The 69,632-nt window shown below is 49.2% G+C and overlaps 2 protein-coding genes and 1 long non-coding RNA gene across 6 annotated transcripts; 1 reads left to right on the top strand and 2 right to left on the bottom strand.

The window, feature by feature from the left end:
• Window positions 1–21,867: 21,867 nt before the first annotated feature.
• Window positions 21,868–24,774, bottom strand: LOC113188598 (uncharacterized). The gene is made up of 3 exons (XR_003301563.2): window positions 24,540–24,774; window positions 23,345–23,428; window positions 21,868–22,602 (listed from the first exon to the last, which is right to left on the bottom strand). It is a non-coding gene; the product is annotated as an uncharacterized LOC113188598 (long non-coding RNA).
• Window positions 24,775–27,944: 3,170 nt separating this feature from the next.
• On the top strand, window positions 27,945–47,122 carry Cys1 (cystin 1). 2 transcript variants are annotated; one of them, XM_026396901.2, is made up of 3 exons: window positions 27,945–28,244; window positions 41,912–41,964; window positions 45,664–47,122. In XM_026396901.2, exons 1-3 carry the CDS (start codon window positions 27,945–27,947, stop codon window positions 45,767–45,769), a joined length of 459 nt encoding a protein of 152 aa, XP_026252686.2. In that variant the 3' UTR covers window positions 45,770–47,122. The 2 variants fall into 2 exon arrangements, with proteins under 2 accessions (XP_026252686.2, XP_026252601.2); XM_026396816.2 differs by having other exon boundaries at window positions 27,945–28,262.
• Window positions 47,123–50,337: 3,215 nt separating this feature from the next.
• Klf11 (KLF transcription factor 11) lies at window positions 50,338–61,459 on the bottom strand. 3 transcript variants are annotated; one of them, XM_077791913.1, is made up of 5 exons: window positions 61,277–61,459; window positions 59,508–59,777; window positions 57,644–58,607; window positions 52,599–52,804; window positions 50,338–51,427 (listed from the first exon to the last, which is right to left on the bottom strand). In XM_077791913.1, exons 1-5 carry the CDS (start codon window positions 61,316–61,318, stop codon window positions 51,416–51,418), a joined length of 1,494 nt encoding a protein of 497 aa, XP_077648039.1. In that variant the 5' UTR covers window positions 61,319–61,459; the 3' UTR covers window positions 50,338–51,415. The 3 variants fall into 3 exon arrangements, 2 of the variants coding, with proteins under 2 accessions (XP_077648039.1, XP_026251653.1); XR_013342287.1 differs by lacking the exon at window positions 50,338–51,427 and adding an exon at window positions 55,618–55,768 and having other exon boundaries at window positions 52,724–52,804; XM_026395868.2 differs by having other exon boundaries at window positions 50,338–52,804.
• Window positions 61,460–69,632: the final 8,173 nt, after the last annotated feature.

Here is a 69,632-nt window from a genome sequence, read left to right as displayed (position 1 = left end):
GGCGCGGGTTTTGACATCTTCTCCACGATTGGTCCGGGGAGGTCAGGCTCCGCCCTCGACTCCCGAGAGGCTCCACTTAATCGCCCACCCTCGGACCCCGCCCACCCCCGGGCCCCGCCCTCCCGCTGCCCGCGCTCGGCGAGCACGCTCCCCAGCCTGAGCGCATTTGCTCCCTCGCCTGGAGTTAGTTAGCAAGATTTCCTTTTTTTCTTTTTTTTGGCACGGGGGCTTGAATTCCGGGGACGCTTAACCACCGAGCCACATCTCCAGCCCTTTTTGTTTTTTTATTTTGAGACCAGGTCTCACTAAATTGCGGAGGCTGGCCTTGAACTTGTGATCCTTCCCGAACTTTTGTGATCCTGGGATTTTAGGCATGCGCCACTGCGCCGGCTAGTTAACAGGATTTTTTTTTCTTTTTTTTTTTTAATTGATTTTATAGGTAACAGGATTTCTAAGCAGCTGCTCCATGAGAAACCCAGGCAGCCGGGGTCAGGTGCTTTTCCCAAATCCTCCCTGCACTCTGGCCAGACGCTGCTGAGGGTTGCCCTCATGATCACAGTAGCACCCAAACCCCTGGCAGCCGGGTCGGGTGATGTACATATTTAATCCAGACAACAGGGAGATGGGTATTTTTAGACCTGTTTTATAGGTAGGAGACCAAGGCCTGAGAGGAAACTGGCCCAGGTCCCACAGCTCCTGGATCCTCATAGCTAGAATGTGTTTCCTGCCTTTTTATTAGAAATGTTTTCAAAATGGAAGTCTCCAATGTGCACCCAGTACCTAGGGTTCAAAGTCTGTTCCCATTTTGCAATATTTGCTCTATTCTCTGTGGGCATGTGGGGTTTATGCATTTTTTTAGATCACTTGAGCTGGCTGACTCTAGTAATCTAAGCTATTCTGGAGGCTGAGGCAGGATGATCACACATTTGATGGAGGCTGAGCACTGAGTGACACCATGTCTCAAAATAAAATAAAAGGGCATGGAGATGTAACTCAGAGATAGAGGGCCCCTGATTTCAACCTCCAATATTGTGGCATGGGAGTGAGGGAGAAACTTGCAGATACAATGACCCTCTTAATATTACAATAAGTAATTCCCAAAAGTAAGAACATTAGTATCACCATGGTATATATTTACACTTAAGAAAACTAACCATTCTCTAATATCAGCTAGTAGTCAGTTGTGAAAGAAATTTAAAAGTTGTCAAAATCAAAATGGAGATGTTGCCTCTGTCAACCCTAACAAAAATAAATAAATAAAGCTAAGAAGTTAGAAAGAAAGGGTTCTTACTAATGATTGCCTAATACTATCACAAAATACTCTGCCAGAAACAGCAGCTTGCATAGAGCAGCCACAACCTCATACAAAATGTACTTGTATAATGCGTCTATCCAGCAACTGTGCTCAACCTTGGACTGAGGCCATTCTTACCATTAATCTTTGTGGCCAAGAGTCTGTTTCAACATAACTGAAATAGTCCTTATTTTTTCTTGCCTTAACCCCTGAATGTGCCCATAACATATTATGCACAAATGTCGCCTTTACAGAGCCCTACCATTTATGTTGCAATGCTCTTCCCAAGTAAATATTATTCCTTGGAAGATCTCTGTGTAATTGTTTTTTTCTAAATTTAGAACACCATGTTCCATAGTTAAATGTGTCCATGTGTCCAGTTGTTTAAAACAGTTTTATAGTTTTTCAGGTTGTGTTTATTTTTATTGATTTATTTTGTAGTTGTTTATTTTTATGTGGTGCTAAGAATTGAACCCAGTGCCTCGCACATGCTAGGCAAGCGCTCTGCCACTGAGTTACAGCCCCAGCCCCCTCGGGTTGTATTTTGATCTCAGTATCCAATGTTACCTACATGCATTGCATTTGGTTATGTCCTTGTGTGCACACCACATCCAGGGCCTGGACATGCAAGTACTCTACCAGTGAGCGACATTCCCAGCCCAGCAGCTATGTCTTTTTTTAATTGGAAAAACTCCACATTTTCTCCCATTACATTGACATTCAAAGTCTGAGACAGTTTTCTTGTAGAATGTGTCACATTCTATATTTGTCAGATTCTTTTTCTTTGTTTTTTTTTTTTTTTTTTTTTTTTTTTTAAATACTAGTGATTGAATTCAGGGACACTTGACCACTCAGCCACATCCCCAGCCCTATTTTGTATTTTATTTAGAGGCAGGGTCTCACTGAGTTGCTTAGCACCTTGCTTTTTGCTGAGGCTGGTTTCAAACTCAGGATCCTCCTGTCTCAGCCTCCCAAGCTGCTGGGATTACAGGCACCGTGCCCAGCAGATTATTTCTTCATGAGTTTATTCACCGGTTTCTGTTGTTGCTGTTGTTATTGATGTACCTTCATTTTTATTTATTTATTTATTTATTTATTTATTTATTTATTTATTTATTTATTTATTTATATGTGGTGCTGAGGATGATCCCAGTGCCTCACATACGCCAGGCAAGTGCTCTACTACTGAGTTACAACTGCAGACCATATTCACTGGTTTTTCTAATCAATTATTGACAGTAAACTGGCAATTCTATAGGGTTTATTAGATTTAGGTTAAAAGCTATTGGCAAGAAGACCTCATAGGTGATGAGATAACCAGGACTGGAAACCAGGACTGACTTCAAATTCTGGGTGTTTTCAATCACCCAGCCCTATACCACTTTGGAGATAATATTTTGCAAACCTTAGATTATTCTCTTGGACGCTTTTAAGCATCTGGTTTTGCTGACAAGGGAAGTCTTGGCTCCATGGTAACCAGCTTGCAAGATGGCCCCAATGATCCTGTGTGTATTCACACCCAGATGTAGTCCCCCTCGCACTGCGTCAGGGCTGGTGTGCAGAACACTGGAGCTGACAGTATGTGAGCTGTGTGGCTTCCTAGGCTAGGCCATAAGGGATTGCCCCTGCCTCCCCGGAAGGTCCCTCTCGGGGAAGGCTGCCCGCGCGTCAGGAGGACACACAGCAGCCATGTGGAGAGGCTGTGTGATGAGAGCTGAGTCTCCCACTGAATGCCAGCACCACTCAAGAGCCAACAGGTAAGAACTCTGAAAGTACTCCTCGGGCCCATCAAACCATCAGACCCCACCCCAAGACCACCCACCCAAGCCATTCCAGAATTCCTGAGCTCAAAAGCTCTGCAAGAGCCAGCCCAGTGGCTCATACCTGTGACCCATCAAGTGAGGAGGCTGAGGCAGCCAGTCAAAAGTTCAAGGCCAGCCTCAGCAACTTAGTGAGACCTTGTCTCAAAATAAAAATAAAAAGGGCTGGGGATGTAGCTCAGTGGTAAGCTCAGAGCCCCTGGGTTCTAGCCCCAGTATTCCCCAAAAAAAGACTCTTGAGTTTTTTTGTTTATTTTTTGTTTTACTTACCCTTGTCACCATTTGAAGTGTGCAACTCAGTGTCACTAAGTATAATCACATTGTTGTGGGACTGTCACCACCACCCCTCTCCAGAACCTTTTCTTCGTCCCACACTGTGCCCATTAAAGGTGGGCTTCCTCCCCCCAGCCTCTCATAGCCACTCTTTTTTTTTTTATGCTGAAAAAAAGAGTCTATTTAGACAGTTGGACTCTGTTTAGATGATCCTAATTTTGTTGGCAACGAAAGCATCCTAATCAGGAACCTGTCCGATGTATGCCCTCTTCTCTCCACCAGGCCTGGTCAGGGCGTTACCCTTGGCCACATGTGTCATAGCTTCTTTTCCGCTTGTTTGACCTGGTGTTTGTTGGCCTTGACACCCACCATGAGCACAGGTGTGGTGGCTCTGTCTTCTTCACGGCCCATTTAGCAGTCAGGGGGACTGAAGGTGGCTTAGTGGTCAAGCTTCTTTCTCTTGGGGGTGCTCTAACGAGGATATTTGGGCTGCTCCGGAGTCACAGGGTCTTGGGTTGTGGGAAGGTAGGTGACACGCAGATCTTCTTTATGGCTGTGACACCCTCCGACACTGCCTTCTTTGCCTTCGAAGCTTTTGCTTTGGCTTCAGTTTTGGGAGGGGTAGGAGCTTCTTTCCAAGCTTTCAGCACTATCTTTGTGAAAAGACTCATAATCACTCCTTTACTTCTGTTTTGGTACATTTATCTGTTCTAGGTGCCTCATCTAAGTGAAATCTACATATCTGTCCTTTTTACAAAAATATTATCATCATAGATGGACACAACATCTTTATTTTTATTTATTTATTTTTATGTGGTGCTGAGGATCGAACCCAGGTCTCCATGCAGGTGAGGCAAGCGCTCTACCACTGAGCTACAACCCCAGCCCCTACATATCTGTCCTTTTGTGCTGGCCTGTTTCATGTAGCACAGTGTCTTCAAGGTCCAGCCATGCTGTAGCATGTGTTGAATTTCATTTCTTTTTACAGCTGAATAATACTCCATTTTGTGAATACTCTCCCCTTTATTTATGAGGCCAACCCTGCTTAGAACTGTAAGCTACCTCGCCCTTTGCAGCTCCTGGGTGTGTCTTCCTGTCTGAGCTTGACCTTGCCCCTGCCATCCTTCAGGAAAGTGAGCAGGCAGGCAAGAAGACAGAACTTCAACCCCAGCCTGGCTTGTTAACCTTGGAATTCTGAGATCCAGCTAGACGGCTGAAAGGGGGATGGGATCAGCCTCCCTCTGCCCTTCTCTCTCTTCCACCCAGAAAACTTCCCAAGGACCTCCCTCCACAGGCCTCCCCTCCTTGCCCCCACCCCCCTCACCCCCTCCTCATCTTCCTCTCCCCCGGCAGGGCCTTTGCTTGTGTCCCCAGCAGCCCTGCTCTGGTCTCACTGTCCACCTTTATCCCTTCCAGACCACTCTGAAGGACGGATTTCTCATGGGTTGACTTGAAACCAAAAGTAAAGAATAGAAGACAGGTATTTTTTCAGGCTCAGAGTTAATTTCCTAACTCCCCGGCCCCACTTCCTGTTGGCAGGTCACTGCCTGGCTTCTTCCTGAATAGCCTCCTCCCCATAGGCAGGCCACACAGTCTCCTTTCTTGGTACAGGAGGTATGTGCACGGGCATGGGGGCGGTGGGGGGGGGGTAGTGGGGGAAAAGCAGACCTGGAGCAGCCTGTGCAAACTAGTCGACACACAGGGTGGGAATCACACCACTGGGTGGGGGGAACCACAGCCTCCCTGGCCACCATGCGCTCAGCTACATAGTAACTAGACCAGAAGCAAAATGCAGGCAATCCACCCTCGGAAGACCTCCTGGGAGTGTCACTGCTTTTAGGGCTCTGGGGAAGGTAGGGACCACCGTGGAGTTCAGCATGAATTCCAGGTCACGCCTTATTTATCAGATGCCACATCACTTGATGTTACTGAGACTGGACATGATGAGCCTTGCAGGTTGTCCAAGTTTCAGGGGGCAGGGTAGTTGAACTGAATCTGGAAGTTCTCTCCTTTGTCTCCTGGCTTGCCTTCTGAGACCCGCCTCTGTCTTGGAATAGAAAACTTCAGGCACAAGTGGATTTTGTTTCCCGCTTCAGTTCACTTCCAGGTCCCCCTTCCGCCCCAGCCCTGGAGAGTCATTACTCCAGCTCCTTCTGTCCCATCTCTTTTCTGTCACCTTCCTGTCCCCTTAACAGTATCCCTCAGTGCAGAGAAGTAAAGCCAAGGCCACATGTGCACCAAGCCATGTGCCTTCTTCACAGAGGGCAAAACCAAGACAATGAAGGTCGAGGGCCTGGGTCCCACCCAGCACAGGCCTCACCCCAGCCAGAGGCCTCCTGCCTGAAGCTTCAGTCCCAGGAGCCCCCTGTGCCAGCCTTTCCTTAGACTGACAGCGAGTAGCACCTGTGACACCAGGTCTCCCCCGACACGCAGGCTGCGGGAATTGTCCCTGGGCTGTGCGCCTTGACCACTGTCCGTACTCCCTCTGCCTCAACTGTGCTGCAGGTGGCCTCGCTGTGGTGCCATCTGTCCACACAGTCCTGCTGGCTGCTAGAGGCAGGCGGCTCGAGTGGGCAGAAGTGAGCACAGATCGGGTGGATTAAGCGAATGAGGGGAGAGTATCGGAGCCCACACCTGGACTATGGGCCCCTACTGCACCCAGAGAACTGCCCTTGTCGCCCGGATTCAAGCATGACTATCCTAGCCCCTTGGGGCTGCCATAATAAGATAGCAGACTGGGTGGCTTAAAAATGACAGAAACTTAATGCTGGAGGCTAGAAATCTGAGATCAGGGTGTTGCCATGGCAGGGTGCTGGTGAGGGCTCTCTGCCAATTGCTGACTGCGGACTCCTAGTTGAATCTTTAGGAGGCAGAGGAGAGCTGGCCCTCTGGTCTCTTCTTACAAGGGCACTAGCCCTGTCCATGAAAGTTCTACCCTCACAACTTAATCACCTTCCGAAAGCCCTACTTCCAAAACACCCTGACATTGGGATTAGGGTTTCAACATATGAATTTGGGAGGACACAGACCTTCAGTCCATTGTCACAACTTCAGCTCAAAAGAGTGCTGAGATCCATGGCGGAGCTTGGGTCAAAAGCCTGGACATCTCCTATTTCATGAACAGGAAGGAGGACTTCTTTGAAATTCACTGTTTCTTTGTTCCAAGGGTATTAACATTTACTAAAAAGAGCATCTTTTCTTGGATTAAATATTAGCTATTCTAAAACTTTGTTTTACAGTAGAATGACTCAAACAAAGCTTTCCTATGTTCAGGTATGAATACACAACCAGTGTAACTCCATGCCATGTTGAACCTCAAGAATGGGAAGCTATACTCCATGTATGTACAATATGTCAGAATGCATTCTACTGTCATGTTTAACTAAAAAGAACAAATAAAAATTTTTTAAAATAAAAATTAATTTTTAAAATATTGACAGCAAATTACATTCGTAATTATTCTGTCCTCAGACATAGATCTGGGTCATCAGGACATTAGTGCCACATCCAGAAATCTAGGAAACAGCCACCTGCTTGCCCCAGGCCCCTGAAGTTACAACTTTGTAGTCAGTTTGCATGACCCACACAGTCAGTCACCTCGAAGTAGACAGGAAGTGGTTAGTCAGGATGCCCACGGACAGCCAGACAGTGCTGTTTGACAGTTGTTTCTCACAAGGGACCAGGTTCCTGCTTCCCTGAGAGAGAAGTGGTGAGTGGCTCCAGGATGCGTAGAACAGCACTCAGCCATGCCTTCCCTGAGTCTCTCTATCTTGTAAAGCAGCAGTTTGCCATGAGCTAGTCTATTGTGAGGAGCAGTGCCAAGGACCTTGTATGAAAGTGAGCAACCACCATCTGCCTGGCACAGCCAGGAGGCTCACAGTGACAAAGAACTGATGCATGCACCTTCTCAAACCAACCCAGGACACCTGGACACCTCCCAGATCACATCAGGAGCCCCAGGCAGGGAGCTCACAGCCTCACCAGATGATACCCCCTCACCTCAGACCCATAAAAGAAGGGCCCCCCCCCCAGACTGGACCCTGTAGCATGCTGACCCAGTCACCTGGTCACTCCTTGATATTTGCCCAGGAAAATCATAGCAACAAACCTCTGTCTGCCCCCAGCTTCAGCTCAGCATGATTTCCCTGCCTGCGACCATGATGCCCAGCCACTCCAGGCTCACATCTCAAGCTGACACTCTGAAATTGCCATCCATCCTGTACTCTGACACTCTGCACCCTGGATTGCTCGCTTATCTGGCCACCAGCCTCAACTTGCCTTCATACCTATCTGCTCCCGGCCTCTGCTTTCATCTCAGCCTCCTGAGCCCCAGTGGCTGCCTACGCCCTCCCTTAGTCATCCTGTGACCCACACTATTCAGTGAACTGCAGCCGCTGAGAGTGGTGCAGCTTATAAAGTTATGGTTATTCAGTAAACTCTGACATTGTGAAAAGATACAAATTTGTGTGGACTGTTAATGGCAGCATCTCTCACTCAATAGGAAGATACATATTAACCCCAGGTCCCAGCCAATTATGGCAAAAGCCATAATTCCAGAATGTTCCTATTAGAGATGTCAGCCATTGAGGAGCCATTTCCCGAGAATCAAGCAGGCAGCTCGATGCAGAGCATTTCAGAAAGAATTTTTTTTTTAAATATTTATTTATTTATTTTAGTTTTCTGCGGACACAACATCTTTGTTGGTATGTGGTGCTGAGGATCGAACGCAGGCCGCACGCGTGCCAGGCAAGCATGCTACCGCTTGAGCCACATCCCCAGCCCCAGAAAGAATTTTTTTTAATATTTATTTTTTAGTTTTCGGCGGACACAACATCTTTGTTTGTATGTGGTGCTGAGGATCGAACCCGGGCCGCACGCATGCCAGGCGAGCGCGATACCGCTTGAGCCACATCCCCAGCCTCAATGCAGAGCATTTCAGATGGATGGTTTTCTTTGTGCTCAAACAATCCCTGAAAGGGGGTTGAAGCGTGATGTGTCCCTTTACACAGGTTTGAACTGACATTTACACTTCTTTATTATAAGTGCAGTAGTAACCAAACGTGGTGGGTTCATCTCTTGGTGTGTGCAAAGCCAATAATTACAACCAGAAGATAAAGAATGAAGAAAGGCTTGTTGCTCCCAGCAAGTAAGGAGAGCACGGGAAGATTTCGCAAGCAGCTTCTCCCCCAGCAAAGACACCTCCACACAGGAAACACTGATCACCATCATCTCACATAAGGTGGCACGGTCCTGAGCATGCTCAGGTCCAGGGCATGCTGCATAAAAGGGTGACCAGGAATGCCTGTGGGGGGAGAATTTAGCATTATAATGAGCAAAGTTCATTCTAGATCACCTAAAAAGAATGAATTTGGGGAATTTCAGCTGGTCCCTTTTGAGTTTCTCCAAAGGGCCTGATCTGAAACAAACAAAACCAACTTCAAGGCTACATTGATGGTCATTTAAAATGCCCGCAGCCTCCTCCACCCCCAAGCACCTCCCTAGAAGTTGTGGGAATTTAATTTCCATCAGTTTGCAAATAGTGGCCTGAAAAAAAACACAACTGGTGCTTCTAACTCTTGGCATCTAGAACCTATAGACTTCAGTGTGTTTCTTACACTGATTTGAAAATTTGGGTTGATTCCTTCTAATCTGCAGGTGTTGGCAGGACTGTAATCTGATTTGTTTTTGTTTAAGTGGTTTATTTTGGTTGTACTGGGAGGCGGGTAGCAGCTACTGAAGGAAATTCAAGGAGAGACAAGAGAGATATGGCCCTCCACCTGGAATGTGCCCGCAGCCCCTACTTCAAAGAAGACTCACCTTCTCCCTCAGGGAGAAGCAGCTGCTGCTGGAGGGAGCCTCTGCCTGGACCAAAACCCTTCCCCGTTGTGGGAGTGAAATGGAGATCCACTCAGAACACTTAGGAGGCTCTAGAACTTTGGAAGCACTAGATGACCAGTAGTTGCCGTCATTGTGGTTTAACAATCCCCTGTGACAAACGCTCACACCGTCTCCAGTTTTCCCTGTTATAAGCAAAGTGACGTGCAACCCTTTGTGTTCTCCCATAGAATTACAGTCCAAGGGGTACACATTCAAGACTCAGCTTGGTGCTGCCAAGTGGCCAGTCACCCTCCCGCCAGTGGAGGATGGGGCGCCCTTTTCCTTTTTCCTGGCTATCAATCTCCTGGAGGTGGAAACCAACATTTCCTAATTGTCTTACTGTGAATTTTTTTTAAATAATTTTTTTAAATATTTTTTTTTAATTTTAGTTTTCGGCGGACACAACATCTTTGTCTGTATGTGGTGCTGAGGATCGAACCCGGGTCGCACGCATGCCAGGCGAGCGTGCTACCGCTTGAGCCACGTCCCCAGCCCTATAATAAATTTTTAAAAAAATTTTTTTAAAGAAAGAAAAATTACACTGAACCAGTGAACGTTAAAGTTCATGCCAGGTGCTGGCATGGGCACATGGTGCACACGTGGAATCCCAGTGGCTGGGGAGTCTGAGACAGGTATCACAGGAAGCCAGTCTCGGCAATTGAGTGAGGCCTTAAGCAACCTTGTGAGACCCTGCCTCAAAATAAAAAGTTTTTGTAAAAGGGGGGTGGTCTGGGGATGCGGCTCCATGGTTAAGTGCTCCTGGGTTCAATCCCCAATTTAAAAAAAAAAAAAAAGCCACCCTGTGGTAACTTAGGAAGAAAGACTAGTGAAGGTCCCTTGCAGCCTGGTGGTAAAGCGCCCCTAGGTTCAGTATCCAGTACCAAAAAATAGAAATAAAGTTCTTTGTGTCTTAACCACATCTCTGTTCCCCCATGCACCCCTGACAACCCCACTTTTTCTAGAGGCAATACTACCATAAATTTGGCCTATAGTGTCTTTATAATTTCACGTCCATTAACAATATAACATATTGCTTTTTAAATATTTCGTGTACACCTGAAAAGTTGTTGGGTGTTTTAGAGATGTCAGGTTAAGTTTGTTGCTTTATCAGCCATTAAGAGAAGTAAGTTAAAATCATCTACTATGGTTATAGATTTGTCTATTTTCTTGTTGCCTTCACAATCTCAGGTGAGATTTTCCAATATTTGACCATTAAGCATGATTTTTTATGTGTAAGCTATTTCTTTTCAAAAAATTTTTTTCCACATTTTTATTGGTGCATTATAGCTGTACACAATGATGGGATTACATATTAATATGCACACAATATAACAATATAAATACATGCAGGCAATACAACAATATAATTTGACACATGATAATTTTTATTGCCTTTCTTAGATACCCTGTATGGGATTAAGGAAATTTCCTTCTACTTATAGTTCATTAAGAGTTTACATTGAATTCATTAAATAATTTTTCTGCATTTATTGAGAGGTTTATATGTTTCTTATCCCTTTTTTTCCATTTGTTTATGATTTTTGGAATGAGTCAATCATACATTGCTGAAACAAGCCCAACATTTTTCTAGATTGCTGGGCTTGGGTTGCTAATATTTTCTTGAGAGGGATTGCCCTGAACATTCTAATATACACTTTTGGTACTGTCCTGGTTGGGGTTTTGTGTTTGGGGTTTTATTTCTGTTTTTCTTGCTGGGGGTTGAACCCAGGGCCTCCTGCATGCATGTCAATTCTGATATCAAGGTTATGCAAGCCAGGGAAGGCAGGAAGTGTCCTGACTGTCTCAGTTCTCTTGAGTTTCTTTCATTTCTTCCTTAATTATTTTGAAGAATACACTGGGAAAGCCATCTGGACTTGGAATTTTCTTTATGAGGTTTCAAGTCGTAGATTCTATTTCTTTAAAAGGTACTAGGCTGTACTTACAACCTACTATTATTATTTGTTTTCTCTTTACACACTTGTTTGCGTTCTTTTCTCTTCTTCAGTATTGATAAATGAGGTAGCCCTATGGTTGGTTTTCTTTTCTTCCCCTATAATTTTCTTACCTTGTTCTGCTCCTACTTAGTCATGTAGGAAGTTTATTCTTTCAGTATAAAATGAACTAAGCAGCTTTTACTCTATTTTTTTTTCTGAAAAGCTTTATAGAGAATAAGGATGTTTTGTTGTTTCTTAAAGTTTTGTCAAAATTCCTGTAAAACTATGGCTTAGTGTTTTTTTACTTCCAAATCCGTGTCTTTAATGGTTGTTGGTTTATCCTAAACTTCTAGTCTTTCTCAACTGCTTTGGAGATTTACAATTTTAGAAAACTGTACAGTTCGTCTAAGTTTTCACACTTAGTTTAAATTTTCATTGTGTGGAGAGCAGGGCCTGCTCTCCACACAACAGCAGTTCTCAAGCTGTGCCTCCCCCTGAGTCTATCTTGTAAAGCAGCAGTTTGCGGTGAGCTAGTCCATTGGGAGGAGCAGTGCCAAGGTCCTTGTGTGCAAGTGAACAGCCACCCTCCACCTAGCACAGCCAGGAGGCTCACAGTGACAAATAACTGATATGGGCACTTTCTCAAAGGGACCAGGTAGGTCCAACTTCCTTTCCGGATCCGTGGCTGCAGAGAGGACAGCGTTGGCACCAGAGCAGATCTGCCATTCGTCCTTCGTTCCCCCTGGGCCCCCTCCCACTCCGGGGCCTGCAGTGGGCCCAAGTCTCAGTGGGCCACAGCAAGACCACAGCTGACACTGGGAGCACTCTCTCAGTGCAGCATTCCCGGGAGAGTTGTGTCTCACAGGTGACATTGCTAGCGACGATGGTTTTGGTGCTGGGAGCAAACCCAGGGCCTCCCGCGGCTGTAGTCAAGTGCTCTGTCACTGAATGCAGTGAAGGGACACTGGAGGAGCAGGGGGAGGGGCAAGTTTGGCATGGGGAGGGGTCGGGCTCCTAAACCTTCCCCTGGTGTCATGCAGGACACGTATGGAAGGGTGTGGCCCCCCACAGTGTCCCTCCAGTTCATGGTCACTTCATCCTTCAATTTAGGGACAGAGGGTCTCCTGGCCCTCCTCCCACTTAGAAGCTGCAGACTCCCCCCTCCGCCTGCGCTCCGGGAGCTGGGCCAGGAGGTTGGACCGCTGGTGCCCACCAGGGGGAGCCCTCAGCATGGATGGTGGCTCCAAGGCGGCCATTCCCTGGTGACAGGCAGCAGGAGAACCTCCCCCACTGCTGTCTGGCAACCGGAGTAACTGGTTGTGAAGCAGAGGAGCCGGGGAGGAGCTTGGCTTTACACTGAGGGCTGAGGACAGTGACGCTGCTGCTATCAAGAAGACATCGGGGGAGGCTGAGGTGGGAGGACAGTGAGCTCAAGGCAGCAGCAGAAGAAGGAGGAGCTCAGCAGCTCAGGGAGACCCTGTCTCTAAGTAGATTGAGAAATAGAGCTGGGATGTGGGTCAGTGGTTGAATGTCCCTGAATTCAATCACTGTCACAAAAAAAAGGACATCAGGACATTTTTGGTTGTTGTTGTAGCAAGGGAGACACTACTAGTCCAGTCACAGCTATTGATACAGCCACCATAAACAGCAAAAAAGTGTGTGCATTTGGGAACTGGCCGACCTGAGTGAGCGCCTCTCCACACTGGCTGCTGGCCCGGTCAGCCTCTCCCACCTCCAGGGGCTGGTCTAGATGGAGGCCTGGAGCTGCGTGTTTCTGAGTGTTTGTTTGTTTGTGCGTGCCCGGGCCAGCTTTGGTTTCCAGTCCTATGGTGTGTACAGAATTGTGCCCTACTTATGAAGTCCACCTGTCCCTGGAACAGTGGTGGCATGAGGTGGGCCCTCAAAAAAGGTGGTGCACATCTGTAATCCTAGCAGCTCAGGAGGCTGAGGCAGGAGGATCACAGGTTCAATGCCAGCCTCAGCAACGTAGTAAGGCCTGGTCTCAAAATAAAAACTAAAAAGGCCTGGGGACGTGACTCAGGGGAAAAGTGTCCCCAGGTTCAATCCTTAGTTCCACTGAATTAATTCAGAGCACCCGTTAGCTGATTACCTGTCCTTGGCTCAATGTCCTAACTTCTCACCTGAGCTCCAGGAAAGTTTTTTTTTTTTTTTTTTTTTTGTCCCTCGTCACCACTCGTCAGTTCTCCAGGAGATGTGTTTGGAGGTAAAGCCGCCTCCGGCTCACATCCTCTGGGCGCTGGTCACGTGCTAGAGGCTGCCGAAGCTCCACCCGCACAGTCACAGTTGATCCACTCTCACCACAGCACGGTGACGAGCTCTTATTAACCCCCTTTGAAGGAGGAGGAAACTGAGACACAGTGAGATTCAAGAGATGATCAGAGGCTACCCGGGTCGTGGAGACGGGACTCAGATCTGAGTGTGTTCCTTTCCAAACACCTCTGCTCTGTGGGCTGGTCCTGGAGAACAGGCCCGTTTCTCCACCAGATGGTGCATGTGGCCAGGTGTGTTTCTTCTCTGGGACAAAACCTAGGAAACAGCTCCGAGGGCTGAACAGCCACGCCTGCCCCTCGCCAGAACCCCCTTCTCTCACACTCTTCATTGAGTCATGGCTGTGGGTGCTGGGATCATAGCGGGGAACAGAACAAGAAAATCCCTGACCCTGGGAGAGCACATTGTAACAGGAAGAAATAAGTGAACAGTAAACACGGAAGTCTATGGAGAGAAGATAGAGCAGATAGACTCTGGAGCAGAGGAGGCAGGTTTCATTTAAAATAGGCCTAAACAACTACAAAAAAATAAAATAAAATAGACCTCCTCGCAAAGATGAATGGCGGCAAAGGCCAGAGAGGCTGGAGATGAGGATGGATATAAGTTGCACTTCCCTGGAACAGGGACACAGATGTGGGCGGTGCAAAGGCCCTGAGGTGCATGAATGAGAAAGACAAGGACCAGGGAGGCAGGAGAGGAATGAGAGGGGCAGGTGCAGACCAACAAAATGACAAGGGCCCATTTGGAAGGATCTAGGAGGTCATTTAATGGGCATTGTTTTTCACCCTGACAGAAGTGGGGATCAGTTGCCATCTCTGAGTAGAGAAGGGACATAATGGAACCTATGTTTTCACCTGAATAAAATAAAATATAAAATCGAGCTGGGGATGTGGCTCGGTGGCCAAGTGCCCCTGGGTCAATCCCTGGTATTGAAAAAAAAAAAAAAAAAAAGGCGGGGGGAATAACAGCTAAATCCCCTCCACAGGCCAGTTTCAATCAGCATCATGAAGGTCCCTTGCTTTAATCCTTTCACACAAAAGGGAACCTGAAATGACCAGATGTGAATTTTGTTGTTGTTGCTATTATATCTCCTGGTCCCCACCTTACAAGGAAAGTCACTGGAGGACTATTTTATGGAGTGAAGTGGGGCCTGGTCCTAAATGGAGGATCAGGCCAGTTAAGACCGTGAGACTAAATTGTTGCTGACAGTGGCCACCGTGGGGCCCTCCCTCCTCTCCACTGGCCGTCCCAGGAGACTCTCCCAGATCTGGCAGGCTGCAGGGCAGGGTGGGGGCTCTGGTACTCCCTGGGGGCAGCACCAAGGAAGGCAGCCTGAGCCTGGGTCCCTCTCCCTGGCCTTGGCCACTAGCCAGGTCCCAACTCACCGCAGCTCTTAGGCTGGGGAATCAGCAAGCCCTGGTCACCAGGGCCACTCCCAATCAGCAACGCAGGGTCTGGAAGGCAGGAGACAACTGCCCGCCCACGATGCCCGCTCCTGCCAGACCCAAGGAGAAGGGCGGGCTGCTGCTGAGGACCACAGGGGTGAGCATGGCTCTGCCCCCTGCTCCTGGGTAAGTGAAGGAGGCCACCCTCGGCCAGCACAGAGGCCACCGGCCAGGCCTCTGGTTCGTCCTCAGTGGAGGTCACTCCAGCCACTCCTCCCCACAGCCCTGGGATGGAGAGCAGCCTGCTCATGGCCCAGGCCTCAGTTGGCCCCCGGCTCCTCAGCAGCCTCCCCTCCAGGCTGCGGGGGCTGCTCCACTTCTCAACAGTCTCTGGGGAGCTCACAGCTGCCTTCTAAGACCTGTTCCAAAGCTCCCTCCTGCAGAGCCCTCCCCATACTCAGGCGGCGGTGCTGGCCCAGGGCTGTGGTGGAACCCGTCAGCTCTATCCCAGTGGGCCCAACTCTGCTCAGCTGTCCATCTCCCCGTCAGGGGACACCTGTGGGAAGGCAGGGTCTAAGTTAAATTCACCTCTGTCCCCACTGCTTAGCACGGAGCCAGAGACACAGAAGGACAGCGGGTGCTTGCAGAGTTACACGGGTCATGAAGTCATCTGTGCACAGAGGGTGAGACAGGTGGCTGCTCCCTAGGTGTCGGTCCACCGCTGTGTGCTAAGTATAAATACGTCCCCACCTCCCGCTCTCCCTGGGGCCTCAGGTGTCACTGGGGCTCGGTGCAAGTGAACTGGCTGACAGACTGGTCAGAGAGGAAGATCAGACCCAGGGAAGTACTCATGCTGTCGCCTCCTGCCCATCCGGCAACCTGAGACACGCCGCCAGAGGCAGGAGCATGACCGCGGGCACCGCTGGAGGTGTTACTCCCACGGTGGAATCAGGAAGAACCTGATGGTCCCGTTTCCATGGCAACCAGAGCTTGCTCTCAGGCCAAGGATGTGCAGACTTCATTTGGACTTCGAGATGTAATGATGATTCAGATACCAGACCCCTTCAAATAAGCCTTCCCTTCAGTTGAGGTGGCACATGGCGTGGAGTTAGGCAAACAGGAAGATGAACCGCGATCAGGATCTTGCTAAGTTGCCAGGCGACCCTCAAATTGGCAATTCTGCTGCATCTGCCTCCTGCATAGCTGGGATTCCAAGCAGGCACCCCTGCGCCCAGATGAACTGGGATCTTTTTAGAGGGTGGAAGGTACTGCTCCAGCCGTGGTCTGGGCTAGAGGTTTCTTTTTTAACCTATTTTTTGTTTGTTCTAATTAGTTACACATAACAGTAGAATGCATTTTGACATATCATATGTCATCTTATTCGTCGGGTTGTACACGATGTAGAGTTACACAGGTCACGTAATCATATATGCACATAGAGTAATAATGTTGGATTATTCTACTATCATTCCTACCCTCATGCCCTCTCTCCTCTCTCCACTCCCCTCTGTCTAGTCCAAAATACCTCTCATCTAACCTCCACCCCTTATTGTGAATTAGCATCCATTAATCAGAGAAAACATTCGGCCTTTGGTTCTTTGGGATTGGCTTATTTCACTTAGCATAATATTCTTCAATTTCTTCCATTTATCAGAAAATGCCATAATTTCATTCTTCTTTAAGGCTGAATAATATTCCATAGTTTGTTTATCCATTCATCTGTTGAAGGGCACCAATGTTAGTTCCATAGTTCAGCTATTGTGAATTGAGCTGCTATAAACATTGATGTGGCTGTGTCACTATAGTATGCTGATTTTTAAGTCCTTTGACTATAGGAGTGGGATGACTGGGTCAAATGGTGGTTCCATTCCAAGTTTTCTTAGGAATCTCCATATGACTTTCCATAGTGGTTGCACCAATGTACAGTCCCACCAGCAATGTATGAGTGTGCATTTCCCCCCTCATCCTTGCCAAAATTTATGGGTACTTCTCTTCTTGATAATTGCCATTCTGACTGGAGTGAGATGAAATCTCAGTGTAGGTTTGGTTTAATTTGCATTTCTCTAGTTGCTAGAGACACTGAACATTTTTTCATATGTTTGTTGACCGGTCATTTTTCTTCTTCTGTGAAGTGTCTGTTCAGTTCCTTTGCCTAACCCTAACCCTAACCCTAACCCTAACCCCAACCCTACCCTAACCCTAACCCTAACCCTACCCTAACCCTAACCCTAACCCTAACCCTAACCCTAACCCTACCCTAACCCTAACCCTAACCCTACCCTAACCCTAACCCTAACCCTAACCCTACCCTAACCCTAACCCTAACCCTACCCTAACCCTAACCCTAACCCTAACCCTAACCCTAACCCTAACCCAACCCTAACCCTAACCCTAACCCTAACCCTACCCTAACCCTAACCCTACCCTAACCCTAACCCAACCCTAACCCTAACCCTAACCCTAACCCTAACCCTACCCTAACCCTAACCCTAACCCTAACCCTAACCCTAACCCTAACCCTACCCTAACCCTAACCCTAACCCTAACCCTAACCCTAACCCTAACCCTAACCCTAACCCTTTTAAGTCCTTTTATTGATTGGGTTATTTGTTTTTTTGGTGTTAATTTTTTGAGTTCTTTATATATCCTGGATGTCAATGCTCTATCTGAGGTGTGTGTGATAAACATCTTTTTCATTCTGTAAGCTGTCTCTTCACATTCTTTTTTTTTTTAATGAGTAACCAAGTTGTTACATTTATTTAATAGGTGAATTTTCATATCTATTTTTATTTTTAAATAAATAAATTAATTAATTCTAATTAGGTGTATATATATATATATATGACAGCAGAATGCATTTTGATTCATTGTGCCCAATTGCAGCACAACTTTTCATTTCTCTGATTGTACGTGATGGAGTGTCACACCACATGTGCAGTCATCCGTGTACCTAGGGTAATGATGTCCACCTCCTCCCACCATCTTTCCTGCCCCCATGCATCTCCCCATCCCCCCTTGCCCATCACAGTTCCTCCATTTTTCCCATGCCCTCCCCCTTAGGGATCAGCACCCACTTCTCAGAGAGAACATTGGCCTTTGGTTTTGGGGGGTTGTTTTGCTTCGCTTACCATGATATTCTCCAACTTCCTGGGACAGAGATTTCTTTGGGGACAGGAGCACCTACTTTGAAAGTGTCACCAAAGTCACTTGGGCGTTTGGAGAACAAGGCCGTCTCTCACTTTCTGCCCTCACTGGGCACACCAGGCCCCCCCAAAGTCTCGGGTCTTTACCCCACACTTTTCTCCTCCTTCCCTCTGCTTGGAGACTTTCCTGCTTCTGCTCCTATTTTCTTTTATTTTCTGTGATCTTGGGGATGGAGCCCAGGGACTTGAACTTGCTGGTCCAGAGCTCTACCACCCAGCTACACCCCGCCCTGCTCCTCTTGTAAAGCTCAGCTCTGAAGCTTTTTCTGAGATGTTTTCTGAGCCTCCCCACATTTACGAACTCAGTTCATTCTCCTCCTGTGTTTGGTAACTCCCACTTCACATTGCTCTTTTACTATTTAACCTACTTGCATCTCCCACTGGCCCTGTGCACTTTGAAGTTATTCAGGCCTATAGTCCCCAGATTTACCCAATGGTAGGTGCTTTACAAAAGTCTGCAGAGCTGAATCGAATTGAAGATGTGTGGAGTGTGCATTTGTTCAAAGAGATTGTATTTCTATTCTGCTAATTTCATTTTGGTGAAAGTTTACTTTCAGTTTAAATAATCAAAATATATTTGGGTAAGTTATTTTGTTTTTTTTTGTTTGTTTGTTTGTTTTGGGTACTAGGAATTGAACCCAGAGGTGCTTTACCACTGAACTACATCCACAACCCTTTATTTTGAGTCAGTCTTCATAAATTGCTGAGGTTGGCCTCAAACTTGCTGTTCACCTGCCTTAGCCTCCCGAGTTGCTGGGATTACAGGCCTGTGCCATGCCTGACTTGGGTAAGTATTCTTGAGTGAATTAAAAATAACTCAATAGATTTCTAGTGTTGACACTTTCAAAACTGGAAATCTAAAAGATTTTCTCCTTTTATTTGTGTCTGAGTAAGAGAAAGAACAAAGGAGGGGAAATGCTTTTTAACTTTTTATGTTATGGAAAAAGGGAACTAAAGGAGAAACAGGAGATGAGATGACTTTCAGGTCTGGTTTCTGGTTGTGACCCAAAAAAAAGTGTTTAAACTTCAGGAGGGCTAATTTATTTACAAGAGCCTTTGACTTTGGGCTTCATAGCTCAGCAACCTCACCTGTCTGGGCTCCAGGTGAGAATGCTGAGTTAGGTATCAAGGCAGAAATAAGTTACTAAAAATCATAGGAGGTTAATATTAACTTTCTTCTCTTTCATGAATAAACCATGAGACCTGGAATTCCTAGGTGAAACCAGCTGGTGAGGTGGTGCACACCTGTAGTCCCAGCTACTTGAGAGGCTGAACCAGGAGGATTGCTGGAGTCCAGGAGTTCAACAGCACAGAGAGACCCCATCTCCAAAGAAAAGAAGAGAAACACATGGATGAAACTTATAGGGCAGTGTGACACTTTTGGTGTTGGGGACTAAACCTGGGGGACTTGTACATGCTAGGCAAGTGCTCTACCACTGAGCCACATCCCCAGCCCTGACACACTCTTCGTGCACAGGACGAGATGGTGGATATTTTAGGCTTTGTGAAACATCCAGTATCTGAAGCAACTACTGGACGGCCGCGGTGATGTAAATCAGCCAGGGACACCATGCAAACAAGCAGGCATGGCTGTGTTTCAGTAAAACCTTCACAAAAACATTCGGTCCTGAATTTGACCTGCTGGCTGTCAGTTGCTAATCCTGGACTACAAACTCTGCTTTCAGGTCTAAACATCCCCATTCTCTTAAACACGCTGTCTTGGGTTGGGCTACTGTAACAAAACTCCATACTTCACATGTTCGGATTCTTCACAGTTCTGGAGGCCGGGAAACCCAAGATTGAGGTAGTGACAGGTCTGGGGGAGGGGGAGGGTCTACCTCCGGGTTTGCAGCCGGCTTCTCCTTGCTATGTCCTCACTGGTGGAGAGGGCAGCGAAGGCAGTGCTCCTGTCTCCTCTTACAAGGACACGGACCTCTCACGAAGGCCACTCCCACCACCTAATAACTTCCAAAGGCCCATTTCTTGACATATCTACTGTGGAGGGCAGGCTTCAGTGTGTGGGTTTTGGAGGAATACAAACAGTCAGCTTATAATGCACCTCATGCGCATGCAGAAGGAAGAAACGTCCACTAAAGATTAACATGACATCGTGGTTATTTATAGAGATCAGATTATGAGCGAAAAAACCCAACTCTCTTGGGGATGGGAAGAGGTCGATTTGTGTGCCTGGATGGCCGTTTCAGGCCACAAGGGATGGTTCACCCCTGCCTGCACGGTCACCTCCCTGTCCTCCCTCCACCTCAGTGGCCTCTCTCCTCCCCATGCTCCTCTTTACCAGGTCACCCACTCCTTCCCAGCTCCACGGGGTCATGAGTGCAGTCCCGGTGTCGTGTGGATTTACTTTCTAGTCAGGCAGGCCACAGGACTAGACAGAACCACGGGCCAGCTGAGAAAGCCCCAAATCACCAACTAGAAATGATAACATTTTAGGAAATGTAGGAAAATAAATCTGCTTCTTTTATTACCCAGAGAGATGTCAAGGGACTATCATTAAAGTATCTTTCCCTGAAGAATTATAATCACCATGTTTAAAATCTTAGTTTCTAAGAACATATTTAAGACTAAGCCTATTACTGAGCTTACTCATGTTTAAAACCCCAGTGAGTTACAGCAGGTGGCTCTGGGAACTGCAGAGTGGACCTCATTCCTCTCCAGGGGTCTACATGTTCCAGGAGCAAGTACAAATTCATTACTAGGAGTCTCAAGTAAACCGAGCCTTGGTCACAGGCTAGGTGGTGCCACTGTAAGGAAAAAGCCCGGGGAGAGTGAGCTTGTAAGAGCTTCTACCCAGTCTACACCATCATAATCAGGTAGCAAAGGGGTCTGCCCAAGATGCCCACTGTGGACCCTGGTTGGCAGAGCTGCCACCATTTCAAACAGTACCTCACTGCAGCAGAGGGAAGCTGTGGAGGCGCTTCACTAGAATTGAATGCTCCAGTCATTTCTGTCCACAGTGAAAGGCCAGAGACTGTCCAGGACCATAGAGGGAAGTGCCTCCCTACTAGGCATCCAGGAGGAAACGCAGGGAGAGCAGCTCTCAGCGCTATCAGACACAGCACCTGGACCTGCCTATTTCTCCAGCTTCCTTTCCCTTCTGTGACCAGAGCAGTTCATAGTACATGATTAAGAACGTGCACTTTGAGCCTTTTGAGTGTGTGTGCATGCGTGTGTGCATGTGCACACGTGTGTTTGTAGAAAGTGGGAGAAATTCCCTAGAAAGAGAGGGTTAAAAAAAAAAAAGTTGGTTTTTAAATGAAGCCATTACCCTAAACATTGAATTACTTGAATTTCTGGGATGATCATGCCAAAGGAACTAGTAGGGCCTTCGCTAGTCCACACTCTACTTTCTATTCGAGGGATGCAGCCCTGCTTTATAAGCAAAGCTTGATGAAGGGAGAGTAGCTGCCTGGCAGCCTCTACCTACTCCTTGGTCAGTGAAAACTCTGCACACCCTGACATGGAGGGTGACCCACTAATCTGGTTGAAAGTCCTGTAACCTGGGAACACCCTGAGTCCTGAGTAAACAGAAATGGATGGTCATCCTGTCTACTTGTAAGCTTGTAAGAAGAGTTTCTACCCAGTCTATCCACCCTATCTACGTGGTGGACCTGGGTACCAGTGGTGGCTCTTTATACGCAGGCCTAGCACATCTATTCTGCTAGGTTACCCATTTATTTGGGTATAGCTAGTGTGTTGGTCAGCGTTTCATCCCTAGGACACAAATGACTAACACAAACAGCTTAATGGAAAGATCTCTTTTGGCTCATGATTTCAGAGGTGTCAGTCCATGGTTGTCTGTCCATTACTTTGGGGACATCATGGTGGGAGGGTATAGACTCTCAGATATGATAGTCAGGAAGCAGAGAAAGGGAAGGGGCTAGGGACAAGGTAAATTCTTCCAGGGCACACCTCTGGTGACTTCTTCCAACTAGGCTTCACCGTCCCCTGATTCCATTAGCTGGGGACCAATGGGTTAGTCCACTGAGAAGCTCAGAGTCCTCCTGATCCAAAGCCCACCTCTGAACACTGCTGCACTGGGGACCACGAGCCTTGGGGGGGACACTCCAGGTCCAAACCATAACAGCTAGCGTAATGGGAAGACCAGGAGGACCACTCAGAATTGAGTTCAAGCCCCGCGTCTACTGACGAGCATCGAGACCTCAGGCAGGGGCTGGGGGTGGCTCTGTGGTGGAGCACTGGCCCAGATCTCAGCAAGCTCCTGCTCTTCTGGGACTTCCTTCTGTCCTCCATGAACTGGAAGAAGATAATGCCCACCTTCTTGGGTTGTTGTGCGGCTCCCTTAAAGAGCCAGGGTCTGTGGAGGATCAGGCAGGGCCGGGCAGCCTTGCAGGAGGAGTCAGCAGGTTGGAGGCAATCACTTGGTGGAAGGAAGCCGCAATCCCAGGACAGTGATCCTGCCAGCCAGGAGGCTTGTCCAGTGTGCCCAGCATCAATCAGTAATCCCTCTGAGCGGCAGACTTCAGCTCCATTTAACAAGTTAGCAAGCTACAAGTTAAAGAGCCAGGAGACCCTTTTAATATTTAACCTGAGCTTGAACTAGAGACCTCTATTCCTTTGAGCTGCTTAATTGACTAGTCAAGTCTCAGATTACTAATGGGGAGTAGGAATTTAAACCTCTGGAGCTCTCTGAGGCCATGGCTGGTGGTGTGCAGATATAACCTTCCCAAAGGGCAACTTTCACACTGAAGAAGCTGCCATTCACCCTGGGGGTGTCTGAGCCTCAAGTGGGACGTTTAAAGTTTGTCGCTCATTCTCTGTAGCCAGCGGCACTGCAATGGCTAACTTCTGTGATTCATATTCCATGTGAATGGCCAAGTTTACACAGGCCTGTTTTCCCTCTCCACCACCCCCCTCTAGCCTCCCCTACACAATTTCCTCAGGATGATCATCCTAACACATCCAGAGAGACCTCCAAATCTCCTGCTCCAAAGTAGGGATCCCTCTCAGGTTAGGAGATCTCTTTATGCAGCAGATCTGCAAAACGGGAGCTGCATCAGGGAGGCCAGCAACTGCAGATACTGTCCTGGATGGGGACAGTCCTTGTCCTGTCCAGAGATCTGTCATCCGCCACATCCACAGCACAGAAGAAGGGACAGTGGTAGCAGCCTCCTAGCTCATGGCGAACCTTGAACCTCACATAGGCTAGCTTCCTGCCTGCAGGACCCAAACCTGCCCATCAATGAGTCACAACCTCCATCTCCACCCCCAGCTCCCATCTGAATCCTACCCTAGAGAAACCCAGCAGAAGAGCCTTATGTAGGGGTCAGGGGTTTAGCTCTTGCCTAGCATTTGCAAGGTCCTAGGTTTTGTCCTGGGCGAGAGAGAGAGAGAGAGAGAGAGAGAGAGAGAGAGAGAGAGAGAGAGAGAATGAATATGAATCAGTCATATGTACATCAACAAAGGAAAATCAAATCACACAGGCTACCTGGCTCTTTTTCTTTTCTTTTTTTTTAAAGAGAGAGAGAGAATTTTTAAATATTTTTTTTTTAGTTTTTAGCGGACACAACATCTCTGTTTGTATGTGGTGCTGAGGATCGAACCCCGGCCGCACCCATGCCAGGCGAGCGCGCTACCACTTGAGCCACATCCCCAGCCCCTGGCTCTTTTTCTGTAAACATGAATGGGGTGGGTGGGGGAAGGGACATTCTTGTTCCATGTAAAGACCTTCCTGTCTGGTCCCTTCCTCTGTCCCCACTTCCTCTCTGCCTCCTGACATATACTGTAAGCTGCAATTTCTCTGCATGTGTTCTTTAGCAATGCTCTACTCTCACTTCTTCATGGTCCAGAAATGTGGTGGGATCACTCATTATGATTGCCTTTGCCCCTCACATGTCTTCCTCTACCCCATTTTTATATATATATAATTTATTTATTTATTTATTGGTATCAGATATTGAGCCCAGAGGCACTTAAGCACTGAGCAACATCCCCATCTGCATTTTGTATTTTATTTAGAGGCCGAGTCTCACTGAGTCGCTTAAGGCCTTGCTAAGTTGCTAAGGCTGGTTCTGAACTGAATCCTTCTGTCTCAGCCTCCCAAGCTGCTGGGATTACAGAGGTGAGCCCCTTTTACTTTTGTCTGAATTTCACCCAGGTCCCAAGTAACAAGGGAAGTAAACTCTGCACCAGATCTGATGTTTTGAGCCAGAAGCCCAAAGATGTCTAAGTAATATGAATTAGTCGAGTAATGGAAAGTGCATAAGTTCTAGTTTCTTCCTTTCATTTAAAAGGAGTAGAGTCACCCTTTTTGACTGTGTATGGTCAGAACTGTTTACAAGAACAGTTTACAAGTGGGCCAAATCAACCAGACTCTAGACCTGCCAACTCTGAGGACTTAAGGTATCTTATTTCCTAGTAAATATTGCAAAGGAGTTCTGCAACTCATTAATTGCCTTTAATGAATAGTGTTCACTCTCTCTTACCTTTTTTCCCCTTCCAGTGGTGAAACCAAATGCAAAACCTTGGACACTATGGAAAGACAAGAGAAATTACGTGGGATACTGTTGCTTAACGGCATCAGTACTAAGTAATAGCACTGGGGTTATCTCAACTTACTTATTAATTAAGCATTTAAGCAAAAGCATGGCTTTCTTGTTTCAAATACTGTCTCTTTGTCAGCCGAATGTAAACACTAATGCTCTTTTTGAGGTTGGGGGACTGAACCAGGGGCCTCACATATGTTCTATACCACTGAGCTACACCCCTAGCCCATATATACTATCTTTCTGCATATTCATAATAACCAGCCCCTACACATCTCTCCTCTGACATGGCTTATGAGGTGTCATGAGTGGTGGAACACAGGTAGAGGTTCTGAGCAAGGTGAGTAGATCTGAGGGTCCTGGAAGAAGAGCCCTTTTGAAAGGTGGTGGGTTTGGCCACCTATTACAAGGAATCCTGGTCTACAGGCTTCGATAAGGAAGAAACCCGCTTCCATCCAGGTTGGCCCGTTCAGGGACATGTCTCCTACTGCAAGTATCATCAACTGCAATTTTATTCCAATGTTTCATTTGTTCATTGGAAGGAATTTCTAGTCTTGATGTATAACTTAGAGGTAGAGATAGACCTCTTGCTTAGCATGAATGAGGCCCTGGGTTCCATTCTCAGCACTCAAAATAAAAAGTTTTCATCTTGCAAGAGTTAAGCAGGAAGCTCTCAAACTGGGCTTCATCTTCCACCCACCATCACCAGTAACTGCTACTCCATCACTGTGTAAAGGAAACCTTTCACTGTCAAGTCAGGATCTTTCCCTGGTATGAGGGATTAGACCTCATCTGCCATTCTCCAAGAGTCTTTGAACTTTTCTAACTCTCTGGGACAAAGATTTTTGTTTATCTCTACAGATGATCTTGGAGGCATTAGTCATGTGGGAAAAGCTTAGGTTGTCTGCTTATTATGGGATGTTGTAATAAAAACCAATCTGGATTTTTAGCCTATTTGACAGAAGCCAGGTCTATAAATGTAACTGATTTTAAATGTACTCTCAAGAGTGGAAAGAGCACAGGCTTTGGCACTATTCCCACTGAAGTAGACCTAACCAGCCAAGTCTAGGGAAACCAGCCTAGAATCAAAAGAGGCTTGAAAAAAATCGGTTGCCCTGGGAGGTGAACACAGGGAGCTGTGGATATATTTAAACTATGAATCACATGACTAGGCTCTATTTAGGCAGAAGTAAAACTTGTTTTCCTTTAAATGATTAAACTTAGTTGAATTTAATTCAAGAAAAATTTCTTTCCCTCTGAATTATTTTTTTCCAGGCTTAAAGAGTTTCAAGATGAGATTTATTTTCTTAAAGAGAAAACTTGTATCAATAGTTTCCAAACTAGACACATCTGTGGACTTGGAACACCCAAATGATATCAAATAATGTATTTGGCCCTGTCCCCTACATCTGGATGGTTAAGAAAGCATATTTTTTAAAAATCAAGAACACTTTCTTGTTCTCTTGATAATAAAAACAAATGGACATGGATTTGAGTCTCATGTTCATTCCATTTTCTTGAGCACAATGTCTGCTCCTGAAATGATAAAATAGGAAAGTTTCATTCTATGGTTAGAAAACTGCAGCCAAAATTCCATTTTCACAGTCGTTCTGCAAGCCAGCCTGGATCTGGGTTAATGTTAAGCAAGATGTGAGAACTAAACCCAGGACATTTGAATTGCCCTGTCTTGGAAAAGTTGGGGTTTAAGGGGAAGTGGGAACAGAAGGAGATAAGCACCACCAAGTAAAATATAGGAACAACCAACGGTAAAGATGGCTGGTATTTCCTTTGTGTATGTAGGGGGGTGGGGGCGAGGGCTGTTTTTTCTGTCTCGTTTAAAAATTTTTTTCTCTCCCCAAAGTGATTAATATGTGGGGAGTTTAGATCAGACTGGGCATTCAGGAGCGCCGTGGTCCTTAGGGTCACTCCCCTTCCCGCTGTCCTGCTTAGGTCTGTCTGGGCGACGGGGCGGGGCTCGAGGCCTTGAGAATTCCTCATTTTACTCACTCCTCTGGGATATTTCCACCGCCCCGCCGGGCTCCCCAATTTAAGGTGTGAGGAATCTGAGACTCCCAGGGGTGAGGTAACTCCCCCCTCCTCTAAGCTGCAGCGGGGCGGGGTCAAGTCACCTCCCCGCTCCACCAGCACCTGGCGCAGGCCTGTCTGTGTGCTCCGACGGACCAGCGAACCCAGTCGGGTCGCCCCGAAGGCTGTGGAGCTGAGGGTTTTCAGTTCTTCCAGGAGGCAGGACCCCGACAACGGGAGCGTGCGGGAGGGCCAGCCCGCGGGTGGACCAACCGGCAGGGGGCTGGGCGCCAGATGAGGGAGGGGAGGGGAGGGGGATGGAGGAGGCCTGGCAGGCCCAGGGCGCGCCCGCAGCGGCCACCCGGCCCCAGGGTCCCTGTCCCGCCTCCCCTGCATGGGATCGCACCTCGTGCAGTGTCCTTACCCCCACCCCAGAGTCCGCACTCCCCACCTCGGGGTCCTCGCTCTCCTGGTGTCCTCACCCCACACCCCAATGTCTGCATTTCCCACCTCGGTGTCCTGCCCCAGTTTCCCCGTCCTTCTTCCACATCTACCCCCCCCCCAGTGTCCTCGCCCCCACCTATGCCCACCCCGGGTGTCCTAGTCACCCTCCAGTGTACTTGCCCCATTCCAATGTCCCTGCCACCCCCAACCGTGTCCTCGCCCGGACCCAGTGTCCTCGGCCCCCACCCATGCCCGTGTCCTCACCCCTTCCAATGTCACCCCCCCCCCCGTGTCCTCGACCCCCTCCAGTATTCTCGCCAGCCCATGCCCGTGCCCCACACCGTGACCTCATCCCCTACCCTTGCCCACCCTCCCCCGGTGTCCCCGCCCCGCTCCGATTTTACCAACCCCCCATTCTCGACCCCCTCCAGTGTTCTCGCCCCCCCAATGCCCGCCCCCCAGTCCTTGCCCCCTCACCCATGCCCGCCCCCCACCCTATGTCCTCACCCCCCTCCAATGTCCCCATCCCCCTGTGTCCTCGCCCCCTCCAGTGTTCTCGCACCCCCCCCGTGTCCTCGTCCCCCACCCAAGCTTGCGCCCTACCCTGGTGTCCTCGCCCCCGTGTCCGCTCCCCGCCCCCGTGTCCTCGCCCCGCGGCCGCGCGGCTTCCCCGTCTGGCCCGGTTCTCCTCCAGCCCTCGGGACGCGCCCCTCTCAAGTGCCCTGGCCGCGCTGGCCTCGCAGTCCCCAGCCTCTCCCCGCTGGTCGCGGGCACTCCCCGGCCCGCGTCCCTCCCCCGCGCCCCCGCCGCGCTCCCCCTCCAGGCCGCGCCCCCGCGCGGGGCCTGCTCGCGCTCCGGGCCGGCGGCTGGCGCGCCATGGGCAGCGGCAGCAGCAGGAGCGGCCGGACCCTGAGGCGGCAGCGCAGCCCCGACAGTCACCCGGCTCGGCCAGGCCAGGCAGCCCCGGAGGGCGGGGCGGCGACGGCGACAGCGGCCGAGGCCCTGGGGGCAGGCGCGACCGCGGCGCAGGAGGCGGCCGGCCTCGACCCCGGCCCCGCGGCCACCCCCGACGGCCGGGAGGAGACCCTGCGCCTGCTGGACCAGCTGCTGGCCGAGTCGGCGGCCTGGGGTCCCCAGGAGCCCGTCCCGCGCGGCGCCGCCAGGCCCCGACCCGCCGCGGGCGCCCGCAGCGCGGTGAGTGTGGGAGCCGGCCGCACGGTGCACCGGCCTGGCCCGCCATCCCCTGCCCGCAGGCCTCGGCGCCTGCCCCGCCCTCCCAGTGTGCCTCCCCGCACCGGGGCCTCCGTCGCCGCGTCCCTGGCAGCCTCCCTCGCTGGCGCGACGCCTCTGCCCGCCTGCTCCCCGCGCGTCCCCACCGAGGCCCCCCTGGGGCTCTTGGTCTTTCCCTAACACTCTGCTGCCTCTCTGGGTGCAGGTCTGGCTTCAGTTTGGGGAGGTCTTGCTGGGAGCAGTCTTATGGATAGACAGACATCCCTTGGCCCAGACCCTCCCTGGCTTTTCTCCCTGGAGCGCACTTGCTTTCACTCTGGGGCTGGAGTGCCCGCCTTCAAAGCGCAGGGTCCTTGCAGCCCAGGTGGGAACTGGCCAGCAGTCTGGCCTTTCCTCAAGGGATCCACCCTGGCCATCTGTGGGAGGAGGTGCTAAGTGGGTGGACAGTCGGCCAAACAGTGCTTCAAAACCGCCCTGCCGAGTCCATCGCATCCGGATCTTTGCCTGGCTGGTCAGTCAATTCCCAATTACTGGCTATTTTTAAGATGCTGTGGAATCTCTTTTTAGCTTCCTTATTCTCCCTTCCAGAACACTTGTAATAACAGCCCTGCTGTTCTAGAAAAACAATACCGACCAGCGCTCTGGCTTGGCAGTCTTCGCTCCAGCAGAGCTGATGAGCGGGTCGTAGCAGCTCCCGGCTGGAGAAGGACGCCAAAGGCAGCCCCCTCCTCCCTGGAGCCCCCAGGTCTGGCTGGACAACTGCCACCCAGGTCCAGGAAGGCCTCCCTGGGCGGCTTCAGGCAGGTGAATCCTGAAAAGGCCTCAGGGAGGTTGGGAGAGGGACAATCCAGTGACACAGGCCTTTGGTGCTCAGATCCCCTGCCACCCTGCTAAAGGCTTTTAAAAAGGAAAAGTGAGCTTCAGAGAATAGGATGAATTATATAACAAGATTCCTTTCAGACTGCATCAGTATTCAGTTATATAACACTAAAAAACAAACCAACAGTTGAGATCTGGGGAAGATTCTGACATAGCAAGGAAGTGATTTTTTCACTGTTTATTTTCAAATGCTTGGGAAACTTCAGAGGTGAAATGAGGGGGAAAACTGCAAGAAGGAATTTTCCCTCTGAGTATCTAGTGCCTGCTCACTCTGTCAGGTACTCCCAGGAACTCCTTGGGCACCCACCAGGTAGGGCCTTGCTCTGGGTGCCAGAGATGAAGACAGATGCACTCCCCACCTGTCCTAAAGAGGTCTGAAGTCCCAGGGGAGAAAGATCTCCAGATAAAAAGAAGGAATGCAGTGTGGCCAGTGATCTGTATGATGAGTCCACACCAGGGAACAACGAGGCATTCCCAAAGGTCCAGTTGGACTGAGGGTCTGTGGACATTTTCCTGGTGAGCAAAAGAAAAAGAAATTTCTGGGAGGAGACCTGTGCACAAGTGGCGGTGGCCAGCATGTCGTGTGGGGTTCTACCACGCGGCCTGTGCAGTGGTTTCATTAATGAGGTTCTAGGCATAAAGTTAGTTAGACGAGATCGAAATAAAAACACAAGACTCAATTACCTTAATTCTATTGCTAGGTCCGAGACGGCTCCCCTCTCTGGTTCGCTCCTCTAGCCGCCCAGCAGGGCAGCAAGGATTACTCAGGGCTAGCAGGAGAGAGAGAGCGAGCCCGCCAGGGAGTAGCCTTTTATTAGGGAACCAGAGATTCAGGGGAGAATTCCATCCAATGAAGGTTGAGGGGGGGCTGCACTCCAAGGTCAGGGTCAGCGATTGGGTCCCCGGGGTCAGTGGTCAGGCACACCCCCACACGGATGGGCTCTCTCATCAGGAGAGGGCCGGGAAAAACTTCGACTTATGCCAAAGTGCCTCAGACCCTCAACGGGAGGCACCCGATCACGTGTGAGAATGGCTCCCAACAGGGGTGTAAGGTAAAAAGGTCCCTGCGTGTACGCCACGCCCCAGACATGTCATGCTAAGGGCATCCTGTCAGGGGCTTTGAACTTTACCATGAAATTTATAGGTGTCTTTTTTTTTTTTTTTTTTTTTTAGTGCTAGGGACTGAACCCAGGGACACTCTATCACTGAGCTACATCCCGGCCCCCCCTTTTTTTTTTTCTTTTGAGACAGTCTTGCTAAGTTGCTGAGGCTGTCCTCATACTTGTGATTTTCCTGCCTCAGCCCCTGAATTCCTGGGACTACAGGTGCATGCCACCATGTCCAGCACTTTGAAGGGTAAGGGGGTGACATTTTGTGTTGAGGAAGATGACACCAGTAGTGTGAGGGGGGTGAACTGGAGAGAGGAAGGCAGGGTGCCACCAGCAAGGGGAACTACTCCAGTCTCCAGGTGACAAAGTCCTGGACCCAAGCAGTAGCAGTGAGAGGCTTGGGATAGAGTCAGGTGGTGGTGATGGCACCCAGTGGGGTTATAATTCCAGGGGTGCCTTATTGGTATCCCATAGACCATGAATGTTTCTTGAATGAATGAATGAATCCTAGACTCCTCCATTATCAGGGCTGTAAGGGAACCCTTGAGCCCAGTTCACTATTTTCAGGTCCAGAGAGTCCTCGAAACGCAGTGGCTCCAGGTACAGCTGCACACTGGCAGCCTGGGTTCACACCTCTGTGTTCTGTAGATGGCACCCTTGGATTGGTGGTCTCAGCAGCCGCGCAGTTGACAAGACTCTGGGTTACTAAAACACCACTGAGCGGGGAGAGAATTGGGAGATTGATGAGAAGGGGTTTGAAACCCCTCAGAGAAGCTGGTCTTTCTTCAGAGCATTTGAAAGAATGACCCAGAGAACAGAGAAAAGGCTTGCTGGACTGTGGGCCTAAATAGCACTGTTGGTTTTTGCAGGAAGAAAGCCTTTAAGTTCCTAAGGTCTGACATTTAGGAGGGCAGAGATGTTCTCCATCAGAGAACATCAGGACTAAGTGGTAATTCACCTCTCAAACACCCACTTCTACTAATTGGGTTTTTTTTTTTTAAACCTAGTTAATGGGAACAAGTATATTTTTAAATTGATTTTATTTTTTAAATACATGACAGTGGAATACATTACAATTCAGAGCACAATTTTTCATATCTCTGTTTGTATATAATGTATGTTCACACCAATTCATCTCTTCATACATGTACTTTGTTTTTTCTTTTTTTTTTTTTAAAGAGAGAGGGGGGAGAGAGAGAGAGAGAGAGAGAGAGAGAGAGAGAGAGAGAGAGAGAGAACTTTTGATATTTATTTTTCAGTTTTTGGCGGACACAACATCTTTGTCTGTATATGGTGCTGAGGATCGAACCCGGGCCGCACGCATTCCAAGCGAGCGCGCTACCGCTTAAGCCACATCCCCAGCCCACTTCTACTAATTGTAACCACTGTTGACTAGAATGTTGTAAAAACTGATTATGTGTATCCCTCAATCATTCTGAATATCACATGTATTTTAATGAGCACTTGGGTCTCAGAGGTGTATTAACTCTTTCCACCTTCATTCCATATTTTAAATATATTTTTATTTTTAATTAGTGTATTGTAATTGTACATATTTATAGGGTATGGTGTGATATTTCAGTACATGTGTAGAGTATATAATAGATCAAGGTAATCAGCATATCTACCACATCAGATAAATATCTCTTAATTGTGTTGGGGACATTTAAAATTCTTTCTACTAGCTATTTTGAAGTATACGGTTAATTGTTTAGTTTTTATTCTGCTGTGCTGTAGAACATTGGAAGTTATTCCTCCTGATGTGCATGCCTATAATCCCAGAGGCTCTGGAGGCTGAGGCAGGAGGATGGCAAGTTCAAAGCCAGCCTCAGCAAAAGCGAGGTACTACAACTTAGTGAGACCCTGTCTCTCAATAAAATAAAAACTAGGGCTAGAATGTGGCTCAGTGATCAAGTGCCCTGAATTCAATCCCCAGGACCCACCCCCCCGAAAAAAGTTACTCCTCCTGTCTAGCTGCACCCCTGTGCCCACTAACCATCCTCTCCCCATCCCTCCTCCATCCACCATAACTGTTGTCCATTTCTACAAATGAGAAAGAGGAAACAGAGGCCCAGAGCAGTTATGTAGGTTGACAAAAGCCTCCAGTTATGGAAGAGCAGAGACTAGAACCAGGCATTCCCATACCCATTTCGGGGTGTGGCACCTGGGACGTCTGCCTGGTGTTGACTTTCTGCCCTTCCTTCCTCCAGCTTCTGTAGCTGTCGCTCCTGGCCGCGGTCAGCCACCCCACCACCCACCTTTCTCTGTATCCTCCAGCTCTCCCTTGCCAGACCCCGCCTCTCCGAGCTGCTGCAGTTGGGAAGGAGAAGCAATGTCAGGGCCCGATGGGTTTCGTAGAAGGACAAGCTTCTGATTTAAGGCCAGGTTCCTCCATGGCCTGGACAGTCGTGGCTGCAGTCACCGCCTTCATGGCAGTTGCCTGAGCTGGGCAGGTGACCTCTTCTTTTGGCTCACATCCTAGTTCCTGGTGGCTTTCTGATATAGTGGTTGCTGGATATGAATGAAATATTGTCACAATGTATCTAAAACTGGGAATTTTAACAAAGAATTTTCAGAAGTAAATCAATAATTTTAAAAACTGAGACTTGGGGTGTACTAAGTGGTAGAATGCTTGCCTACCATAAGCACAAGGCCCTGGTTTAAGCCCCCAGCACTGCAAAAAATAAAAAATAAATAAACTCTCCACATATGGAGATTTTCAGCCTCATGAATTAAGTTACCCATTATGTTGGGTAGAAGTCTCTGTCCATTAAACTCTTCTTTATATGTGAACCATACACTTGATAATAAGATACTAGGTCCGAGGATATTCACTCTGTTTGTAAGCCTAGGAGGAGTTATGAACAGATTTGATGTCACACACACATCTAAAGCTCTCCATTGGGGTCACACTACAAATCTCCATGACCAGGAAATTTAGGATCTCATGAGAAGATACAGGATTAACAGTCCTTGGCCACAGGTAAACCTGTGACAGTCTGTGCGTCTAGGTTTGTGTTGGGGACATTTAAAATTCTTTCTACTAGCTATTTTGAAGTATACAGTTAATTGTTTAGTTTTTATTCTGCTGTGTTCATTAAAATATAACACATGAGACAGTTTAACAAATAGCAAGAACATCCCTGTTGTCCAGTCTAGTTCCATAAATTCTGGTATTGATGTGGATCAGCTAGAGAAAACATTTCCCTGGGTGTAGCTTTAAGTGTTAGTGCCTGCTCGCTGGAGAGATGCTCCCAAAATAATTTAGCTTTGTTGCAAATACTGTGTGTACTGAAAGGAGAGAGAAAAAGAAATGTGTTAGGCTCATACTTTGTGTTAAAGTCTGTATTCGGTGTATAAAAATTCATCATCTCATTCCCTTTATCTGTAACAGCCTTTTGAAATAGATATCACTTTCTCCATTTTGGCCCAGAGAGATTAGAAACTCTTCCAAAGTCACACAGCCAATATACAGGGAGTCTGAGTTTAAACCTGTCTGCCAGGCTTCAGTCTGTTAGATGAATATTCTCCACCCAAAATGTTCATGTCTTTTCCATTTTTCTCCAGATGTTTAAGAGGAAAAGCAGATCTAACACTTTGAATGATTCTACTTACAACAAGGATGCTAATGGCTTCCTGTTGTTTCAGAGTGTATCATTTAAAAAATCCATTAATCCCTAGTATTTTTTAATTCTGTCACTTTTACTCCAGCAAGACTTTATTTATCAAGAAACTCTTGCTCTCATCCTATCCTCAAATGTCAGTTTCAGCAGCTTACTCATTCACGTGTGTATGCTTTGGGATCGTACCATTTCTACTAAAAGTTGTGAAGATTCATAATTGTTCATTTAGCACACTGTGTCTCTAGGTGTCATTCATTTACTTGGGAACTTTCATGAGACTGGGTAGCTGGTTGTGTGTGTGTGTGTGTGTGTGTGTGTGTGTGTGTGTGTGTGCGGGGGCAAAGGCAGAAGAATAAAAGAGCACCATGAGGTGACACACGCCTGTAACCCCAGCTCCTCTGGAGGCTGAGACAGGAGGATCGAGAGTTCAAAGCTAGCCTCAGCAATGGTGAGGCACTAAGCAACTCCGTGAGACCCTGGCTCTAAATAAAATTTAAAAAATAGGCTAGGGATGTGGCTCAGTGGTCGAGTGACCCTGGGTTCAATCTCCAGTACCAAAAAAAAAAAAAAAAAAAAAAAAAGGAGGAGGGAGAGAGAGAGAGGGAGGGAGGTGTGGAGAAGTATCCTCCAGTGGTCACTATTTCTTAAGGATGTTCCAAGAGACAGCACTTTATATACGTCATCTTTTTGAACAGAGCTGGTATTCCCTCCCCAACTCTGTCTCACAAGAGGGTCTGGGGCCCAGGGAGGCTGTGAACTTGGCCATGGTGTGCAGTATAGGAGCCGCTTAAGTCTTTCTGGCGGTGAACCTCCCTCAGTGCTGAGTGCTGGGATATTGATGAGGCATATTTTCCCCCAAGAGGGACTGCACCCTTCTGGGTTTTTTAAAAAATAGAAATGTTGCCTGGAGGTGGGACAGGCACAGACCACCTCCAAGTGCAGGATGCAGCTGCAGTAGGACTGGAGGAGCTTCTCTGCAGGCTCAGGAGCGCGTCCCTGCTGCATCGCCTTGGTGGAGTCTACTGAGGACTGTCGCCAGAGAGGAGGGACAGTGCTGGAGTCAGCGTGCCTGGGGAGGTACCGCCAGGATTTGCAGCAAAGGAGCTTTGGGTCCCTGTAGGGGATCAGATGCCCCTGACTCTGATGAGAAAGGTCAGAACTGTGGTTTGGACAGAACAGAGGTTCTATGACTCCTAAATGCCATGAGCTCATTACCCAGGAAGGAAGGTGGCCAGCCTGAGGCCACCAAAGCAATTTCCCATTGAACTCTGCCTCCCAGGTAGAGTACCCAGGACCTGGTTAGTTCTCCACCTGGTAATCATTTGAGCGGACGACAGCCCAGGGGGCCTGAGAGAACATTCAGTCCCCACAGGGTGGTGGTTCAAGTTCCCAGGCAGCACTAGGGCTCAAACCAGGAACAAGGATGTGGCATCTGTCACCACGCCCACACTGGCTAGGCCAGTGGGAGGATGCCTGGGGTCTGGACATCAGGTGACCGCAGTCCTTCCCCTGCCAGCACGGACAAGCCTCTAGAAGTCTAGTGAGGTCCTCCTAGACGTCGCAGGGGGGTGGGGGGAGCGGGGACATTTTGTGCGGCAGCGTGTGGTCGCGCTTACACGGCGCCAGGGCGTCCAGGGCGGCGAGGCGAAGCTGTTTTCTTCCAGCCCCACGCTCTCGGCCTCTCTAGTGGCTTTGGAAACCCCTCCCCGAAGGCAAGGCCCTCACCGGTGGACCCGAGCCATTTCCCTCCAGGGCCATTTCTCCGGAGCCTCTTGGAGCAAGCCTGCTCAGCGCTCCACGCACAGCCAACCTGCGCGCCCGCCTCTGCCCCCGCGAAGCCCCCGCAGCTTCGCGCCAGGAGCGAACCGACCGCGGCGCCGGGAGAACAGTGCCCCCTGGTGCCGGCCCGGAGCCCCGCGGGCAAGAGCGCGAACGGTGGCAGCTGGGCGACGGGGTACCAGGAAGTCCGTGGTACCCTCCTCTCTACTGTACGTGGAAAAAACAAAGATAGAAACCCAAATCATGGCTTCAAAGAAAGATGGTTTTTAAGGAAGGTGGAAACACATCCATACGATGGGATGGAAGGGAATGGACTGCTCTTGACAGGCTGGCCGCATGCTGGACCTCACCATCACTACGCGGGGTGAAAGCCAGCCACACGGGTGCAGGAGGCAAGGTTCCCTTACCTGGATGTGTGCAAAGTGGACACCAGTCTCCAGTGGCCAAGCAGATCAGGGGTCGCCTGGGGTGGGGGACAGGGAAGGAAGGAAGCACTGAAGAGGAGTGCAGGGAAAATTTGGGGGGCCATGAGGTTGCTTAGCCCCTTGGTTGTGTGGACAGTTTGGTGGATGTATATTGGAGCTCACGTCAAAACTTACCTACCAGCCTGTGTTCTTCAATCATCGCAGTTTGTGCTTGTCAATTACACAATGTGATCATATATACCTACAAAGCTGTTACAAGTTAGCTGGGCACTGTGTCACTCTGTAGTCCCAGCAACTCCGAGACTGAGGCAGGAGGGTGGCAAATTTGAGGACAGCCTTAGCCACTTAGACTCTCTTTCAAAATAAGATTAAAAGGACTAGGGATGTAGCTCATTGGTAGAGAGCACTCCTGGGTTCAATTCCCATTACTACAAATAATAATAATTAAGATGAGAATTTTCAATAGAGGAAGCAGGTTATAATATGTTTTGGTAAATAAAATATGCAGGGGATTTCTTAAAAGGCAACTTCTAAAACTTTATTTTCACAAAACAAAACTCTACTTGTAAGACTCAAGAAGATCTTCAGAGATCATTATATTCAGTTCCTTCTCACATGTGCTGCTGCTTGTTCAGCAGCGGTTTGGTTTCTCCAAAGCCTCCCTAGGAGGGGTGACACGCATTTCCCTACCCACAAGGCGAAGGCTCCCAAGCACACTCTGAGCTCAGCCCAGTTCCCACAGCCCAGCCCAGCCCAGCCCAGCATCAGCCCCATCCAGGTGTGTGTCTGACCCAGAGGGCACCCGCAGCCAGCCTGCCGGCTGATGGCAGGTGCCTGTGTCTGCTGTGGGCCTGGGGCTGTGTCGTCCCCTCCCCCTTGTTTCAGCAAGCTCTGAGTTCTGGGAGGGAGAAAATGCATTTCCCATCTGAGAAAGTCAAGTTCAAGGCTTAAACAAACTGGTTGAAAGGGCCACATACCAAATGGCAGACAGAGAGAAACTGGTGAAAATGGTACGGATGCAACCAGGCTGTCATCAGAAAAACCGGAAAAGAGAGAGTGTGACTTTCATGTGCAGCCAGCTCCAGGGCTGCAGTTCTCATATATGATGGATTCCACTGCTGTGGCTGCCTGGAGAGCTGGAAGACTTCCCATTAGCAGTGTCCAGAACATCTTATGGCGCTGAGAAAAGGAGAGACCAGCCAGGGCCAGATGGTGATGCCTACGCAACTCCAAATCCTGGGCTCTTTCACTCAGTCAATTGCCTGACTGCAGAAACTATGTGTCAAAATCCTTACAAAATCCTGATGAGAGGAAAAGCAGCCACCCAGGTGACAGCAAAAGCTGGCTCCAGCTGACACTGACCAGGGGGAACAAGTTCCAAGTTGGAGGACTTCATAAACAATGGCCCCAGCATGATTGGCTAAAATGGCTTCATTGTTTCTATGTTGCCTCTGAGAATAGAGCCAAGCCCAGTGGCTGGGTATTAATGTAAGGAAGGGGCTTCACAGGGCTGGGAGATGGCTGCTTGCCAAGAAAGGAACCTCATTCATACCCTAAGTACTCACAGAGCCCTCGTACACACACATTGGTAGTGGCATTGCCACGATAGGTACAACATGGGTGGGAGCAACCCAAATGTCCGTCAATGGAAGGATGGACGAGCAAAGTGCAAGTTATGCATACGATGAAATCTGATTCAGCTTTAAGAAGGATATTCCAAGCTAGGTGCCATGGGCCACCTGTAACCCCAGAGGCTTAGGAGGCTGAGGTGGGAGGCTCTTGAGTTTAAAGCTAACCTCGGCAACTTAGTGAAGCCCTAAGCAACTCAGTGAGACTCTGTCTCTAAATAAAGTATTAAAAAGGGCTGGGATGTGGCTAGTGGTTAAGTGTCCCTGGGTTCAATCCCCAGTATAAAAATAAATAAATAAACAAAGGAAATGCCATCTTACACTTTAACATGTGACACAAACCTTGAGGATATTGTGCTCCATGAAATAAACCCTTCACCGAAGGACAAACCATACACTCCCCACGTCGGGAGGAAGTGGGAGTGGTCAGATTCACTGGAGACAAGGTAGCTAGCTGGTGGTTCCCCAGGGCTGGGATGGGGACGGGGTAGGGTTTAATGGGTAGAGTTTCAGTTATGAAAAGAAAAGTTCCGTGGATTTGTGGTGGCAGTGGTTGCCCAACAACATGAATGTCCTTAAGGACACTGAACTGTGCATTTAAAAGTGGTTGAGATAGTAAATTTTAGATTATGTATATTCATCATAATAAAGTTTAGAAAGAACATTAAAGAACTTTTCAATAGTCTAGTCTGAGTTGCCTCCAGAAGGGCTGGACTGGGCTGCTTTCGGAGGGGTGTGCATGGGGGCTGTACGTGGGGGCAGGTGCATGTGAGTGATTTGCTGGGACTTGTCTCTGGCCTTCACTACTGGCTCACACTCCCTGTTCCTCTTCCTTTAGGAATTCCCTGCTGGCTCAGGATCGATCCTCCCTCCCCTCTGTGCTCTCCCCGACAGGCACAAGTGTGTGAATGACTGTGGTGAATGTGGGCTGTCCCCCATGGGGATGCTCACCAGCCACCAGCAACCATGGTCATCCATGGCCCCTGGGCCAGTGCTGTGCTATCCACTTCCACCAGGTGGGCAAGTGCAAATGTTTCCAGCCAGCCCCGCCAGGCCTACCTCAGCAGGACACACCGATGCGTGGCTTGCTATCCTGGACTGCCATTGCCACTTCCCAAGAGCCACAGCAGCACTGGCTTCCCAGGGAAGGATGTGTCACCCTGGAGCCTCTCCCCAGCCTTGAAGACCAAGTACACAGGGTGTACTCAGTACACAGGGTGTCAGCAAGGCTGCCTCTGAGGCTAGTCTAGGTTAGGTAATGGTGAGTTAGGACAGTGCCACGCTCCCTGATCACTGAATGATGCTATTATAGTAAAGGTGTTCTCTGCACCCATTATCTGCCATCTCGAAGCACTCCCGAGGCACCTCCCCACTATGCAGAGGGAGACCAGGGAGCCTCACAATTCATCCAAAGGCACATCCTTATTAAATGGCAAAGCTGGGGTTTGAATCCTACTCTCTGTTATACTATTTTCACTCTGCCAAGTGCTAATATAGATTTTAAACCGAAGATCTTAACTAGTTAACAACTAGTCATTCAACATAGTTCAGGGAATGCTTAGTATTTATTGTGTACTTCTAAGTCTATAAACTTGGGAGAATGTCGGTTTTTGCTGGAGAAGATTAACTAATGTTAACGGGTTAATAATAGAGAACAGCAGAGGACATAGCATTGGTCTGATGATAGTAATAGAAATAGTCACAGCTAGTATTTATTGAGAAATTCTTAACTACCAGGCACTGTTGCAATCACTTCATGATATTTCACAATAAATCTGTTTTATAGATGAGAAAGTCAATGCTTGGAAAAGTTAAGAAAATTGCCAGCAATTTAGCTAGACGGTGTCTCAAAAAGTAAAAAAAGGGCAGTGGCTGTGGCTAAATGGCAGAGCTCTTGCCTAGCATGCATGAGGCATTGGGTTAGATCCCCAGCACCACATAAAAACAAATAAATGAAATAAAGGTGTTTAAAAAAAAACAGAGACAGCAATCAGCATTATAAATTAAACAAGCAAATAAATAAATAAAAAGGGCTGGGATGTAGCTCAGTGAGAGAGTGCCCCTGAGCTCAATAATGAGGAGGAAAAGGAGGAGAACTGAGTCTGTTTCTTTTTCAAATCAAGTCTTTTGACAACCATCCTGCACCATCCTCTCCTGGTGCACAGGATGTCTTTGGTCTCAGATATCTGGCTGTGCTGGATGTTTAGGACATACTTATCTAGTGAGATTGCCCCTCCCTTGAGGGTACAGAGCCCAAGTCCCCAAAGTGCTGATGTAGCCCTGGGTAGACTAGGAAGGCTGACGGAATACCTGATGAATGATTGATCTGTGTGGTTCCCAGTGTCTGAGAATGGGAGAGAATTTGAGAACATAAGCAGCTTCCTGCAGGGCAGAAGCCCTGAATTGGCCTCTCTTGGCCGCATGGGAGTAGGCGCCAGGATACCGGGGAGAAGAGCTTATCTTGTTCAACTGTTCAAAGAAAAACAAACCCCTGAGAAGCTCCCCAAAGTCTGCAGAGCAAGCGGGTTCCTATGACTGGTGCTCAGCGCTGCTGTGTGGGATCGCTGTTTTCAGAAAGGTGGCAGGAGACAGCTCAGCGTCTTCTCTGACAGCCCCTGGCTTAGGGCTGGGGGTCCTTCCGACCCTCCTTGCCTTCCAGGGTCCCCTCGCAATTTGCAAACCAGCATGATGAGCAGAGTCCTGAGAGGGCCCCTGGCCAGGCCAACAGGGAGAAAGGTGGCAGCTCCGAGGACTGAATCGAGCCGGCCAGGCCTGGAAGGAAGGGGAGAGGAAAGTGAAAGACCCAGGGCGACTGTCCTTGTGAGCCCCACAGGCCCTTCTTCACCGCTGAGCACGGGTGGTGATCCTATAACAAGAAGGCTTGACTTCAGGTGTGTGCTTGCCTCGGTGTTGAATTCTGATAGGAGAACCAACCACTGCGACTCCCAGTCTCTGTCTGATAGTTCTCTGTGTTGAGCCCATTGCTGTCTCTGTGGGTCTACTCTCTGCGACATGCAGACGAAGTGCCTCCTCTTTCACAAGGGCCCTTTAACCATCACAGTCAGCTGTTCCGGCCACTCAGTTGGGGTTGTGCAAACTTCTGACATGCACAGGGTGCTCTCCAGGGCTCCAGCACAGACCCTGATGTTCCCCTGTCCCCTGTCCCTGTGTTCCTGGGTTAAGTCCATCAGGCTCATGGAGCTCTGGTCTTCTATGAGTCCTTTTTAAAAATCTTATATAAATATTTGTTGCCCAGAAAGGGTAGTCAAAGATAAACTCTGAGTGTACGTCTGAAAATTGTGTTTAGTTTGCTCTAACACTAGATGAGGATTCAGAATTACAATTTTGAGTTCAAAATAACTTTCTTTTACATTTTTTGAAGCTATTCTATTGTGGCCCCATGTTGCTGCCATCTGAGTCTTGGTTTCTGATTGATTGATTGGTTCTTGGTTTTGTTTTGTTTTGTTTTGTTTTTTAAGAGAGAGAGAGAGAGAATTTTTTAATATTTATTTTTTAGTTCTCGGCGGACACAACATCTTTGTTGGTATGTGGTGCTGAGGATCAAACCTGGGCTGCACGCATGCCAGGCGAGCACGCTACCGCTTGAGCCACATCCCCAGCCCGGTTCTTGGTTTCTTATCGGTGACCTTCTCCCTTCCTGCCTTTAAGGATTTTTTTTTTCTTTGCCAGTGTCTTAAGTTGAAGATGCTATAACAACAACAACAAAATACTATCACAAAATTCCTTAGAATTAGGGTAATTTATAAATTTTAAATTTATTGTTCAAGTTCTTTTAAAAGTACATTCATATTTTAATTGATGAAATAGCATACTTACTTTGCTGCAGGTGAAACTAAACAATTCTCAAAACTAGGAACTAATGTGACCCCTGGAGGTGAAGACAGGTGCTCTCCTGCTAGTGACAGTGGCCATCAACTTCTGGCGGTACAAGGGGTGCTCTCATGCTAGGCAGGGAGTCTGCCACGGCTCTGCCATTTGCTCTTTGTCACTCCCCTTTTGAAGCCTGGGCCTTCTCACCTGGGAAATGGGCAGATGGGTCTCTGCCGCCTGGAGTCTCTCCAGCTCTGATGTTTAAGTGTTCTGGGTGGAATGTGGTGACCATTGCACTGTTGTCAACCCTCTGACACCCATTTCTTTGTCTTTCTCAAGGTGTCCCCAGAACCCCAGGCTGAAGACCACCCAGAGGACAGCCCTACCTCTGAGTAAGTGTGGACTGGGGGGTGGGTAGCGGCATGTCTGCTCCAGAAGCTTCTAATTCTGTTGGCTCCTGCCACCCCAGATCCCTCCTGTGCCCTGCTTTCTTCTTGGTCCCCAGTCTTTTCTTCTTTAAAGTTCCCCAGAGACCAGGCCTGTCTGTCTACCCTCGGGTGATCCCCCACCACCCCTCCAGCAGCGGGGTGGAGAGCTGTGGCCCTCAGTGTAGCTCATTTTTTTAAATATATATTTTTTAGATGTTGATGAACCTCAATTTTATTTATTTATTTATATGTGGTGCTCAGAATCGAACCCAGTGCCTCACACGTGCCAGGCAAGCGCTCTACCACTGAGCCGTGACCCCAGCCCAGTGCAGCTGATTTGGGGATGTGTTAGAAAAATCAGATGAAGTAGATAGTTAATGTGATAAAGTAAACAGAGCAACTTTGCTCTCATTTTACCCAATTGTTGAATCTGGATACTTAAAATTTTCCAAAACAAATTATCAAAGTAAAAAAGCTTTCAAAGTCCAGTTCAGATACCTCCTTCTCAAATCCCACCCCTCCTCTTCACATGAGGGCCTCTCCTCCTTCAGCAAGCCCCAGCCAGGCCCCATCTCTATTACCTGTGACCCCACCTGGTCCCCTCTGCCTTGTAGGCCTCAGGCAGGCAGGGAGATACAGATCTGTCCCTGACCCTCATGGCGCAGGTGAGGTGGGGCTTTGGAGATGTGGGTTGAAAGGAATGTTGAAGGTGAGTCTGGGTGTGTGGGCCTCCACCGGAGTCCTGGCCATCCTCTGTGATGTGGGCACTCTTTCCCAAGGGAGGGGGACCCACGGAAGCAACAGAGCTGGGGCAGTGTGCCGGAGAAGCTGCTGCTCCCCTGAGCTGTTCCTGCAGGGCTGGCCTGGCGGGGAGTCAGGGAGGAGGGTGTGACGGGAGCCCTGGCTAGGAGTCTCCAGGCTCTGCCTGTACCTGCTGGTGCAGTGCGCTCTTTCTGCAGGTGCCTGCCTGCAAGGCAGGCCCTAGGCCAGTGGACACAGGGCTGGGGAGGGAGAGTGACTCTTCCCAGTATCCCTGATGAGTGCCCCAAGGCACGATGCACCATGGTCAGAAGCCTAGTAAATTTTAGAAAATTCTAGACCCAAGAGACCAGTACAAATGTCCCTGGCCTCGCCTCACTTCATGTAGCATCCATTTATGATAGGTTTGTTCTGGGGGGGGGTGCTCTCTCCTTTGGGGAAGACTCCTTTCTCCCTGGAAAGGTCTTTTTCTTTTTTAAAAAGTGTGTGACTTTGGGCTGAGACGGTGGCTCAGTGGTTGAGCGCTCTCCTGGCCGAGTGAGGCTCTGGGTTCAATCCTCAGCACCACATAAAAATAAAAAAATAAAATAAAGGTATTGTGTCCAACCAATTACAATTAAAAAACAAATATTTTTAAAAAATAAATGCACTGTGTCCATCAACAACTAAAATATCTTATTTAAAAACAGTGTATGACTTTAGGAATCCCTGCTGAAGAAAAACGGATTGATAATAATTTTAATGAAGCTCCTTCTTGACTCCCTGGAGGGTGGGATGACGTCCCAAGAATCGACTCAGGACCGGCTCTTCCTCTTAGCAGCGCGCCCCACTCCCATAGTGGCAGGGGTTGGGGGGAAGAGTGGACAACACTGCCCCCCTCCGCTGGCCGAGCTCCGGCCGAGCTCCCAGGCCAGTAGCCCGTGGCATGGTGGGTGTGGCTGGGCACACAGGGAGCCCTGGCTCCTCAAAGACCTGGCACAGCCCAACTCTGTTGCCGATCCCAGGCGGGGGCCATTCTGTCAGCTTTCTGTGTCACTTCCTGCCTCTCCTACCCCTTCCTTCCTGGGGTCCCACTTATAAGAGTGTTGGGGTGCCCAGTGGGAAAGGACAGAGTGAGGGGAGTCTGCAACCAGGTCCCTGTGACTTTGGGCGCCTCTCCTCAGGCTTCACCCTTCACACCTCTGAGTGTAGAGGGCTGGGCTGCATGAGCCCACAAGGGCTTGAAGTCCTGCTGGGACGCCCCAGGCCCAGAGTGGTGCCCCAGGATTCCTGAAGGACAGTCCCCAGCTTGCCCTGGAGGGTGTTTGGGCATCTCAGGCATATTCCTCAGTAGAGAGGACCTCAGGAGGGGGTGGGACAGGAAGTGCAATGACCGCATCTGTCCTCTGTACCAGGCTTTGCTGGGACCTTGTGAGGCAGGGAACCCTGCAGGCAGCTACTCCTGTTCAGTCCATCCCAAGCGCCCGCCCACCTCTGTGCCAGACACAATAGGTGCCATCTTGTCCACCCCAAGGGTCAGTCGTGAAGGGAAGAGGAACCACTAGTCTAAGTCTGCCTTCCCACTGTGTCTCCAAGGCAGAAGGAACATTTACTGAGATCCACATTTTAACAACAGCAGCGCGTGCTGTTTGCAGAGTGTTTGCACATGGTAGGTGCTTAATAAATGCAGTGCCATAGCCAGCTGTGCACTTAGCGTGTGCCGTGTCAGGCGTGAGAGGGGTCCATATGTAGGTTGAGCCCGCTGTCAGAGCTCACCCTGCCTGTGAAGTCTGGGGACCGCACTGGGTGGTAATCAAGTGACTGCCCCAGGTCTGGTTCTTGTCCTGAGTTCTGAGAGAACCAGATGGGGCCCTGGAGGCTGCTCCCCAAATAAGTGTTGGCCAAAAGCATCAGGTGGACCTGACAGAGCTCACAAGTGGGGAATCTGAGGCCAGGAACAGGGAAGTGCCCCAGCTGCCTGACTGGCAAGTGGCAGAGCCTTCTCCAGCTGGAGTGACGGGAGGCGGGAGTGGTCACCATCCCACAACTAGCACCTCTGGCCTCTCACCCTGACCCTGTGGGCAGCTGCAGACCTGGGCCCCACCCCCTCAAAGGCAGCAGCTCCTGGTAGCAGCTCCCAGCCCAGCCACGGGTCCTACCAGGGCACCATGGGTGGGCACAAGGCCATCTGCACAAGGCGACACAGCTGTGGGAAGCACTGAAGACACAGCTAGTGCCACTCAGATGTCCAAAGTCTGGGAAGCCTGGGAGCCAGGGCTGGGTGGAGGGCAGGGTCCAGGCCAGAGGGCCCTTCTGTGAGCTCAGGCTGCAGGAAGGGGAGCCCTGTTCAGGTCCCATCTCAGTCACTCTGCCTGATTGCTCAACCAGTGGCAGGACCCTGGACAGCCACCCTGACCTGGTAGCAGTCCCCTTGACATGCCAAGGGTACAGGCACAGGAAGTGAGTTGGCAAATGGACATGGAGCTTCTAGACTCCCTGATGGAGGGTGACCATGGGTGAGACCCCGTCACTCTGTCCACACACTATGATTTTTAAGCCTCAGAATAAATTTATGAACAAGCTCTGTTTTCAAGAAGAAAAAAAAAAGAGGGTGCTCAGGGTGCGAACGACGGGCCCAAGGTGGCCACGCTGAGATGGGCTCCTGCTGCCCCCCACTCTCTCTCCAACTCTGCAGGCACTGGCTTCCTGCTCAGCCTGAGGTCTCAGTGGGTGTCGAGGGGATGATGAAGACAGAGAAGCAGGCAAGGCTGACCACATCAGGGCGTCGGGGAAGAAGGATCCAGAGGTCCCTGGGCAGGGGTTTTCAGCTTGGGTTTCAGGGTACACCCTTGGGGCCAATGTGGTCACTGATAGAGACACACTTTGAAGGTAACATCTTGTCTGTGTCTGGTCTTCTGCTTGCAGAGCCCCAAGCAGCAGCCACAAGAGGCCCGAGAGGCAATCAACCATTTCCTATGACTACGCGGAGGAGGAGCTGATGGCCAGCATAGAGCGGGAGTATTGCCGCTGAGGCCAGCCGTGCAGGGGTGTGACCATGGCTCCATAGACCCTGGGCTGTGTGAGAATCACTCCCCACCAGGGCTCAGCTGAACTTCTGCAAAACCTAGCTCTTCCTGGACTTTTCCAAACTGACCTTTTCAACTTCACTTGTCGGCCAGGGCATCAGCTGTGCAGGTACCCAGCCACAGGTGGAGACCTGTCTGTAGGGTTCTCTTGGAGCTTGAGGATTCCTCTTGGAACATCACCAAGGTGTGCCCTCAGTCCTCCGGCTAGTCTCCAGAGGAGGCCCGTCCACTCAGTGCATCTGGATTTTCATGAGCAATGAACCCCATGGAATGTGGCTGAAGTACAGATCTGATTCTGTAGGCCTAGTGGGGCCTGAGATTCTGCACCTCTAACTGGCTCCCAGAAGAGCCAAAGTGCAGCACCCCAGCTGCACTTGAGTCTGGGGTTAGGGCCTGGACTTCAGGCCTTTCTCAGCCTCCGTGGTGCTGGAGGCGTCTCCACCCCAGCTCTTTCACTAGGCTGGGATGGCAGAGCTCCTCACTCTCCTTCTCTGGGCCCCAGCTTCCCTCTCCAAGAGATAGTTCTGGAGGCTCTTTGACAGTCTGAGATCACACAGTTCCCACTGCCACCGAGGCCTCACCCTGCTGGTGCACAAAACTGCCTTCTGTGTTGGGAGTGGGTGTCCAGCCACCTGGACAGGGTCTCAGGGTACCTGCTGTCTAGCTCCACTCTGGCAGGTAGCCTGGCCAACCCCCACAGGGCCTGACACCCTTCCTCCCTGTGCAGAAGGTAGACAATCCCAGCCACGAGGCCAGAAGAGCCTGCCAATGTTCCCAGTTGACAAATGAGAAACCTGCCTGCCCAGAACCTCCTGCAGTAAGAAATGGTGGCAGTGTCAAGGGGCTAGATGGAATAACAGCAGCTTTTGCTGAAGCCATAAGCGATCTCGGCTCATCTCACATTTACCCACCAACACCGAGGCCTCCCTGGGCAGCCTCCATGTCCTGAGAAGTGCTGCCAGCACTGGGGCCAGAGCCTCTCAGAAACTGAGGAAGGGACAGCCATTTGGCACCATCCCTGAGCTCGTGGGCCAGTGAGTCTCACTGACAAGCCTTTCTGTGAACTTTCACAGTTGACAAGAGTGCCTTTGATCAGCTGCTTGCAGCTGGGAGACTTGCACTGCGAAGTCAGAGCACAGAACAGCAGAGCCGGTCACCAGCCTCTGGGGGGTTGCCTTAGAACCTCCCCAAAGCTGGGAGCTGTTCCTCTCCTAGGCCCAAAACATTCCTCTTGATATAAAGATGAAAGTCATTACTATTTTAATAATGTGAATGCTTATTTTAAAAGAAATTAAACTTTTATTTCTTACTGCCAGGTATATCTGGTTTTGAACTTGATGTAAATGTTTACAACTTTACATCATCATTTTGTTAGAATATGACACATTCAACTGGTTTCCAAGAAAAAGATGATACCTCTGCATTTTCTTGTGGAGAACTCATAGAAATCCTCAATGAGATCCAAGTGTTAAGACAAAAAAGTATTCCCGGAGTAGTTATAGTCTATGTCAACGTCACAGTGAATGTGCTTCCTCAAAGCTAAGAAGCCATCACAATTGTTCTCAGGCCTTTTAAAGAAAATTCCCCGAGTTCAGGAAAGGCGTCTCCTGCATGGTAGCTTGCCAAATAAAGCAGTGCATGTCAGTTGGAGAGGCCTCTTCTCCATGCTGCGAGGAGCAGGACCTGGATGTCACTGCAGCCAGGGCCCGGGAGTGCTTCCTGCGCTGGCTGTGTGCCAGGTGCCCACCGTGTGCCTCACAGCCTCTCTGTGGTGGTCCACAGTGCTTTCCAGTCCAAGTACCCAGCTCTAAGTGAGTGTGGGACCTACATCAATAGGTGAGGACATGGCTAAAACAGGCAGAAGGAAAAACGTCTCAAAGCTGGCGATGACCTGTCACTATCTGGAAAAGTAGCAGTCACTACAAACCGCCTCCCAGCTTCCGTAGTGGGAGAGCTCCCCAGACTTGAGAAGACCTGCTCCCTGCCAGCTCAAGACGCGGCCTGTGGGTTTTCTTGAAGGAGGGGCAGAGCCTCCTCTCCTCACATGCCCCCCAGGCTTCTGCTCTCGGTCCCCATGGAGCCCCAGGCAGGGACCTCCTCTACAGATGCAGTTGGCCCAAGCTGCCTGCTCCCCCCAAGATAAGCTTTTTGTTGTTGCTGTGTAACCCCCATACCCACCCCCACTGTGCGTGAGATCAAATCCAGGGCCTCACAAGCTCCACACTTGGCAGGCACTCTACCACTGAGCCACGAGCCAGCCCTCAGAGGGGCTTTCACCATCTCTCCCTCCGTGTCCCAGTTCCATGGCCACTTCTTTCCCCATGGCAGGAGCTCACTGGTCAGTAGGTGGGCACTCTGGAAGGCTGTCAGAGAAAACGGCCACACAGCCACCGTGAGGTGTTGGAGCTTTGTGGTGTGCCTCCTCCTTGTTCTGGCAATAGCTGGGCAGGAGGAAGGTGCTCCCATATGCCATGGAGAGAAGTCACATGTTAGACTCTGAGGGTTAGCCGAGTCCTCCAGCAAGGAGGCTCCATAATCTGACCTTCTGTGGGTGACAATCTGAACCTCAGGGACAAATCAGACCTGAAGAGGGGGACAAGGGGCCCTGTTTTCATGTGTGAAGAAACCTTTCCATTTTCAGAGTTGGCAAGGTAGACCTGCTTAATCTCTGGGTGTGGAAATCTGGGGAAGAAAGGTGGCACTTTCAAGTCCACAAAAGACCCATGGCATGACATGGTCCCACAAAAGACTGGAGGGCTGGGCCCTCAACTGCCTGCAGAAGCTCAGGCAGGAGCGTGTGCTCGTCTGTGTAAGGACAGGTCTGTCCTTCCCTGGCCTGGACCCCCATCAGGGGCATGGGCCCATGGCCTGCTCTTGGCAGTGACACTGTGGGGCCACAAGAGACAGTGACTTGGACCTCACAGCTCTGTCCCTGGGAGTAGAGGCTGGAAAGCCCCAGCGTGGGCTAAGTCCTGATTTCTGGAGAGAGAGACTGTGGAGGGAGGGACTGAGCTCCCTGCCCATCCAGCGGAAGAGCATTTAGGCGGACACCTTATTAGCACCTGTTGGTGAAGCACAGTTTACAGAAACAGCTTGCTTTTGTAGAATTCATACAACACTCAGAGGGTTCACTCCCTGCCAGTCTCTGTGCCAGCAGGACCCAGGAGGTATAAAACAGGCATGAGGAATGGGCAAGTGCCCCAGGAGCACAGAGGAAAGTGGCAAGCCATAGGCCTGAAAGGAGCTGCCTGGTCCAGGGCAGCACCTCCTCCCAGGCAACCCTTCTCCAGCGACAAGGCTGTACTCCTGCTTTTTTGACAGTCCAGGCCATGGAGGCCCCTGTGGGGACTTTGCCCGTCCCTGGAGAGAGACTGAAACCCAAATGGGGGCTTTAGGCAAAGAAAAGAGAATCAACATTTCTGAATGGTTTGTGGCCACTGAGCACAGGTAGAAGGGCACCTGGGCAGAAGCAGGGCAGCCTGACAGTAATCCAGGAGAAAGCTGCCGACTTGGGCCAGGTGACAAGTCATCAGATGCCAGATGTTTTGAAAGATGAGTCAAGAACTGTGACGGGTTATATTTGAGGTGAGAGCAGAGTGACTCCAAGGTCTTGCACCTGAACTGCAAGGACTCACGTGCAGGTCAAGGACAATGGGGCCAACTGTGAGAAAAACAAGGGTGGGGAAGAGAGGTGGGGCTTGGCCATGTCGGGTTTGAGATGCAGACTGGGCAAGTGTCACGGGACAGGTGCAGGACTACCTAGTTCTGGCAAGAGGTGCAAGGAGAGATCGATCCTCGGGGTCTTCACAGTTGGGATTTCACATCTGTGAAGCCTGGGAAAGGTGACCCAGGGAGCCCAGCAGTTTCGAAGAATGAGTATTAGGACTCCCCAGAATCAAGAGGCCAGATGACAAAGGCCAGCAATAGACCAGACAGACAGGAACAGCAGACATCTGCAGTCCTTGGGGCCACTGTCACCTCTGCACAATGATGCAGACAGCAAGATCCCAGCCCAGAGAGCCCCTGGTGACACCCACAGGAGCTCTTTATTATGTACCTTTGTGTGTAGAATCAAAGCCTCAGTGGGAGCAGGCTCACGGAAGTACTGCAGAGGAGACTGAGGAGCCCTCGTGTTGTCGTTAACCCTGGGCAAGGGCCGGAGTGAGGCAGCAAAAATGTTTCCACACACCTCTTCCAAGTGGCCCCTCGGGCAGACACCCACCGCTGGCAGGGGAAGAGCACAGGCCCCAAGGGCCCAAGGGTCATCCAGCAGGCTGGGTCCTATCCTGCCAGGACCAGACATGTGTGTCCCAGTGGCCAACAGAGAAGCAACCTCCTCATACATTCCTTTCAGAGAGAACTCCCAAAGGAATGCAAAGAAACAGACTAAACCGAGAAAAAGGAGAGTTCAGGTTGGGCCAGGTCTGCCCACTCATCCTGGAAGACACTGGGTGTTACACTAAGGCACTGGGCACAGTTAATGACACAGGACACAAGTCCAGTTTGCAAATCAAGAAAGTTTTATATGATTCAAAGGAAAAAGTTACATTACACATTCTCATTTAAATAAGAATTCAAAGTCTGTTACATAAAACATAATTATTAAACAAATTTTACTGAAACTACTGAAAAGGCTCAATGTCAAAAATCAAGCAAATCTGCTCAGGCAATAAAGTGCACAGGGGGAACCTGCCTTGCCGGCGTGGCCTCGGGCACCCGAGCACTCGCACTGTCAGCACAGGGATGCCTCACTCACCCGCTGCAGCCTACAAGGGCTTGGTTCTCAGGAGGATTTTTCAGACGGGAACTTTTTCCCAACTTTTCAGAAAGTATTTCTAAATCTAATCAGGAAGTGGAAGTTTTAAATTAATACCATTTCAATACATCTACAATACTGTTCAGAGAATGAAATGTCACAAGCAACCAAATATTCAAAGACCTTCCACTACCCCAGATCATTGGACAAACATCACTGGTATGACATAATTAAGACAACTGTCCAAACCTGATGCCATTTACGACACACACATAGTCAAAAGTGTTTATGGTGACTTAGGAGGATGGGAGGACTGGGGTGGTGGGGAAAACACAAACTATGTACAACCATCGCTCTCCTGCGACCATATCATGCCTCATGACAACAAGAACATACCATACCTGTGGAACTGTCCAAAATGTGGAAATCTCCTAAAGACACACACATACATACGGTAATGAAAAACAGTTGATACTAAAGGACAACTTAATGGGTATCAAGTAACATACAATGAAGGATCAAGAGAGGGTTATATTAGACTAAAAAGACCTGAACATGAACCCTAATTTTACTTACCCCACATGTCATCTTACCATCATTTTAATAAAGGTTAAGTGCCAATAACTAAAAGGCAAAAACAAATCCGCACAAAAAATATTCCCAGGCTACCAATATAGTGCAACATTCTGTGTTTTTTCATTTCTTCTGTTGCCTGAACTTCCAACATTTATCCAAAACCAATTCCGCCAGGCAGCCAATCTCCTGTGTTATCTGTGCTCACATGGCTAAAAAGCAGTGCCGTGTCCACGGTTTACTTGCAAGGTAGACTGTCTGATCAAAACAATATCTTTCAAACAAAATGAATGAAAGGTCAGTCAGGTGGGATTACATTGCCAGTCATGCGTAACACACACTTCCTAGTTTTTCATCCTTAACAAAGGGACTTGAACCTTGGCACCAACTGTATGCACTTGTACCTCACTTCAGATGAACTGTACTTGGAAGATCCATGCAAACTTTTTTCTAAGTAGTCATTCTACTCACAATGCAGTATGGATAAGGCCACATCAGAAGGGGTCAACTGACAATGAACAAAGCAGCCAGGTTCGAGGGCTAGCATTCTTTTGGGGGCCTCAGGTACAAACAAGAATGGTTCAGCAGAGCAATGGCCCAGATAGCAACAGCAAACAGATGCTCAGATCATGCAGCAGCCCCAGCACCAGGAGCTGGCAGTGCCCTGAGTAAACCCCCAGTGCATCCTTTACAGGTCACGCAACACACACAAATGACTAGCTCTAGCCAACCAGAATTTAGTTACATGGGCTACAGGATTGGTTGCCTGGAATTTCTCTTAAAAACATTATGAAGCTGACTGCAAAATTTTCCTTTCCTTCTTTTTAATAAGAGGCCCTTACTCAACCTGTTATTTTTTTAAAAAAATCTTAAACTGAGAAGACCTGATAATTTACGATTTTTTTTTTCTGAATGATGTACGAAGCTTACTAAAAGCAAAAGCAGAGTCATTATAAAACTTCGCTATTAAAAGCTGAAAATAAGGTGGTAAAATCATCTATCTAGAAACTGATGATTGGAGCACCAACAATATAAATATTTTTATAAAAAACAGTATAAAATTAGTACCCTGTCTCATTTCTACAAAATATGAATAGGAAGGTTGTAAAAATCCAGATTTTGTAAACTTTATTGCCGAAATGTTTGAATGCTGGTGATTTGGATCATCAAATTTTCTTCTATTTCCTTTAAAAAGAAAGAAAGACAAAGAAGGAAAGAAACTTTTCAAACTACAAAAGATACTGAACAGGGTCCCAACCAGAAAAGAAGGGTTAACACACTATCGGAACCAGCTCCTGGGCCTCTGAAGCCTTGTTTTTAGAGGAAGCCATCAGCTATTCCCAAGGAATCACAGTGACGCCCACCCACTCTCAGGAAGAGGCAGGCAGGGGAGCATGGGGGCTGGCAGGAGACTCCACCGAGGCGATTCTGTTCAACTTGCCAACCTCTGTCTGCCAGCCTGGGATCTTCTTGGTGGTCATGTGGCGACGGGCATGCTTCGTCAGGTGGTCACTGCGCATGAAACGCCGGTCACACACAGGGCACACGAACTTCTTCTCCCCTGTGTGAGTTCTGCGGTGGCGAGACAGTTCATCTGAACGTGCAAATTTTTTATCACAGCCATCCCAGCTGCAGTTGAAAGGCTTCTCCCCTGGGAGGTGAAAACCATCACATTAAAGAAAACATGCTCAGAGCCTTAAGGCGAATTTACATTCTTTAAAAATTTTGTTCATTAAAATCTCAGAATAGATTTTATTATTCAGATGGTAGGTGATCTAGAATCAAGAAGTCTTCCAAAACACATTTTCTTCCTCCCACACCTGAGAGGTAATAAATAGTCTGTAGAGCTCAAAGACATCAAATAAACCTTTCGAAGTTTATTTTTAAAATAAATCTGCTGTTACAGCTTAGCGTTAGGGACAAGATTCTTGAAAGGAATAATTCCTCCCCACCTCAGGATGAACTGCACATTTAAAAAAAAAACCCCACTAAGAATCTTTAAGACTTCTCACAATCATTAATTTCCTCTCCATATTTCTTATTTCACTGACAAAAAGGTTAGTTACAAAATGGAAAGGTTAGAGTTCAGACACCTTCTGCTACAAACTTAACGTGTTTGTTATTCAAAGTTCCAGAGCACTGGCAGGAACCCAATTGTGTCTTCCTGGAGTTGGGAGGTAAGCAAGGGAGCCTTGCAGGGGACATGGTCGTCCCCGTAACAGAGCCCACCAGGGTCTTTCTAGCCAGCAGGAGCATGCCCCTTCTGGCATCCTGAAGCCCTTCTTCACCAGGCTGCCATAATCACATGCTGCCTGCATGATCACTAGCTTGACACACTCTGTCATGCGACCTGTCTTTCCATGTCTAGTTCACCCATCTTTGTAAGCTGAACTCCTGGCACTGCACTTCCTATAGCAGGCAGCAAATACACTGTTTTGAATAAATGAGTGTTGAAGAGGTACCAACAGATATTTTTCAGAACTGAAGTAACAAGAAAATTCAGCAGCATTATAAACTTTATAATTAACACAGTAGGGCCCGAAATTTTATAGATTTTAAAGACCCCCACACATAAGGTTGCTGCTATAATTTGAACGTGTTCCCCGTATTTCATGTGGTGGAAAATTAATCCCCCAAGTCATTATGTTAACGGAGAGGTGGCATCTTTGGCAGGTGGCTAGATCATGAGGGCTCTGTCCTTGTGAATGGATTAATCCACTATGGAATGATAGCAAAGCCACTCTTGCAATAATCTATCAAAGCAAGCTCTCCAGCAGCTGCTGTCTCTCCTGTGGTGCCCTCTACCATGTCTTGATACAGCAGGAAGGCCTGGGCCAGATGCTGAGTTGATGCTGGGCCAGGCTCTTGGGATTCCTAGCCTTCAGAACTGAGTTAAATAGGCCTCTACTCTTCGCAAATTACTTGAACTCAGGTATTGGTAAGGCGACAAAAACCAACTCCGACAGTTGCCTACTTGTTCCCAGGTTCCACCACATCAACAGCACATCCAGTGTCCAGGAGCTGGACAGACCACCAGCCTTTGCATGAGATTTATAAAGACCCCTACTTGATTTTCAACTTACCAAAATGGAGCTTCCATCCACTTTACCTTATTCCAGTTTAAATGTGTTTTTTCAGGTTGGTAGAAATATATAGAAAGTGATCTTATCCAAGTAAAGTTACCCAAATCTATTTCTCATGAAAACTCCAATGGAGTGTTTACAAAATGGTATAAAAGAAGGGGATTCTCCAGAACATTCATGTTATTGAAACATAAGTACTTTGGGAAACATGAAAGGAACTTGTTTAGATGCCTGTATTTCTTATGATTCTGATAGTGTCTCTACCCAGGAAGGCTGACTGATTAAACATGAAAATCTCAGTCACCTCCCCAAATTTGGAATCCATGCCTTATATGTTCATCTGGATAGGCTCTACTAAAAGCAGAGCCTCAGCAATAAGAGAGAATAAAATCATGGCATTTTCAGGTAAATTGATAGAGTTAGAGAAAATAATGCTAAATGAAGTTAGCCAATCCCAAAAAACAAATGCCAAATGTTTTCTCTGATATAAGGAGGCTGATTCATGGTGGGGTCAGGAGGGGGAGCATGGGAGGAATAGAGGAACTCAAAAGATAGGGCGGGGTGGAAGGGGGTATGGGGTTAGAAATATGGTGGAATGTGATGGACATTATACATGTATGAAGACATGAATTGGTGTGACTATACTTTGTATACAACCAGAGATATGAAAAAAATGTGCTCTATGTGTAATATGAATTTTAATGCATTCCTCTGTCATATATAAACTTTAAAAAATTTATTTAAAAAAAAAATAAAGCAGAGCTTGCCACACCAAGGAGCCCACGAGAGCAGAGCAGAGCAGGCTGATTTCCTCAGAAGCACCCCTTCACTCTGACACAGCCATTACACCCACCCAGTGAAGAGCCAGCCATCATTACTAGTGTCAGACTCTTGTATCAGACACCAGGAATTAAATCCAGGTGAGATAAGACAAGTGCATAAGTAACTAAAAGACAAAGGGAGATGATGGGACACATAATAAACTAAGACCAAAGAAATGAGATGAGGAAACAAGCCCTTTGAGGGTCTCAGTAAGCACATGGAAAGAAAGCTGAGGGAGAAGGGTGGAAATATGGTATTGGAGAAACAGGGTCAAAGGAGGCAAAGAGAGACAGCCCCAAGACTGGCCTATGAAGTACTTGCCTCTTTGCTCAGGTAAAGAGGCAAGTAGCAAAGAGGCAAGTACTTCATGGGCCAGGCTTGGAGCTGTCTCTCCAAAGCAAATAGCCACCCCATAGCTATATGGAGGAACAGCTCCTTCTGGAATGTCTGAATACCAACATGCACTTCATGCTGCAAGCAAAGGCTGCTATGGTCAGAGGCGCACTGCACTAATTAGAAACCAGCCTATCTTAAAAGCATTGGCCATGGTGGTACACACCTGTAATCCTGCTACTGAGGCTGAGGCAGGAAGATCACAAGTCCAAGGCCATTCTGGGCAACTCAGTAAGACCCTGCCTCAAAATTTAAAAAGGTCTGCGGATATAGTTCTATGGTATAACACTTCCCTAGAATGCATGAGGCCTGGGGTTCTGTAAGACAAAAAACAAAACTCTCTCCAGTCAGTCTTTCCTATTTTATATTCCACAATCTGGACATTCTGATGGAAAGGGGGTTCCATGAAGAGTTATAAAACACATCTTTACTGAATGGCATACCTTATGTGCTTCTATGTAACATGTGAGTATCAAAAAGGCAAGTTGGACAAGTGACTATAGGATCCTTGGAAAATACAAACAGCCAGGGGTGGTGGTACATGCCTGTAATCCCAGAAGCTCAGGAGGCTAAGGCAAGAGGATTGCAAAGTTCAAAGCCAGCCTTAGCAACTTAGTGAGGCCCTAAGCAACCTAGCAAGACCATGTCTCAAAATAAAAACTAAAAAGGGCTGGGGATGTGGCTCAGGGATTGAGTGCCCCTGGGTTCAATCCCTAGTGCCCCAAACAAAACAAACAGCAGCACTACAGAGCACTCACTCACTGGACACCTGAAAAACGCTGCCCTCATCCAGAAAAGGGATTGATTCTCTAGCAGGCAGCACTCAGCCCTGTCAGACATCATGGCAGCCACCATCCTATGGAGCCTTCTAAACTTAAGTTCAATTAATGAGAAAGTAGAATTTGGTTCCTTAGTCACACTAGCCCCATTTCAAGTGCACATGGCTATCCAAATAGAACTCCCTTTTATTCACTGCAAAAAAATTCTACTGGGCAAAGCTGACTAGACAACAAGGACATCACTAGGTCATTAGAGTTTCTTGTTGTGACCTTCTGAATTAAAAATTATACATTCTCCAAAGAAAACTATTATTTTTGATATGGGAATTGAACCCAAGGATGCTTAACCACTGAGCCACATTCCTGCCCCCTTGTTAATATTTTATTTAGAGACAGGGCCTCACTAAAGTTGTTGAGGCTGGCTTTAAACTCATGATCATCCTGTCTCAGCCTCCCAAGCTGCTGGTATTTGTATTCTTTAAAAAGTATTCTAGAACCTGAACTTTTCTAGTTTAGACCGACATTCCCCCAAATCTTGTTGATGCTTTCACTAAACATGAATGCATTTTCTAAATGCAAAGAAAAACCAAGTGCGATGGCACCTGCCTGTAATCCCAGCAACCGGGAAGGCTGAGGCAGGAGGATGGCAAGTTTCAGAGGACAGCCCTTGGCAACTTGGAGACTCTATCTAAAAATAAAAAGGGCTGGGGATGTGGCTCAAGTGGTAGCGTGCTCGCCTAGCATGCGTGAGGCACTGGGTTCAATTCTCAGCACCACGTAAAAATAAAGATTATGTGTCCACCTAAAACTAAAAAACAAATTTTTTTTTTTAAAAGAGAGAGTGAGAGAGGAGAGAGAGAGAGAGAGAGAGAGAGAGAAAGAATTTTTAATATTTATTTTTTAGTTCTCGGCGGACACAACATCTTTGTTGGTATGTGGTGCTGAGGATCGAACCCGGGTCGCACGCATACCAGGCGAGCGCGCTACCGCTTGAGCCACATCCCCAGCCCCAAAAAAACAAATATTTTTAAAAAAAGGGCTGGGTGTGTACCTCAGTGGTAGAGCACCGGAGTTCAATCCCCAATACAACACACAAAGAAATAAATATGCAAAGAAACCATGAATATCTACTGCAAAACAGAGAGATGGGGCCCTGGTAAGGTACTCTAAAACTTGTTGAAGGACCACAATAATGGAGCCATCCTACATTCCACCCAGACAGGGTAGCAGTGGTGCTGATGGTTATGCTAACAATTCCAACTCCTGCAAGATCACAAGGACTTTAAAGAACCAAAGAAAAAGAGCCCCTACCCACTCCAGCAGTCCTCCAGCCTCCCACTCAGAGGTGGCTGCAGATATGCTTCCTAACCAGAGGGTCTGCTGCTCCCATTACCCTACCTGCCCAGTGCTTACCTGTGTGAGTGCGAAGATGGGCCTTGAGATGGGAGCTCTTGAAGTAGGTCTTTCGGCAGCCTGGGAAGCTGCAAACATAGTTTCTCCTCCGGGAGAAGTCTACCTGAGGGGCACAGTTTTGGCTGGAGGCAATGAACAGTGGAGCAGGGGCAAGGGGCAACAACTTGGTGTTCCCAACAGCCATGACACTGGATGGGCAGGTAGCAGGCTGGGCTAGAGTGCTCTGTGGCAGCACCAGCATCACAGTTCCCTGAGGCATGGGCGGGCCCATGAACACAGGCTGGGGCACAGGTGCAGCCTGAGGCAGGATGGGTTTGACAGTCCCCACAGACAATAGGGGAGGGGGTCTCAAAAATGCAGAGATCATGCTACTCTGTCCAGTTGTAGGGATCATTTGGCACAGGACAGGGGGACTGGTGACAGGAACAGAAATCAGAGGGGTGGTTTTCCTTGGCAAGTCATTTTCAAAATTCTTTGGTGAGCAGGGCTGAACTGCAGCAGGCCACCCCGCCTGTGGGCCTTTGTCGGTGGGGAGCAGGCCGCCAGATCCGTGCAAGCAAGGCTGACAGGAAACGGTGTTAGCAATGAGCAAACTGTCTGCAAGGCGTGTATCCTGCAAAGCTTCCAAATGTCCCAGAAACTGTGCTTCCCCTTCTCTGCTATTGGACAGTCGCTGTTCTTGCATCTGAGCAGGAGGAAAGCAGGCAGGAACAGGATTCTCTGCCGTGTGGCGGATCACACTTGTTACCAAGGCCCTGCAGCTGGGCACAGGAGCTGGTTCCTGGGGCTCGAGCTTCAAACTTGGCAAGCCCCTCTCAGTCCTCTTGTTCAGTGCTCTGGCTGCCACCGATGAAGACAGCGGGAGGGCCATGACCCTGTGTGCTTTGGAATCAGTTACTTGGGGAGGAACAGGTGTCCCTGTCGATGGCTCCATGAGATCAGGGCTCTGAGGAGGAGTTATGCACTTAAGGGGGGGGAAAAAAAGTTCCATGTGAAAAGATCTTGGTTAAATTTTAAAAGAAACTCATCTGATCACATTGCCCCAATGCCTTTTTAAGATGCATGGAGGGAAGACTGGTCTGAGCCTGCTGAAGGCCCCAGCAGCTCTTAAGGCTACGCAAGGCACCCACTGTCTCAGCTTCTCCCCATTCTGTCCTGACCCCTCCTAAATCATGCATTTGCTCTGTTGGAAGAAAAGGCAATGTCTGCTAAGGCCTTGTACGACAACTAAAATGAGCAATTTAGCTTTAGGACTATAACAAGAAAACAAACTTAAACTTCAAAATCAGAGCTTTTCACAATAATCTCAAGTCCTCAAAAAAATCTAATCAGTGGTTCTGACTGAACCAAGCCTTCAGACAGTGCCCAACAATTCCCGGGTCTCTTCAGCCGCCCCACAGAAGAACCCAATGCTGAGGTGCAAGGGACTCCCAGTACTGGATCCACTGCTCCTCTCGCTGAAGTCAGCTGCCACAAGAAGGCAGAGGTGCCACTGTTTCAACAAAGTTCAGGCTGATGCCATAGCACACGCTTTCTCTAGGAGCTGCCCACATGTCCTAATCCTGGATCGGGTCACAAGGAAAACCTAACCCTCCCACCCCCCACCAAGACTCCCCAAGAAATTAAATTCCATTTTCTTGCATTTATCTATTATCTGAGGTACACTAACCCCATGTATCTCATGTCTGGAAGGTCATGATCCCTCAGTGCACATTTTCAAGCAATGAAGGAAAAATTTTCACCCATGAACCCACACAAGAGGGGTAAGCAACCTACTTGCCAGCATCCCAGTGAATCAACCCATGAGTTGTCAATGTAATTATTTAAGCCACTCTAGGGCTCCTCTCCCCACCCCTCCTCTTACCAGAGTTGATAAAGAATGAAAGTCCTTTGGTAGCTCAGCTGCAGCTGTATCCATAAGCATGGTAGTGGTGACATCCCCAGAGTCAGAGACAGGTGTGAGGGGTCTTATCTTTAAGAGATCACCTTTCTGGGATCTTTGACCCCAGGAGCTCATGCAAACCAGAGCCTCAACTGCCTCGATGTCTGTTTGCTCCAAGATGCTGCATGTAGACCTTTCACTGTCATGCCGCTTCCTCTCCAGGATTGACTCACATATGTCCATGATGTCAACCTACAGGTGACATAACACAATGTCTTCTCAGTCCAGGGGGAAAAAGGAAAGGCACCCCCCAGAGGCACATGGACGTGCACACCAGAAGCCTGCATCCGTGCATCACTTCAAAGGCAACATGCTCTGTGTGCTAGTAAAAGACCCTCATGGAACACTGGTGACAACTCTGCTTTCAAGCCAATGTTCTGAAGACTGGACCTGGCCGGCAAGCAGTTTCCCCTGAAAACCATGACTCTTAAAAGGTTACCGAGTTCATGTTTTTCTTGGGTAAATTATTAATAAGACTAACTACAAAAATATAAGTCAAAGTGGCTAGTGTGAAGGTGTCACTTGGAAGATGAATTCATAAAAGGCCTGAGTGGTCTGCCAGTGAGCCAGATCTTTTGATGACAGCTCCTTGAGTTGGCAAAGCCACCAGAGCATCCTCCTTATAGACCATTTTTAGACTCTCTGGGGCATGCGCCCAACTCCCTGGTGGCTCAACTCTACGGGCTCCATGCAGGTAGATCCCATGGTGACTGAGCCTGCTTTCAGCAGACTGAGAAACATTAAGGCACTGGTTCTGCCCCAGCCTAGGAGGAGCGAGAGGAAGAGTGTGCATAAGGTCTGTACAACCCAGGAGAGATCTTTTCCCAGGATTGACTGGTCTCTTCCAAAAGAAAACCTTAAATCTATACAGATACCCATTTCCACTTAAATTGCCTAAGCAGCAAAACTTTGACGAACCAGTTTCCCCCCTCTCCGAGAACAGGCAGAGGTCACCTTTGCAAATGCCACTTTGCCCAACCTCTGTGGGCAGCCTGCACCACAGAACAAATGCAGAATTTAGACAGAAGCCCAAGTGGAAAAGGATCTCACCTGCTCTCCCAGTGTCACTGCGACCACCCAGCACAAGGAACTCCACAGCCCCCAGACCCAGAAGCAAAGGGTCTGACCCTCCTCGTGCTGCGTTGCCGCCAGCCGCCTTTGCCCCGCCCCTCCGCGTGCCGCTTCTCCGCCCCTTGCCCCGCCCCCTCCATGCCCCGCTCCCGCCATCTGACCTTGCCCCGCCCTCGCGTCCTGCCCCGCCCTCGCATTCCCGCCCCCGGCGTGCAGGGTTCCCGCCGACAGCCTGCGCCCCGCCCCTACCCGTGCCCCGCCTCCACCGCCCGGGTGCCGCGTTCCCGCCAGCCGCGCCCCCGCCCAACGGCCACCCTCCTCACAGGGCCCAGGTGACGTCATGGCTGGAAATAGCCCCGCGCCGGGCGGGGCCGCCGGGAACCGCGAGACAAAGCTGCACGTCCGGCTGCGCGGGGCACAGCACACGCCCCCTCCCCGCCCGGCGAGACCCTGTGCTTCCACCGGCCCGCCCAACCCGGAGCCCGCCTGGTTGCCCCAGCGGTACCTTAACCGCGAGACCCCGCACAGCCCGCACCTCCGCCAGTCCCGCCAGGCGGCGCGCCCTCGCCTCGCCCCTAGCTCAGGCAGGCGTCCCCTCCCGCGCCAGCCTCTCCACTCACCGCACGCGCGTCGCCCGGGCCCGCGGAGCCTGGCGTGTGCATGGTGCCGGCGGTTCAGAAGCAACAAAGCGGCCGCGGGCGTGAGCTCGGGCACGGCAGCGGCCGCACGTGCGCAGCGGGCGGTGATGACCGGAGCTCTGGCGGCCAGCGCGCGCCTCAGCCCGCTCGCGCGGCTCTGCCCCGGCGCGGCCCTCGCGGCGCGGGAGGGGCGGGGCGCCGCGGAGGGAGCGGCCGCGGGGGCGGGGCGCGCAGGCAAACCAAAATACGCCGCGCCCCGCCGGGGGTGGGCCCGTCGCCTTCAGCCAATCCGTGCTCGGCCCGTGCGCGTCTGGCCAATAGGCGCCGCGTGGGCCCGCGTGATCGCAGCCTGGCCGCGGCGTGATCCGGCAGGGCGGGATGCGGCACGTGTTTTGGTCGGGGCCGGGGGGCGGGGCCTAAGCCCTGGAAAGTAGGCGAAAGGTCCCGGCGGCGGCGCGGCGGCGAGCAGTGGACTGGGAAGTCTCGCTGGGCGGGGGACACCCACCGCACTCAATGGGGCCACCTACCGCCGGCCCGAGCGTGGGTCGCATGAAGTGGATCCGTCGGGTAGCGGAAATTCAGCCAGAGCGCTCACCCCTGCTTTTCTTTGCTTGTTTTCACTGCTAATCTGTCTTGGGTTCCTAGAAATGCATCCCTGACCGGGAAGTTTGAAAGCTGGTTGCTTCTAGGTAACATTCTTGCAGGCCCCCAGATCCGAGCTTCTCGGTGTCTTCCATTGTCGCCTCTCCCTAAGCATCTATTTCTGAAGAGGGACTGGGGAGGCCAAGGCGGTAATCACCTGAACCCCTACCCACGCCCCCAGCCCTCAGGCCAGCGTGAGAGATAGCCCAGTGCCACCGATCCTTTCCACAGTACTAATGTCGCCAGAGCCTCAGTTCAGCACTCACTCAATTCTAAGTTCTTGGCGAGCAGGAGCCATGCACGTTGTGTTCCCCAACTCTGCAGGGCAGCAATGGGACATCCCTCCACTCATCCACTGAGCCCACATTTTCAGAGCCCTGAGGCAGTGGAGAAAACTGCTAAGTGGACAGGTTCCTTGTCTGGCCTCAGGAAACTCACATAAGCAGGCAGAGCCATCCTCTCAGGCTGGTAAGGGCACTGAGATGGAACCCACAGGCCTACTCTGGTTGAGCAGAGGGATTAAATAGGCAAGAGAGAGTATTCCCTGGGCATGGTGGGGAAGGCATATAATCAGAGACTAAAGTTCAAGGCCAGCTTGTCAACTTTGAGACTGTCTCAAAAAAAAAAAAAAAAGCTAGGGATGTAGTTTACTGTTAGAGAGCCCCTTGGGTTCAATCCCCAGTACTGTGGGGAAAGAAAGCACCAGGAATGTTTAAAGATGAATTAACCATCATCAGCTGTACCGATGAACTTCTAGGAAGTCTCTGGGAAGGGCAGCCAATGATCTATCTGCGCCTGAAGTCTTAAGTCTTGGACACAGATTTGATTATCCTACTTTTTTTTTTTTTTTTGGTACTGGGGATTGAACTCAGGGTCACTCAACCACTGAGCCACATCCCCAGCCCTATTTTGTATAGAAACATGATATCACTGAGTTGCTAAGTGCCTCAACATTGCCGAGGCCGGCTTTGAACTCATGGTCCTCCTGTCTCAGCCTCCCAAGCTGCTGGGATTACAGGCGTGCATTACCATGCCCAGCCAGGACTTGATTATTCTGTTTTGCCTGCTTGTCTACATTAGATTTCTAACTGGCTCCTAATGTGTCCATACCTATCAGAACTATCATTTTCCCACCCATCATTCTCAGGGATCTTTAAGCTTTTCTGTGGGCTGCTTGGATCAATATCCACAGTCCCTACTGCAGTTTGTGAGCTTCAGAAACACAATTCTTCCATCCCAACCTCATTGGCCTTTGCATTCCCAAACCAGGCCGTAGGATTGCTATGGTTTGAATGTTTGACCTGAGAATTCTTGTGTTGTAAATTCAATTCCCAAAGTCATATATTAATGCTATTTCGAAGTGGAACCTTTGGGAAGTAATCAGGGTTAAATAAAATCATGATAGCATGAGTAACTTTACAAGAAAAAGAAGAGAGACCCCAGCTAGCTCACCATACTTTCTGCCATGTTATGATGCAGCATGAAAGCCCTTGCTAGAAGCGGAACAGAGTTTGACACCATCCTCTTGGGCTTTCCAGCCTCTAGAACTGTGACCCAAAAAAAACCTCCATGTAAGTGACTTGCTCTCAGGTATTTAGTTATAACAATAGAAAACAAACTAGGACAAGAGTCAATGACCCCTCTTGGTCATTTGTCACACTAGCCCTTTTGCTGTCTCCCGGGCCTGGTACTTGCTGTTCCCTTGAATGCTTTTCTCCTGGGCATAGCCTCCCATCTTCCTGTCCTCTCTGCAGAGAAGCCTCTTCCAGAGTACCTGTGGTCTAGAGCTGACCTCCAGCTACTCCCTCTCTCTGCTCTTTTTACTTCCTCCAAGGCACTTTCCCCATTCATCAGGTATTTGCTATCCCCCCACTAGCAGGAACTCCCTGGTAGGGGGCTGGTCTAGTTTGTCCATGTGGCCACATGGCAGCTGTTGAGTGAAGGAAGGTGAACGCCTACTGGCCTCCCCACTTGGACATCCTACAGACACATCTCATTCAGCATCCTTGGAACTGAACTCATATTCTGCCCAAATCTGAATTCCTCACCTCCATGCAGGGCACTCCTGATGTCCTGTTCCTTGATCTAGAGATCAGAGCATCACCTTTGACTCCTCCCTTTCTTGCTCTTATTTTCTTTCACCAGTTATGTCAAACCCTCCTAAATATTCTCAAACATTGTCATCACCCACTCCTGCCCTCATCCAGGTCACCATCTGGGTTCACCTGAATGGTTGCTATTGCCTCCCTACAGGTCTCCCTACCTCCAGCCTGACCACATCCAGCCTGCTCCTCACCTCCCTGCTAGAAGGATCTTGCAGAAGTGGACAGGTACCCAAACCATAGTCAAAACCCCAGGGGGACTAAACTGGTACTTCTTAGCCAGGATTCCTTGACTCTTCCTGACCAGGCTCCTGTCAGCACCTCCTGCATCATTTCCAGCCAGTTCCTCACTTGCTTTTCCTCTGCCTTCTTGCCCCCCACTTTCCCATTAGAACCATGTGCCCCCTGTCCCATCAAGTCACTGTCTTTTGTTTTGCAGAACATGCCAGCAATAGTCCACTTTGACTGTAAGATTGCAGCGTGACTTTGGGTGAAGTGCTTTCCGACTCCCCCAAGCAGCAGGATAGCTCAGTGGAAGGCTGAGTTCATGGGCTGAAGTTGACCTGAATCCAGATCATTACGACTGTGGCCAAGTCCTGTGACCTGCCCACACCCATTCCTGCTGCATGGAGGCAGCGGCTTTTTCAGCACCTGGAGTTCCAGCAGCTCACACCCCAGACCCTGTCTTTACTCCATGGGTTACCTGGGAACTTGGGAAGTGAGTTGGCTAAGGGCTCTTTGGGCATAAACCCCAAGTCTTCCCACGACTAGCCTATCTTCTGGACAGCCAGGAAAGCGGTGGCTGCTGCCAGACCCAACTGTGGCCCCGCCTGTGGTCAGAGAGCTATTGACGTGTTTCTAAGCTCAAAACAGTTGTAAGTCTTTGACTAGGGAGACATTCGTGTCATCACCACAGGCCTCTGGGGAGAGTGTGGTCCAGCAGAGGGACTGGACCTGGCCAGTGTGTAATGCCTGTGAAGAGAACTCAACAAGGTCCCACAGGCTGGAATGCCACCACTCTCAGGGCTTGCAGAGTCCATGTGTATGCACTCACACTCTTGCACAGAGAATAGTGTGCTGCATACTTTCTGAGCCTTGCTTGTTGACTTCACACTGTCTTGAAGATTATTGCATATCTGCTCATAAATATCAACCTCATTCTTTGTAATGGTTAGACAATATTCCATCGTATGGATATGTTAAAATTGATTTAACATTTCTGGCTAAATAACAAGACATCTAGGTTCTTTCCAGTTTGCCCAGAGCAGCAAGCCCATCCATAGTTTGCCTACATGCAAGGAAAACTACAGGACCAGTTCCTAGAGTGGGAATTGCTGGCTTAACTACTGTGTGCATTTCTTAATTTGGAGGGGGCACTGGAGATCAGACCCAGGGCCTCACACATGCTAGGAGAGTGGTTTACCACTGGACTACATCCCCCATCCCTCCTTTTTCTTTTTTTATTCTTTGAGACAGAGTTTTGCTAAATTGCCCAGACTGGCCTCCAACTTTCTATCCTTCTGCCTCAGGCTCCCAAGTAGCTGGGTATATGCTACCACGTCCAGCTGGTTTTATATGCATTGAGACTTTTAAAAAGAAAATCTACAATATGATGTGGTTTGGGGTCTGACTTTTATTTAGTGTGCTTTTGGGGTTTGTTTAGCCTTCCAGCTATAGAACATATCATAATGTATTGATCCATTCTTCTGTTGATGGACATTAGGATTGTTTTCAAGCTGGGGCTGAATAAAGTTGCTATAAAAATTCTGATGTACGTATATGGTGTTTTTATTTGCAAAAACATTGTCAAGTTGTTCTTCAAGATGTTGTTGTGATCATTTACCCCACCAACAGTGAACTGTAGGTCCCCATTTCTTTATTAACTCTGGTTCTTCTTGGCATTTCTGCCTTTTATTAAGCTAAGTGAAAAATGTGAGAGCTCATAGTAATCACTTTGTATTTCTTTCATAGACTTTACCTGAGACTTTTTCACATATTAAAAAACTATCTTGATCTTCGGTGAAGTTCGGAGAGTATTTTAACCTAGTGTAGAAACATGAGTGTGTGCGAGTGCTGAATGGAGGGAGTCTATGCAGAAACAGAAATGCTGCAAGGGCCGGGCTGGTTGGAGATGAGGTTGGAGAAGTGGGGCAGATAGGAGGAGCACACTGCAGGGAGCCCATCAGGCAGAGGAAGGACTTGCCTGGGTCAAGAGGTAAGGAAGAGAAGGTGGTCAGAGAGGCAGGAAGGTCTGGGCTTGGGTGCTCAAGTGTGTTCCATCTTGGTGACCGTCTGCTGTGGGAAGAGACACTGGTGAGGTTGGGACTGGGTGAGTTGGGAAAGGATTCAGTCTGACCCACTGAGAGTCAGGAGAAGCAGCAGGATTGGTTGCCCATGCAGAGAACTCAGCAAGCATGTTAGAATGATCCTGGACCAAAAATTGGACTCTCACTGTGGGTCCTGGCATTAAAGTGCTGGGTCGCTTTGGGCAGGTCCCTTCCTCCCCTTCAGTCTGTTTTTTGACCTGAAAAATTGGAGTTGCATTAGTTCTGCCTTGACCTATAATCAAGCAAGTTTTCATATTTTTGTTATGGATGAGAAAAAAAATAAATTTTTTTTTTATTATTTCATACTCTGGATTTTTTTTTCTTTTGGTGTTGGAGAGTGAGCCCAGGGGTGCTTAACCACTGAGCCACATCCCAGCTCTTTTTTGTTATTTTTTCACTTTAAGATAGGCCTCCCTAAGTTGCTTGGGGCCTCCCTAAGTTGCTAAGGCTGTCCTTGAACTTGCAATCCTCCTGCCTCAGATTCCTGAAAACTTTTTCATTTTTTAAAACCACGCTAGGGTTTTAATGTGTCCCTCAAAGTTTATGCATTGGATGCACATCTGTAATCCTAGCCACTTGGGAGACAGAAGCAGAAGGATTTCAAGTTCAAGGCCAGCCTCAGCAATTTAGTAAGACCTTATCTCAAAATTAAAACTAAAAAAAAAAAGGGGGGGGGCAAGGATGTAGCTTTGTGGCAAAGCACTCCTGAGTTCAATCCCCAGGACCAATAACAACAATTTAAAAGACAAACAAAAAACCTTCAGGTGTTGAAAATTTGATCTCCAATGTGTGGTGTTAGAAGTGGGACCTTTAGGAAGTGGCTAGACCACAAAGACGCTGCCCTTGTTGATGGTTTTATACAGTGAGCGCCTTATGAAAGGGTAGATTGGACCTCCTCTCGCTGTCTCTATTGCCCTCTTTTTGCCACAGCAAGAAGGCCTTTGCCAGCCTTTCAGTCTTGAACTTACCAACATTCAGAACCAGGTGCCAACAAAGTTCTGTCCTTAAAATTGTGTGTGTGTGTGTGTGTGTGTGTGTGTGTGTGTGTGCGCGCGCGCGTGCGCGTCCACTAGGGATGGTTCTGCCAGGCTGGTGTGTGCAGGTCTGGTCTCCCCCGGGGCACTCTACCACTGAGGATAACCCCAACTCTTTGTGTTTATTTTGAGACAGGGTCTCACTGAGTTGCCCAGGCCAACCTCAAGCTTCCTATCCTCTACCTAGCCTTCCAAATTGTTGGGGTCGCTGCACCACTGTACCTAGTAAAACTGAACTATTTAACACTGTTGAAATGTTCGTGGGTTGGTCATGAATCACCCACCTGTGGTGTTCTGTTACAGCAGCACAAAATGGACTAGGACGTACAGTTAAGGATAATTTAAGAATCTCATCATTTATTTTGATATTATATCCTCCTAACTTTTTCTTGCTAAAATGTCCTATCTTTTATGGCAAGGTGGTGATCCCAGATGGATATATATAATGCCTTCACTTGTGAAAAGAAAATGTTGGCCACCTAATGGCAGCCCCCCACGTGTGTTCTGAAATCTTGGGGTCAGAGAAATCCCTCAATCTGGGACCCTTGGAGTCAATGGGTCTGTAGGCCCCTCCCAAATCTGATAATCCGCTGTTCTGCCCAGGACTGGTCTCCTTTCTGCAGTGAATTTGGAAGAGCTGATTTCCAGGTCACCCTGGCTCTGTCAACTTTTGAGAGGTGATGGGCTGGAGATGTGGCTCAGCGGTAGTGCGCTCGCCTGGCATGCGTGCGGCCCGGGTTCGATCCTCAGCACCACATACCAACAAAGATGTTGTGTCTGCCGAGAACTAAAAAATAAATATTAAAAATTCTCTCTCTCTCTCTCTCTCTCTCTCTCTCTCACTCTCTCTTTAAAAAAAAAAAAAAACTTTTGAGAGGTGAGGACTCACAGGGACTGATAGGGTCTGAGGATCTGTACTTCTAACACATCCTCAGAATTGTTGCTGCCCATGGTTGAGGGATCATGCCATGAGGATACTGCTCTGCCCAAGCCTCTCATTTTGTTTAGAAAGAAATGGAGTCTGAAGCAGCTCCTCCCAGTCGCCCAGGAGCAGGAGCAGAGAAATGGCCAGACCTGCCTCCAGACTCCTCTCTCCTCAGCCCTTGCCCACAGTCCGGTGTCAGCCTGCCACCTCTGGGACCAAATGCCCCAGGGCTGCTGTTCAGAGAACAGCCCTGTATGAGGGCCTCTAGAGGCCAGCGTGACCTTGAGCAGCAGCGAGTCCCCCGCTGGCCTGGGAGGGGAACACGGTCCCGTGGCTGCCTGGCCCATCTGCCAGACCAACTGCTTGCCACTAGGTGTGCTGCCAGCCCAGCTTCCCCAGTGACCGGTGTGGTCTGGCACCCAGCCAGAAAGGGCAGCAGGGCCAGCTGCGGGAGCGGGAGGCTTTGGCCGAATGGCAGTGAAGAGCATCCACTGGGTCACTTCGTGTTCCCTGAGGTGTGCCAGGTCTCCACTCCAGCTGACAGACATTTGGGGGGACTCTCTCCAAGTGCCACGGTCTTGGGAAGGGAAGACCTTAAGCTGGCCGTCCTCCTGACCCAGCGCAAAAATGATTTTGACCGTTTGAAGGAAACTTCAGGCCCCAGGCAGGCCAGTCCCCAGATCAGAGCTTCCCCAGGCAGGCTGTTCCTCCCGCCAGGGACTTCCCTAGGACCAGGGGACTCCTGGTCACTGGATATGCTCCTCACAGGTGTCCCCATGTGGGGATCTCTTCTATTGCTCAATTCATGACCATGACCATTTCCTGTCTCACTCTGGGAACTCTGACTTGGAGCGTGTAGAGATCAAGTCCAGACCAGGCCTGGTGCAGACTGGGCTGGCTCCTCACCAAGACACTGGCGACCTGTTAGCCAGCATGAGCTTAGAAAAGGCTTCCTGCCGTGACTGGTCTGGACCTCCTGCCTGGACACCTTCCATCAGGTGGGTCACTGTGGGCCACCCACCAGCAGCCTGGGGAGCTGAGAGAGGTGGGGAGGGGTGGGGAGGTCCAGGTCGATGGCTCTGCGCTCTCAGTCTGCGCGTCGATGGCCTTGCCTTTCCCACCCTCCCTGCCCTGCTTCCCCACTGCCCTGCAGGAACTTGAAGAGCTGGAGCCCTGGCCCCCCTGCAAGGATGATGGCTTTCCAGTGGCAACATCATGGAGACTTGTCCAAAAAGGCAGGAGGCACCCACCGACTGCATGCTTGACCCCCCAGCAGTTAAGGGCAGCAGTGGCCCGGGGCTGGCTGGT

This window comes from Urocitellus parryii, chromosome 12 (assembly GCF_045843805.1).
Source record: "Urocitellus parryii isolate mUroPar1 chromosome 12, mUroPar1.hap1, whole genome shotgun sequence".
Lineage (NCBI taxonomy): Eukaryota > Metazoa > Chordata > Mammalia > Rodentia > Sciuridae > Urocitellus > Urocitellus parryii.
This window is presented reverse-complemented; position numbering and strand designations above follow the sequence as displayed.

Coding starts and splice junctions, on each gene's coding strand:
- Cys1 (XM_026396816.2), top strand. CDS start 27,945: ATGGGCAGCGGCAGCAGCAGGAGCGGCCGGACCCTGAGGCGGCAGCGC. Junction 28,263..41,911: donor CCGCGGGCGCCCGCAGCGCG/GTGAGTGTGGGA, acceptor GTCTTTCTCAAG/GTGTCCCCAGAACCCCAGGC. Junction 41,965..45,663: donor GAGGACAGCCCTACCTCTGA/GTAAGTGTGGAC, acceptor TTCTGCTTGCAG/AGCCCCAAGCAGCAGCCACA.
- Klf11 (XM_026395868.2), bottom strand. CDS start 61,318: ATGCACACGCCAGGCTCCGCGGGCCCGGGCGACGCGCGTGCG. Junction 59,778..61,276: donor GCCCGGGCGACGCGCGTGCG/GTGAGTGGAGAG, acceptor TGTCACCTGTAG/GTTGACATCATGGACATATG. Junction 58,608..59,507: donor TTCATTCTTTATCAACTCTG/GTAAGAGGAGGG, acceptor CCCCCCCTTAAG/TGCATAACTCCTCCTCAGAG.